The sequence below is a fragment of the Medicago truncatula genome, chromosome 8 (genome assembly GCF_003473485.1).
Source record: "Medicago truncatula cultivar Jemalong A17 chromosome 8, MtrunA17r5.0-ANR, whole genome shotgun sequence".
In the NCBI taxonomy this organism is placed as follows: domain Eukaryota; kingdom Viridiplantae; phylum Streptophyta; class Magnoliopsida; order Fabales; family Fabaceae; genus Medicago; species Medicago truncatula.
Window position 1 is genome coordinate 12,719,155 of NC_053049.1, and position 72,089 is coordinate 12,791,243.

Sequence of the window (72,089 nt, forward strand, 5' to 3'; positions counted from 1 at the left end):
AAGATGGAGAATATGTCTCTCAACGCTCAAAGATGTTTATTCTAAGTTACTATAAATTTTAAAAAGTTATTGTGTAAAGTTATTGTAAGTTACTCTAATGAAGTATGGAGATGATTTTTCCACTCATCCGACAGTTGATTTTAACTTGTGGGCAGACACATTTGGTCACCATAAGACGAGACAGACTTTTGTGGGTTGCAGCTTAGACCTTGGTGGGTTCGTGTCAGCTTCATCTGCAAAGTTTACTGGACCTTCCAACATCTTAACTACATCAGAAGAAGCTATCAAGAAAGTTGTAGATAAAGCAATGAGTTCTTTTGTACAATCGCAGTTGATGCCATTATTGGAGCCAATCATGTCAATGATTCAATCCATGCACAAAGCACCAATGCAAGGTGAACTCGCAGAAGATCACATGGATGCTATGTAATATACTATTTTCCAATCTATTTTTCCAAGTGATCTTATTGTTCCATTGATGACAGTTTAAGCATCATGTGATATCAAATTGATAATTAGAGGAATGGGATATTCTTTTCCCGGTTTTTTGTATTAAATTTGTGTGATGAAGATATCACGAACATAGTTATTTTTTTGTTTAATTCCCTATGGCTTATGTAATGGTAGGAGGAGATTCAGATTGATACCAAGGTTCTATGAGTAGGAAAGGCTGTAGCTATTGATTAACCATCTATGTTATTGTATTCTGCAGTTTTATATTTGTTTTATAGGGTCCCATTGCACAAAATATATGTTTATATAGTCATGCCACATTGTGTTTTATAATGTGTTCTCACTTTAATTATGCTCCAATTTCAGGTCTCAAGGTTGAAGTCTATCCCAAGAAGAAGAAGATATGTATTTGACAGATTATACTAGACCTATGGATCAATACTTAAAAGTTGTAAAAATGTGTCCCTAGTTCATTTGAATATGAGTTTGTTGTTTATGTTGTTTTGGTTTTGTAATAATATATGCTATAAAACTGCTTGATGGCTTTTTAATGAATGCTAAAGATATATAGTTTTGAGATTATATTTGATGTGATTAGTTTTTTTAATCATCCACAATAAAGAAACCTCTAAAATATACTTGATGTGATTACTTTTGTTTAATCTAGCCTAATAAGTTTTGATTACAAATATAAAAAAAAAAACAAAAAACAAAGTTTTATTGGAAGGCATGTTGTAATTTATTAAAAAAAAAATACTAGAATGCTTGAAGTTTACTACGAAATTGCAAGGATCATGTTGCTACGAATTTAATGGGAAACCATTTAAGCAATATCCTACCGAAATATTTACGAATCATAAACTTCTGAACACTGTATTGCCACAAATTAGTTTGAAAGTCACTAGGATTATATTTTTATTAGTTACCAATCAGCTAGGAAATATTTTTCTAGATAATTTGCCGCCCAATCCATGCCACGGCCAGTATGACAGCTAAATCACAACTAAATAGTAGCTAAATGAGTTTTGCTAGAATTTATCTTCGTATTTGCTGCCAATTGTTTTGTAGCAAATCTGTGAATTTCTTGCAGTGAAAATCAATTGAATTCCAGATTTACTAATCATGGAATTTCACGTTTAGAGAGTATCTCAGCTCCAAATCAATTGAATATGAATGCAAAATCTGGTTTAACTTAATTTCTTCAAACAAAAATACAAATTATACGATTGGATGCATTGTTTTCGTAATCCTTTTCCTTACTATATATTATGATTCTAATTAATTATAATTTGATGCCTTGTCATTTACTATTTATTATGTTAGTAACTTGTTTATTATCGCTGTTAATTAGTATTATGTAAAAGTTTATCTGGCGTGTTTTTTTAATTAAGATTCTAATATATTAAAATGATATTGCATTAGGCATTTTAGTTAAATAAAGCTTTATCTATGAACCAATGCTTAATTAGCTGAAAAAATGAATTACCAGTTTAGTTTTGATAATTTTGAGAAGTCATAATTGATTGGATTTGATTTACAATCGATGGAAACATATAAGTGTCAGAACAAGAATTACCAGTTTCATCTAGCTACAAAATCATAAAAACACCAAAATTTGATAGTCTCACATTTTCTCATGCTTTATAAAATATGTTTGTAAATCTGAATTTTTACTTATCAAAGTTTGGGCACAATTGCCACACTCATGAATAGATTCAGATTGTTTTCCTGTCTTTTTTGTTTTCAAATCAAAGTTTCAACTGTTTTAGCCTTTTTAGGAACATATTTGGTGTGAATTGGGATAAAAACTCACACCAATAAACTTTGATGGGTAGAGCAAGGGTAAGCGGTAATCCATAACCAAAACAATAGCAAGCGATAACAACATATCTAACAACAATGTAAAGCAAAATCACAATTGAATTGAAGAACAACAATGTAACACACAATATTGTTTACCCAATTCGGTCCAATACCGTCCTACCTTGTGGAGAGAGCAACTCTTCGTTCTACTAATCATGAAACTAACTTTACACAAACATTCCAAAAGGGCTTACAAGAATAGTCTTCAAACTTAATTCTACTATTTTCTCAAATCTCTTCATATCCTCAAAAGGAACCAATCCTTAGCCTTTGTTTTTTTAAGGATTTACTCTTTCAGTAAACTCTAGTTTGACTCAATCTTACCTCTCATGTGTTTCCACCCCATGAATCCAGGCCGCGCATTTGTACGTAGGCGCAAAACAACAACCCAAAACATGTCTCCAGCATATCTCATATGCCTGAGCGTAAAACTGTACACAAGGGCACAAAATGGCAGAATCACCGGAAAATAGATTTTAAGTCACTTTTCAACAATACTAATATAAATTATTTTCTTACATGTCAAGGTTAAGTGAATGATTACAGGATAGCATAATATGCAATAACTATTGATAAATCATTCCCTTTCCTTATCTTGTGGAGTGTGGTGTGCATGAATAAAGCTTACTTGTATTTTAGGATTCGTTTGAGAATTTGGAGGGGAGAGGACGAGAAGACTTTGCGGGGTGAAAAATATGAGGAAAAATGTTTATTTTTTACTTAGAATATATGACATTTATTTTTTACTTAGAATATTTCATATTTATTTTACGTATTTTTTTTACAGTATTTGTTAGAATACGTGGCATTTATTTTTTACTTAGAATATTTCATGTTAATTTTATGTTTTTTTTTTTTTGACGGTGTTTGTTAGTTAGAATACGTGACATTTTTTTTTTCTTAGAATATTTCATGTTTGTTTTATGTTTTTTTTTAACAGTGTTTGTTGAAATACATGACATTTATTTTACGTATTTTTTTTAACGGTATTTATTAGAAAACGTGACATTTATTTTTTACTTACGGTGTTGGTGTGAATGAAACCGTTTTTATTTTCCATACACGAATAGACTTTTATTTGACTGTGTAGCATTAATTTTCAATTATTGGAAACTATAGAGAGCTGTCATGCAAGCAAAATCCTAGCTTAAGAAAGTGTTTTAAGCAAAGGGTGAGATTGTTACATGGAGGTGTCACATAGGTAAGTTCATTTTATATACAAATACATATATAGATATAGATAGATAGATCAATTCCAAATTAACTGAAAAAATTAATTACCAGTTTAGTTTTGATAATTTTGAGAAGTCATAATTGATTGGATTTGTTATTCAATCGATAGAAACATATAACTGTGATAAAAAGAATTACCAGCTTAGGCTAGATACGGAACGAATAATGGGGATATAAGTATTTATCTAAAACTCATACCCAAACCTTTCTCGAATGTAGAAAATTAACTTATTATTCTTTTTATATAAATAGAAACTCAAACCATAAATCATTTCACTCATACTCTAAATCATTTCACTCACACAATCAAATTTTCAGTCTGACAAACAACACTCATTTCTCTAAGTTCTCTCTCTTCTCATTCCAAATCTCACACTCTTTATCTCTCTTCTCAATCACCAACAATAGTCACCGACCTCCAACATCTTTTTGCTGCATAATACATTACAACATTGCCAAGGAGTTTTATATTTATTAGGGACGAAGGTAGTATACCCTTTTTAAAGTTATTATGAGCCACTTTGAAAAAAAATTGTATAAAATTATAAGCCGATTTACAATATCCATGAAACATTAATGTTACTTATTCTATTATACTTATAATTATTTATCACTCTATCATCTTTTCTATTATACCATTAATGATTTCAATATGCTTGACTCTTGAATGTAGAATTGGATTCTTTGACAAACAAATAATAGCAGTATTATCACAATAAATGGAAACACTGTTAGCATTAATCTGATAGTCTTCCAACTGATATATCATCCAAAGTAGTTGTGTACAACAACTTGCAGCTGAGATGTATTCTGCTTCTGCTGTAGACATAACAATAGTTGCTTGTCTTTTGCGAGCCCATGATATCAGATTATCACCCAGGAACTGGCAGTTTCCACTGGTTGGTTTTCTTTCAATCCTGTCACCAGCATCACAAAATCCAACCAACTGATAATCTAATGATTTCCTATAGAGAAGTCCAAGATTAGTTGTTCCTTTCAAATACCTGAAGATTCTCTTAACAGCAGTTAAATGAGATTCTCTAGGATCTTATTGGAATCTTGCACACAAGCATACACTGAATAAAATATCTGACCTAGATGTAGTGAGGTATAACAAAGAACCAATCATACCTCTATACAGCTTCTGGTCTACCTTTGTTCCAGTATCTGCACAACAATAATATTTTTCTTAAGAGTCCTTCTAAAGAGTGTTGTGTCAACTTGACCTCTTTTAAAATTATTTTTAATTAAGAAATTACTCAGTCTATAATTCCAAGCTCTGGGAGCTTGTTTCAAGTCATATAGTGATTTCTTTAATTTATAAACATGGTCAGGATGCTTAAGATCCTCAAAACCAGGAGGTTGCTTGACAAATGTAACGCCCTCTTTGAATTATTTGTTTTGTTTAATTGTTTAATTGAGTCTAGAATTTATTAAGAAGAGTTTAGAATATATTATATGATTATATGATTTATTAGGTAGCTTATTGTATTATTTAATAGAATAAGATTTGAAAATAAAATAATATTGAGTTTAAGGGTTGTTATGAGATTTAAGAGAGTTTTGGGGAGAAAGAGAAATAAGATAAAATAGAATAAAGGGTTATAAATAGGAGAAACCTAGTTTAGAAAAAAGAAAACATAACGTACGATCAATTTTGGAAAAAAGGGAGAAAAAACCAAGAGAAGGGAGAAAGATCTAGAAAGCGGCGATTTTGAGTTATAAGGTAAGGGTGAGACTAACATTCAATAATCTTAAGTCATTAATTCTGAAAATTGGATTTAACATGTTGTAGGTTTTAGTTTTTGAGAATTTGAGAATTAGGGTTAAAAGTGATTATTTGATGATTTTCTAAAATAATATTTTGGGTCAAGTTTTATATGATTTTGAGTCTCTTTTGATGTATACAAATGTTTAGACAAACTTTGGGATCAAATTTGGGCATATGGAAGTTAAAATTGGAATTTTGGGGTGAAAAATGGGTTTTTCCCGAGTTGTTATCTGACAGCATGTCCTGTTTCATGTTCTTGCATCTTTTTCATACGTTTCTGTTTTGAATTAGCCTTTGGTGTAAACATGAAAGTTGCAGATAATTGTGTTAGCTTTCCAGTGGCGTCGGTGTGACTTGAAAATGATTTTTGGTTTAGGAGTTATGATGCAAATACTCAAAGGAGGTCTTAATGAATTTTTATGAATTTCAGCACAACTTTGTCCGAATTTGAAATGAAAACTGGTATTCATTGGTACAGAATTGGTCTTAGGTGTAAACACGAAAGTTGTAGGTATGAATGTTAGCTTTCTAATGCCGTTGGTTTGACTTCAAAAGGATTTATAGAACTTGAGTTATAGTCAAATTACTGCACGTAGGTCACAGTGAATAATTGAATATGATTGATGAATTAGTATATGAATGTATATGTTGTGAATACGATATTGTCCATGATTGATGAAGTGTTATATGTATATATGATGTTTTAAGATGTTGATTATTATTTGATGTTGTTATATTGTGATTTAATTGCATATGCATTACTTGAATTATATGTGAATAATTGAGACGTTATTGACTTGCATTTGATATTATTATGTCATGCTATTTTTGTATACTGTTGTGTTGCTGTTGTTATTTAACTAAGCTGCATGAGTTGGTCTAAGTTGATTAAGATGATGAAGTTCCAAATTATTGGATTATTTAACTAAGCTGCATGGGTCGGTCTAAGTTGATTACGACGTGTCATGTTTTAATTTGTTGTTTGTAAGGATGATAGGTTAGGTTCGTTCCTAAACAAGAATTTCTCTCTAGAAAAAACCTTCTAGTATAATAAAATGATATAGAATTTTTCTATTCACACCCCGGATATTTTTAGTTACACCCAAATTTTCTTAAAAGCTTTTTATAATACCAAAATTGTCCTTTTATATAAATTCTCTCAGAACCTTGATTCCATTCATTGTCACTCTAAAATTTCACTATATCTTTCACCAACAAACAATCAAACAATCCTGATGTTCAATCAATCTTTATGGAAGATTAGTTTCAATTTTCTTCTTCTTGTTCAATTGCATTGTACGACGGTTTCAATTTACATGTTAAGGTTAACTTAAATTCAGTTTAAAGAAAACTCCACTAAATTTCACTATCTTTTTAGTTACGCTTAAAGATGATTTATTAAAGAAAAGATATCGCGATGAAACATGTGAATGATAAATATTTATTTGAGATTACAAGTTGAGTATTTGAAGGATTACAATCTTTTAAATCATGAAACTTATATAGCGAAGTGCTAAAATGGTTATATATGAGAAAATCTAATTTGTTGTACACTTGAATGGTTGTAACGTCATTAGCTGTAGACAATGATTGTCTGAGAACTTGAGTAAATAATGAAGAATAAATTGGTCCTAAAGTACCATATTTTAGTTCAATTGAGGGGCAATAATGCACCTTTATAATTATTCGTATTATCATATATATTATTTATTTTAGATATGCATGTTATTTGTTTGTGCTTCAACATTGTTTTTGATTGAGTTATATTTTTCAACACAAAAAAGAAACTTGTGGTTTGTCTTCAAGAAGAATGAATGCAACAATCTTTTATGAATATAATATCATCTACATTGCTCAGTTGAAAGGATGGTACATTAAGGGAGATGGAAGAAAAGAATGTTTTGCAAAGTTCTTTTTCACAGACGATCTTCGTAAGAGTGGTGATCTAAACATACAACAAATTTGTTCGTGTGATAATCATGAATACTTTTTACAAAGTAACTCCCAAGAATTTTTTTTGAGCAACTGGCACAAAAGATTAGTATTGTTCGTCTCATAGGTGATTGTTTAGTTGAGGGAAATAAATAAATATATTCTGCAATCTTTTTTCCTTTACCATTGATTTTATCCCATTGAGTTTTTTCGGTAAGGTTTTTAACGAGGAAGATATCGGATATTGTACTCTTTTTCCCTCACTAGGATTATTTTTTCCTACAAGATTATTTTTTTTCTTAGTAAAGTATTAATGAGGCATATCATGATCAACATCCAAGGGGGAGTGTTATGAAAAATAAACTTAAGGATGAACATCCACTAAGTTTATTATTCATGAGAAAATTATATAATTATAATACTAATACTATAGAGAAAACGAGGTTGAATGAGTGTGAGGGAAGTAATAAGGATGTACAAATATATATAATCGCACGTAATGTACTATTGTGTAAAGTGTTAGATATATGTGTAGAAATGGGATTCATTTTAAATCATAAAGAAAACTCAGCCATATTCAAATTGTTGAGTGTACCATAGAATTTGTCTAAAAAAATAAAGATGAAAATAACATATTCATTCATTATTAAAACAACGTACATAGAGCACAAGAAACCTGTGCGATACACAAAACACACACATGCAATAATCAAAGCTTTTTTGGGTCTTATTTAGAAGATGTATCAAACTACAGCAAGGAACGACATAGCTATCCCTTAGTTTGATAAATGACCCGAATAATTAAACATATAGATAGTGGATATGATAAGTTTAATTATTAGTGAGGATATCCAGTGCAATTTTCTCATAGTCATTAGCATTCCAAATGAAAATGCCACTGAGTGATTTATGCTTAATCAGATTGGTGCAAGTCTGAACGAAGACATCTAGTGGAACATTACCTCCGTCACGAGGATCGGTGCTTGCTCCTACTAGGAGTTTTTCAAGAGCGTATTCCCTTGCGAGACTAAGAAAGAGGCTTAAAAACTCATTCTCTGTGGGGATAGGCTGCATGTAGAATTGGTAGTCAACCCAATTAATATCGTCAGCGTGTGCCGAGTAGAGTAGCTTGTAGTAATTGTCATTTGCATGGGATGGAGCAATGGATACCACATCGATACCTACCTCATTCTTGAGTCTATTTATAACGTCCCCAACGTAGTTGGAGAAATCATTTTCATCATTGGTATTGATGTGCTCATAGTTAATATCAATGCCAGCAAAGATGTCATTGTATTGTTTGATGATCGTTTTGAGCGAATCGACGGCATTATCACACCAGTAATTTTTTTCAATAGGAGAGAATGGATATTTAGTACCACGACCACCAATGCTAAATACCAGCTTGACATTGGGACACTTCTGCTTGATATCCTTCACACTTTGTATACCGCATATATCAAGATCCCAATCGGCAGAGAAACTTCCGGTGCCTTTTCCATCTTCGTTGTAAGTCTCATGGGCAAAGGCCAAAATGATATGGAATTCAGCGATTTTGTAGTTGTCAATATCAGGGAATTTAAAAGGTTTTGGGTATGGTTTCACGCCAATGTATTCTCGAAAAATGACTCGATCAACAGCATTGTTATCGATGATGGGATGAGACATTGTGAAAGTTGAAATTTGGAGGAGTGACTACACTTAATTTCTTGGTTTAGATTTGGTTGTGGTTGGGCTTGTTGGAATGAATGTCCAACTCTTGATGCCCTTTTATAAGGTTTAGGTATCGTGTCATGTGCATCTGTCTAATAATTGGAGAAATATGCATATACAGTATAGCCTATATTAATGATTAAAAAAAATATATACAATATATATTAATGATGTCATCTGCATTTGTCATACCATTACATCTTATGTTTATCTAATCATTTTTAATTTCCATCGATCAATCGTGGAGAATTATGCATCCAAATTTCCTCTCTATATATTAATTAATTTAATTTCCTCTATATATATTAATTGATGATTTGTTGAATTGTGACTTATTGATTGTATGGATTTAAGTATTTGATAATAATAATGTTGGTGAAAAACATAGTTGGTGAGTTATGCATTGTCGAGTCTTTACTTGAAGTCCATGCATTCATAGTCATTTTGAGGTGAATTGAAGAATGTAATTGGTGATGTTTATTACATAACTTATGCATAATATAATTGGTGATGTTTATTATGTTTGTGGATTCATTAGCGATAAAATTATCTTCGGAATCCTATTGCTACCATATGCATCTAGAAGAGTTTAGAACATTGCATGCACTTATAATTGGTGAGTCGTATCATACTTGGATATGTGAATTGGTGTTTATGTGCATGAGTGAAACTTGGTGAACGTTGTGGATACTCGAAATATGTTAATTGTATGCATTGCTTGATTATGATTCAATACTTAATGATTTATAATGATTTGGAGTTTATTAATCATTTGAAATTAAATATGTCATTTTACTTTCATTTGATTATATTTTATTTGTGGAATGTTATATAACCCTCAGTGGTCATTTGGTTGACTATCTGCCTATTTGTATGAATGGGTAGACGGTGTGCTGATGGACGGTTTCAGTTCTTGCAAGTGTATCATATCGTTTACAAAGTAATAAAGTGATACGTAGAGTATCGTATCAACAGGGATTGTCATTTCGTCCAAACAATTCTCGTTAGATATTTATATAAGTTGACGATATAAAAGATAAAGGGTTAGAAAGTCTTGCAATTTTTATCTGCTTGCAATAGAGCAAGTAACCTGTTTTTGGTTTTAGAAATATAAGCAGCCGTTAGGATTCTTCGAATCCCCATGTCTATATTGTTGGATATATTAAAAAAACTCTAATATCGCGTTTATTTATCTTACGTAGACTATACAAGTGATGAGGCTATCTGGACTTTACTAACCGACTTTGGTTTATCCCTCCGATGGCTAAATGCACCTGCTCATCGCATGGTGATCCTTACGTGCAAGGTCTTTCTAATTCAAACGTAATTGAAACATAAACTTAAATTAGCTTTCAAGTGTTTCCCAAGGAAATGAAGGCCAAGGTTCCCTTAGGGATGCCCATCAATGAATCTTAGGACACTCATAGCACACTCTCTCTACGCTTACTTAGTAGTTTTACAAACAGGCAGCCCTAATCTACGTCTACCTTACTAAGGGTTTCAAGAGAATGGTTATATTAGTCTACATCTTATTTCCTTCAGCAAGGCACTTCTTTCCCTAATTACTAACCAGTTAATTCCTAAGTTTGATAGGACCCCACCTAGTCTTAATAGTTTCACACTTACTAAGAACCTACGTCTAGGGTCAACAATCTTTTCAGTATCTTTGGTTAGTTAATATTCACTTACTTCCAAGATAGATAGTTATCAGTAAAAGGATATAAATATCAAGACATAAACATCTAGTTAGTGATAGCAATATTAGGCTCTGTCATAACCTAAGTACCTAATCTAGGGTTGCACTTATCACATAAATAAAATACTTCCTAATAAAACTTAATAGCAAACAAAAAAAAAATGTAAACAACATTAAATAAATATCCAATAAAAATAAACAGAGGTTTATCTTAGAACTCCAACCTCAAAAGAATTAGTTACACATGGTAACTAAAAACAAATTACTAAAGATAAAAACATACCCTAGAAAATCAAGGAGAAGATATATTCTCTCCCGAAGCTCCAAAGCAGCCTTCCTCTTGAACTTCCTCAGTTGCGAACGAGAAATATTGAATGAGGAAGACTAGTATTTATAGTGGAGATTTCTAACTGGGTTTGGATTAAAAACGTGGGCTAAACCCATAAAAACGAATAAAATTACGACTGCGCCCCTCGCATTAAACATGCTTGGGGCGCATATGCCATGCCCTAGGCACATATAATGCAAATTTTCATGTGCCTTAGGCGCATGCAATATGCCCTAGGTGCATATTGCACCTTTTCCATGCCATAGGCGATCGAATGGTAATGCATTTTCATGCCCTAGGCGCATGCTTGTGTGCTTCTAGGCCCAATTTTTTCGATCGTTGTCCTTTTTAGGTCTTTGTCTTCAAATAATTTACCTTCGAACTTGGGAACATAATGCCTCCCTATTTAAAGTCTCCTGAGGCCTTTTGAATCTTCATTCTTGGTCTTCCCAAAGTTTTGACAATTCTTCAGATGTTCTTGATTTGCCGATTTGCATGATTTCTTCGTGAATTACTTCAAAAACCCCTTAAAATTGCTATGTTTTGGGAAAACTAGAATTACAGACTCAAATATAGAAAACTTTACAAAAGTCCTAAAATCATAGGCAATCGTCCTAATACTCCTCCTTTTTGCTGCTAAAACCTACTAAAATTGATTGAAAAACATAAGTGAGATTGACACCACATATTCACCCTAAACCTTAAGGCATTATGTATACGGGTCATATCACTTAAACATTGCTCGATATCTACTTTTGCATCCAATCTGAAACTTTAAACCACACTTACAGATCAACATCTCCGCTTCAAGTATGAGACTCTCCGCATTCGTGACTACATCCCGAAAAAATTTCGAACCAAAACAGGTTTCCGCCATCGGCCAGAGTGCAATCCTCCGAGGGGGAATGATATCACGTTTTCACCAAACATTTAAGATATTGAAATATGAGTCTTCTCACTTATATGTTGCTCAATCTTCACTATTCTATATTGTGTTGGACTGTAACTAACACTTGATACAACACAATATTTTCTCTCTTAAGTATGTCTAAATTATAGCTCGTGCTTGGCACGAATGTCCATACTAATAGGATGTAAATTAAGTAGCCATTTTCAAATGTGACAATCGGTGTAAACCTTTGATAAAAAAAGTATGAATAATATTTCCTTTAAAACTATTATAATTGATATAACAATGATAACAACAATAAATATATATATAGCAAGTCATGAACCAAAAGAGTCGAACAACATATATCTCAAGTTTAACTCATTTATTTAACGAACTTAATTTTGAATTCAAGTTCGACTCATTTGGTTCATGAATTAAGTTCAATGAATTATTTATCGAACCGAATCTCGAACTATTTTCGAGCTAGTTCGGTTCATTGTCAGTCCTAACTGGAACGCCAATTTAAGTCTATGTTTCAATTACCTTTGAATTAACAAGACCCCGCACATAAAGATTATCGTGCGTCGAAGCAAAAAAAATAATAATTTAGATACATGTTTGAGTTTTTGACACATGTTGTATGGCCATCATACAAATATCAGACACTGATTTAAGGAGTGTAAAAGAAAAAATTAATAATAAATTTTTGGGACATCGAACTGAGTTGATCTGACATATGTCATATGAGTGTCAGACACTGAACTTAATATAAATATATTAAGTTAATATAAATATATTAAGTTAGTTTAGTGACTAAAGTGAAGGAGTTTATCAGCGATAATAAAGTTGATGACGGGATAACAGTAGCATCATTCTCCAACGGTGCAAGCCATATGTTCGCTTGATGCTGATCTCAGGTCTCCGCGTTCACACTATGGGAAAATGTAGATGTGAAAATGCATTTTCATACAAGGACATGGAGGTGTTGGTTGGCAAGGTACCGAGTAGTTGAGTGAAAATTTATTGTGGATGATGGCATACAGTTAGCATGAATGAATATTGGACAATCATGAAAGATGAACATATCATTTGGGATAATTTTTTTGGACAACATTTGTCTAATAACTTTTAGAATAGCATTTGTCTAATAATATTTTCCATCGTGGAGAAATATGCACATATATAGTATAGTATATATTATTAAAACACCAAAGAATAAGAAAGCGATATAAATATATATAGTACCGTTCATAAAGTTTTACGGGTCTTAAACATAATATGAGAAAATGAGCTCCTTATATAATACATTATAATTTTTTTTGGCTCATTGTGGTGCTTTAATTAGCTATTCATTTCGTTTTTTTATTTCGCTTTTCATTACCAAATTTTTTCTTAGGCAACATCTGAAAATAAATCAAACACTTCATAGACATCAAACCAAAATAAAATACCGTAGAAGTAGAAAACAATAACACTTGCGAAGTTGACTGAAATTTCAGCACCTCAAAACATCGTATGTCAAATGTAGCTATTGACAACAAGAATAACAAAATAAAACAAAAATGCTGAGTGGGCCACATGATCCCAAATGCGTCCCACATCGGTTTCATAATTATGAATGCGTCTCGCATGATCTTGTATTATCAAATTCAAATTTGCAATCATTTCAATCAATTCAAGAAATTTGACATTACTATATTGATATAATTTATTTTTTTGGAATCTTTGAAAGACTATATATATTAAGATTAATTTCTCAGGTAGGCTCATTTTCAACTAAAATAGAATTTGTTTTGTTATGAAAATAATCTCAATTTCTAGGATAATAAGGATTTGTTTGGTAAAAATAGAGGATGACTGATAAGCTAGCGATAGCTTATAGGTGATGACTTATAGGTGATTGCTTATTTCTTGGAAAATACATTGTATTAAGTAGGATAAAAGTGTTTAGACCAAAGAAAAACGGGGGGTGGGTGGGTTAAGAATTAGGAATTTGAGATTCTTTAACCTAGTCCTTCTTGGTAAATGGTGGTGGAGAGTGAAGATACATACCGATTAATATTGAAATTGGTTCTAAAGCAAAAATATGGTCATAGATTGGAGATGATAAATAAGAATACTTCTCTGTGGTGGAGAGATTTGAAGTCTTGTGTTAGTTTATTGGGTAGGAGTGGGGTAGGTTGGTTTGATAAGAATTTAAGAAAAGAAGTTGGAGACGGGAAAAACGCTAGATTTTGGTCGGGCACATGAGAGGAATGATACATTTTACTGGCATGTAAAAAACTCTAAGGCCTACGGTCTGCCATATGCTTTAATCTCGAATCTGGCCTTCTGCTAGCCTGATATGGTCTGCTTTTCCAAGATTAATTGTGGGTAGTGTGCATTCTTGAATGTTGTTACGTATACGTGGTGCCTGTTTTGGACTTGATCTCCCATTCCATGGGATTCTTCATTGTTTTGTATAAATCCACATTTATTTAGATGTACCATTTTTCCTAACAAATCCACAAGTTTAAATTCAACAACAAAGTTAATGTATTAAAAACAAAATATATTTATTATTGTTGGTCCGACGACAGTTTAATGTCAATAATTTAGAGTGTTAGAAACAACACTGGAAAACCATTGTTTTGGAACATGCTTGGAACACGAGAAAGTCTTATCCAAACAATACATTTTTTTGAGAGTAAGGGAAGCTAAGGGCATTATCCTTTTTAGAATAAGGGCAACAAACAGATAAGTGATTTTATACTTACTTGAATTTTTTTTTTTTTTTTTTTAAGAAACTACTAATGAAAAGTTAAAACTTTAAATTAAAGCATTGAATATATGAATATTCTCACTTATATAATGTTGTAGAACCTTTTTTTCATGGAATGTAGAACTCTTAAGAAGTAAGTTTTAAACCCTATCTGCACTCACACAACAACAGATTACTACAACCTTCTCTCTAATTTTTCCCAAAACTGGTGTGTAAAGAGTACTGTCACTATCACACGAAGCTACTAGCTTATGACGTGGTAACTACTAGCTTAAATGCAATATGTGTGGGGAAGACGAAGACCAAAAGAAGTCTACTCTTTTGTACTCCTCCATCATCTTAACAAAGGCATGCGATTATATCTGTTTATTTGGCCGTACACAATAGTAATAAAGATATTATTTTATTATTGTTACAATTTAAAACATAGGATAAGATAGGTTGGATCAGATGCAACAATATTTGTACCCTTTAAAAGCTATATTATTCAATGTGTATATACACCACTATAGTCCTTGTATGAAAATGCATTTTCACATCTGCATTTTCCCATATTGTAAATGGGGAGACCTAAGAAATTTTAAGTTTTGAATGTGGATTCCTAATTTCAGTATCCCGAATTCATATCCTGATAGTATTTGATAAATATTTTTTTATAAATAAAAATAGGGCCCATTTGTTACATATTGTAAATAATTAATTTTGATAACCAATAATTTAGAAATTAATTTTTATTGAACTTACTCAGGACAACTTCTTATTTGATCTTGTTTTTAATTTTGTTCTTATAAAGATCTTTTCACTTCACTATCTGTTGGGTATTTGTATTATGCACAACAATTTTAGCAGTGTTTTGGCACTATCAAAACGTTGTTAAATTTTTTTTTATTTTCAAATCTTCACTCCTTTATATAGAGATATGTTCTTAATTGTCGTTATTCAACTAAACTCGTGGGTAGTGTGCATTCTTGAATGTCGTTGCGTATACGTGGTGTTCGTTTTTGTCTTGATCCCCCATCCATGGCATTCTTCATTGTTTTGTATCAATCCACTCGAAGTTACTAGCTTATGACGTCGTAGCTAGTAGCTTAAATGCAATACGTGTGGGGCAGACGAAGACCAATGGAAGTCTACTCTTTTGTACTCCTCCATCATCTTAACAAAAGGAATGTGCTTATATCTGTTTATTTGGGCGTACACAATAGTAATAAAGATATTATTTTATTATTTATTACAATTACAATTTAAAACATAGGAAGATAGGTTGAATCACATGCAATAATTTTTCGAGCAATGATATACCAACAACCATTTGCTTACAACTTTTATGACAACCTCATTTTTCTTTCTTTTTATTGGTCAAAAATAATAAAGAGAGAAAAATGAAGAGAGAGAGAGTGAGAATATAATGTGAGTTTGAGAGATAAAGTTGTTTAAAAGTTATCACAAAATGATTGTACAAATATCATTTCTCTAATTTTTCTACCCTTGAAAGCTATATTATTAAATGTGTATATTCACCACTATAGTCCTTGTATGAAAATGCATTTTCACATATGCCCATACTGTAAATGGGGAGACCTGAGATCATCATCGAGCATTGACTCAGACACGCAGCTTGCACTGCAGAAGAAAGATGTTACTATTATCCTCAATTATTGTTCGTAATTACTAATTGTTTGCTGTTTTAAGAAGGTAAAATGAAATATATTAATCAAAAATCTTAGTCTTTTCAGCACAAGTATAAAAAAAAAAGCTAAGGAATAAAAATATTTGTTACATCAGCAAACTAATAATCGAAGCAATAAAGCCACAATGAAGGCACGCATAAAAAAACAAAAATGAAATTGTTGTTAAATGAGAAGTCCCAAACAAAGAAGAGGATTTATCCACCATGTATGATAATTGAAAACAAAACTCAGATGATTCGCCTTTAAATGCCAGCAGAAGGAAAGAAGCGTAATTATTGATTTATGCTGAGAGTGAGATCCAATCCCTCAACTTCATTATCACTAATAAACTCCTTTACTTTAGTAACCAAACCAACTCTTACACACACACACACACACCACTCTTTTTATTGCGTCAACTTTTGAAAATTATGAAAGGTTTTTTTTTTCTTTATGAATTTTTTATTTTGATTCAAACTAAAAATATAAATGTTTGTTGCTTTCAACTTATAACAAACCATTTTGAAAATTATGAACGGCTTCTTTTATGATTTTTTATTTTGATTAAAACTAAAAATATAAATATTTGTTACTTTCAAATTATAACAAATCAAACTAACCATGATAATCTATTTCAATGACACCAACAATATAACAAAAAAAATATAATCTAAATTGTTTTTTTTTTTTTAAAGACACCAACAACAATACTTTTTATAGACAAAGTTAAGAAAATAATCTCTTTCAGCTCTTTTGAGCTGACATTTTTTCTTTTCGAAAATGCCATCAATTTTCAATACAAATAACACATGCAACAAATAGATAAGAATACATTTGAATATTAAAAAAAATGTAGCAAACACGATATGAATATATAAACGTATATATTTTTTTTTCCTTTATTATTTAAAAAGTGTAACAAACTAGATGAGTATAATTATATACATGTACTGTTAATTTAGACTAACCTAAAAACATCAAGGTCTAGTTAGGAAGTGTAAATCTTTTCATTTTGACAAAAAATCTGTTGAAACAAAATGTGTTTTACAATAAACCTTAATGAGTTTTGATGATAACAAGGTATTAAAAATTGTCAATTGGTTATTGCTAATATTTGTTCAAGTGTACAGGACCATAGGCAAAGTTGATCAATTCAATAGGTCTTGGAAGAACAAAAGAGAGCAAAGGAACCATCAAGAAGATGAACCTAAAGCATCTGAAGAAAACTGCGTATGAAGTTTTGAAATGTTTCTGAAGTTTCAAGTGTCTCTGAAGTAATGACGTCATCAGAAGCAGAAGTCATCAGAAGCAAAGTTCAGAAGCAGAAGTCATCAGAAGCTATATCATCACCAGAAGCTTCAGTTGATCTATAAGAGGATTCAACCTGAAGACTCTAAGAGGTGTCTATTGGATTTAAACTCGTCTAAAAGAGCGAAAGACAAAGAAGGAGGTGCCAACGTTCATTTGAAAAGCACTGGGTGTTTGTCCTTCATTGAAGAGTTGATAAAGTACAAGTGTACAACCACTACCTCCACTACTCTGCTTGTGTTTACGCTACAAGACAAGACAACAGCTCTGCCTGCAGAAATGTTCCTTCAAGATAGGAATGGATTTGAACTTGATCCTTCATAGGACTACATCCAAATCAGGAAAAAGATTACTGGTGAAAGATCAAAGGTTCTCAACGACTCTTTAGACGTGCTTAAGATCTCAACGTCTCTCTGCACACCCTTATTTAAAGGAATGAAGACTTGAAGATCTGTAGAGACATCACAACAAGTTAAAAGCGCCCAAACTCTGCCAAATTTGTTTCACATAAGCACTTTGAATTTCTGTACTTATTTGATATATCTTAGAAATTCTTAAGTCTATAGTCTTTCCTTGTATTGTATTGTGAACACCACCGATTGTATATCAAGTGTTCAAACTCAAACAATTTTCTGTGTAATTCTGTTTGATTAGAAGTCTCTTGCTTTAGTGCTTGAGCATAGGAAGTCTCTTGCCTGTGTGCTTGAGCATTTGAGAAGTTTCATACTAGGTAGTATTGAGCAGTTGTAATCTGTGTGATTATTTCTTAGTGGAAATCTCCTTGGAAGTGCAAGGGGGACTGGACTACTTCAAATTTTTGGAAGGAACCAGGATAACTGCTTGTGTCTCTCTTTCTTTTCGCTCTACTATGTTTTTATTCCGCTGCATATCAGATTCTGAACATCACATCAGAAGCACTCTCAAACAGCTTCTGAAGTGATATCAGAAGAACATATTTTAAGAGAAAAAGAAAATACAATTCAATCCCCCTTCTTGTGTTTTTCTCACCTTCAAAATCCACTTGCACTCATTCAAACCAATTTAAAATAAATGATAGTGTAATAAATTGCAGGCAATTTTTTTTATTAAAACAATCGAAAAATTGTTTCTTAAATTTACGAAAATAACCTTCCATTTAAAATTTGTTTGAAAAGTAACAAGCGGGTATTTTTGTTCAAATGAAAATGTGAACATTTTCTAATAGATTACACTTGTGGGACATAATGTCACATGACATTGGCCAATTCAATTGTGACACGTGACAATATTTTTTTTAAAACATAAAAAGATGTGAAAGAGTGAGAAAATAGTTGAATTATCTTAAGTGTTACAATTGGATTGACCAATGTCATGTGACATTCTTGTCTTAATGACAAATGTGAAATCCCTCTTAGACCTTAATGTTATTCGACCAACTTAAAAACATTAAGGTCTAAGTTAGAAAGTGTGCACACTTTTATTTGAACAAAAAATCAACATATCTCATTCAAACCAATTTAAAATAAAGGATAATTTAGTAAATTGCACTCAACTTTTCTTTTTCAAATTTCAATTAAACGTTCCAAAAGCTTGTTCCCAAATTTACAAAAATAATCTTCTCTTTAAAATTTATTTGGATGGTAATAAGTGGGTCTTTTTGTTCAAATAAAAATATTACAAATTTTGTCGATAATAATATTTTTGGCACATTATTAAGAACAACCAATATTTTTTATAGGGAGGATGTATATAGAAATCTTTGCTATACATAGCAAATTGGGTCAAATGGCCCCAAAACATTAACAGCCTACAACCTAGCTTTTCATTATGTTAATATGTGGGGCCTTTCGGTGAACTTAGCTATATATACCCCGAAAATCATATATTTCTATATACACCCCCAAATTAAAAAAAATGGGCCCGTATCGGCATGGGCCCTAGGCCGTCGCACCCTCAGTCTATGCCTAGGGTCAGCCCTGAATACATCAGAAACAAAATGCAGTTTTTTGCAGTTTTGGTTTGATTTGGTTCAATTTGCGGGGTTTTTTTTTATTGGATTTGTTCGATTTTGAACACCCCTATTCACAAGTAGCAATATCATTGGAGATACACCCCTATTAATAAGAATTAATTTTGTAATATCATTCATAACTTTTGTTTTCAATACAAAATTAACTACATTTATGTGAAACTATCAAAACGACTTATAATAAAATACGTAAGCGATAAATCATAAAGTTTATCTCAACTGAAAATGTCAAAATTGTTAGGTTAAATTTTTTCATTTGAATTTGAACTCAGGACCTTTGTATTGTGTGAGTTTCAAGTGGCCTTTACCACTTTATCTACGGATCAACGAAAAAATTACATAGGTAATATTTTTTTCGATTGTTGGAGAAATAAGCAACAAATCAATCAGACGAAAGGTCAAACGAGATCAGCTTCAAATATTTATATTTAGCAATCGAATTGAGATTTCTCCCTCTGATCTTAAATGTATGCAATTTTCCATTTTTTAGATTCATTTAATAAATAATGTATGTGATTTATTAAACCACATACATCATTTATTAAATGAACCTATAAAATAAAAAGTTGGTTACATTTGAGATCGGAGGGGTAGGATATAATATCTAATATAATAAAAGAGAGTAAATGTTACAAAAGTGTGTTAAAATAAGTTATGTTAGCATGCTAGTCACTAGAGGAATCACTATTGTGTAGTTGGAATAGTTGGTGTGTTGACTTAAAGAGTTTTTCTCTTTGACAAGTGCTTTAAATATTTTCAATGCACACCGGCTATTTAATGTATACTCCCTCCAGCTATTTAAAGTGTGTTAAAATGTAAATTAGGAATTCATTTCGGAGAGAGTATAGTATATATTAATGATTAAAAAATGACAATGCTAACCAGTGTTTTAACGATAATGGTTAAACATCTAAAACAAGTAATTTTTTGTGGAAAAGTTGTGCAATCGTTACTTTACCAAAAGTGACATCTTATATTTTCAAGACAAAATTTCTATTTGTAGATTCCTTAACCATTGCTCTCAAGGTACTAGATAGCAAGACCCTTCAAAAAATATACAATATATATTAATAAAACTGCAAAGAATAAGGAAGGTCAACGAGATCTAAAACTCTTTTGAATAATATTTGCATAAATGATTGCATTCGGGGTTTAAGGGTGTTATACTAATCACATGTTGCATAATCTGGAGACGACTATGAACAAAGCGCGTCTATATAAGGGTGAACTTGCTTCACCCTCAAGGTACACATCACTTTTCACAACACTTTATACACACTCTTTCTCAGTTCCATTACTGACTTAAGCGTCAGAGTGCTATCGTGTTTGTAGGCACCTTTCATTCCACCGCGAAGCCTCATTGCCACCGTACCGAAAGTCATTACCATCACACTCACACCATAGCTCTCTTTGTCGCTGTTGCCACTCAATTGTTCTCACCGGACAAATCAATACCCAAATTCAATTCTCGTTGCAGACTTAAAGATCTTATTGAGTGGATAATATGTAGGTATAGTTGTTAACTCTTGTTGTTCAACTCGCATATAACTAAATGGTACTTACTTAATTCTTACTTTTCAAATGTATACTTTGGTCATTCTTGACATGATTTTGCTCTGATGACAAGAATTACCAAAGTAAAAATGTATCAACTCGCATATATTAGCTTTTGTTTCATTTTTGTCTTTTAAATTGCAAATACTACACTTCAGTATAAAACGTTAAATACTTTGATCATTTTAGTCACTATAAGAGAGTAAAATTTATAACTTTTATAACTTAAGAAACCAAAATAAATAAATATAGCGTTGAAGTTCGTGCACAAACAATAAATTTATATAACCAAATAAAATGGCTTCCTTGTAAAAAACAAAATTCTGACTCCGCCATTGGTACAACCCAAAATAAAAAAGTCATGGATGTCGTCGACCTGAACAATTAAATAAGGATGAATCGCGAGCAGAGGGTTGAATTGTCGAGAATTAATGAACTAATTATAGCATAAGTAAATAAAAGGCAAAAAGATAAATTGCGAGTAAAATAATAGTTTGATAGATTGTGAAAGTCTAAATAAAAATTTACATGTCATATTTATAGATAAAGTAACATAACATAGAGTGTTAGAAACAACACTGGAAACCCATTGTTTTTGAACATGCTTGGAACACTATCCAAACAATACATCTTTTTTTTCAGAGTAAGGGAAGCTAAGAGCATTATCCTTTTTAGAATAAGAGCAACAAACAGATAAGTGATTTTATACTTACTTGAATTATATATTTTTTTTTTTTTGGGTCCTGCTAACCGGTGCCCCCGGAGCACTGGTTAAGCATACCATAAAATGGAATTATTACCATAAAAGGAAACTGTTTTTGACATTATTATAAATTAATTACACAATTTCAATGCATTAACTACTATATAATTTCCTTTTTCATACCCTTAACCCGTGCCCCAGAGGCACCGGTTAGCATTTCCCTTTTTTTTTTAAGAAACTACTAATGAAAAGTTAAAACTTTAAATTAAAGCATTGAATATATGAATATTCTCACTTATATAATAATGTTGTAGAACCTTTTTTTCATGGAATGTAGAACTCATAAGAAGTAAGTTTAAACCCTATCTGCACTCACACAACAACATATTACTACAACCGGCCTTCTCTCTCATTTTTCCCAAAACTGGTGTGTAAAGAGTACTGTCACTATCACACGAAGCTACTAGCTTATGACGTGGTAACTACTAGCTTAAATGCAATATGTGTGGGGAAGACGAAGACCAAAAGAAGTCTACTCTTTTGTACTCCTCCATCATCTTCACAAAGGCATGCGATTATATCTGTTTATTTGGTCGTACACAATAATAATAAAGATATTATTTTATTATTATTACAATTTTAAACTTAGGATAAGATAGGTTGGATCAGATGCAACAATTTTTCTACCCTTTGAAAGCTATATTATTCAATGTGTATATACACCACTATAGTCCTTGTATGAAAATGCATTTTCACATCTGCATTTTCCCATAGTGTGAATAGGGAGACCTGAGATCATCATCAAACATTGACTCAAACACACAACTTGCACTGCAGGAGATAAATGCTACTATTATCCTCAATTATTGTTAGTAATTATTGATTGTTTGATGTTTTAAGAAGCTAAAATGAAATATTTTATTCAAACATTTTAGTCTTTTAAGCAACCAAAAAAAAGGTAAGGAATAAAAATATTTGTTACATTAGCAAACTAAGAATTGAAGCGATAAAGCCACAATGAAGGCACACATAAAAAAACAAAATTAAAATTGTTCTTATATGAGAAGTCCCAAACAAAGAAGAGGATTTATCCACCATGCATGTATGGTAATTGAAAACAAAACTCGGATGATTTTCCTTCAGATGCTAGTAGAAGGAAAGAAGCGTAATTATTGATTTATGCTGAGAGTGAGATCCAATCCATCAACTTCATTATCACTAATAATCCCCTTTACTTTAGTAACCAAACAAACTTACACACACACACACACACCACTTTTTTTATTGCATAAACTTTTGAAAATTATGAACGGTTTTTTTTTTAATGAATTTTTTATTTTGATTGAAACTAAAAATATAAATGTTTGTTATTTAATTTCAACTAAGTCCAAAGTCCAGAGTCTGATAGAGTTCATATTTTTGAACAATGTTCAGAGTCTGATGCAACGAATAATGTAAAGATAGAGAGAGAAGAGAAAGACACGAAGCAATTATACAGGTTCCTTCCACAATCCGAAAGTAGTCCTGTCCCCCTTGTACTTCCAAGGAGAGTTCACTAAAATCAGAATCTGATTACATATGCTCAAGCACACAAGTAAGAGACTTCAAATACTCAAGCATACAAGCAAGAGATTTTCTATGCTCAAGCGCAAAAGCAAAATACTTCTAAACAAACAAAATTACACAGAAAAATGTTTGGTTTGAACACTTGATATACTATCAGTTGTGTTACAATTCAAAATCAGACTCTTAAGACTGTAGAATTTGTAAGATATGAAAGTTTATAAGAAATTCTAAGTTTATGATTCACAACTGTTTTAGCAGAGTTTTGACACTATCAAAACCTTGTTGAGTCTCTTTTTATCTTCAAGTCTTCACTCCTTTATATAGAGGTTTGAAAGAGACGTTGAAGATTGTCATCACATCAAAAGAGTTGTTGTTGAAGCTTGATTAAATCACCAATGATCTGTTGCTGGATTTGGTTAATGTCCTAGGAGGGAATAATTTGAAATACATTCCTAGTATGGAGAATTAACCAGCGTAGACACAGTTGTAGCTTGTACTATTGCAGACATGAGAGTGGAGGAGTGGAGTAGTGGTTGTAAAATTGTACTATGTCCTTTTCCTGCGCTCTTCAGTGGAGCATCCAATGCCTTCTAATTCCTCAGAAATATCCGTTGCTTTAGGCTTTTATTCCTTCTGCAATCTTGTGTCTTCATAATAACTAACTTTAACTAACTGCAACTTCTTGACTTCAGACTCTCATGATCTTCAGATGCTTGATGACGTCAGACTTTGGCAGTCAGCTTCTGATGAATCTTCAGACTCTGATGGTCTTCAGACTCAAACTTGCAACATAAGCTTCATTTGCAAATTCCATTTATCTCTTTTGTTCTTTCAGAACCAATATTTTGATTTAAGACTTATAAAATTTTGTCTATGATCCTGCACACTTGAACAAATATTAGCATATCCAATTGACTTTTTAATACCTTGTTATCATCAAAACATAAGGTGGTAACGTTAAACACATTTTGTTCCAACAAACCTTCCATTTAAAATTTGTTTGAAAAGTAACAAGTGCGTATTTTTGTCCAAATGAAGAGGTGCACATTTGCTAATAGATTGCACTTGTGTGACATAATGCCCTATGACATTGGCCAATTCAATTGTGACATGTGACAATATATATTTTTTAAACATAAAAATATGTGAAAGAGTGAGAAAATAGTTGAATTGTCTTATGTGTCATAATTGGACTGACCAATGTCATATGACATTCTTGTTTTAATGGTGCACATGTGGAATTCCTCTTAGACCTGAATGTTTTTAGACCAACTTAACAACATTGAGGTCTAAGTTAGAAAGTGTGCACATTTTCATTTGGATAAAAAATCAACATACCCCATTCAAACCAATTTAAAATCAAGGATAATTTAATAAATTGCACTCAACTTTTATTTTTCAATTAAACGTTCCAAAATCTTGTTCCCAAATTTTTAAAAATAATCTTCTGTTTAAAATTTGTTTGGATGCTAATAAGTGGGTCTTTTTGGTTTGATTACTAATCTAAATGAGTTTTTCAGTGATAAAGAAGTTGAGGGTTTCTTTATTCATATCAGATTTGCTGCGTTGTAGTTCGAGTTATTTCATTGTTAAGTTTAATTCTTTGACTCATAAGTTTATTATTAGTTCTCTTTAAAAAAAAGTTTATTATTAGTTCGTTGGGGTGTTTGGGTTATGTGGTGGTATATCAAGTTTAAGTAAGAGTCTCACATTAATAAAAAAGTGGTTGTTGAGTATCTTATAGATGAGAGGATCTATAAACTTAATATTTAAAAAATTTAGATTAAAATGTGGTGCTCAACTCACTTATATGATTGATTTGGACATAATTTACATGTTCGTCAGACTCTCCTCATAACCCGTGTAAATTTGCACTCCAATTCTATGATATGTTCATCTTTCATGATTGTCCAATATTCATTCATGCTAACTAACACTTCCATGTCCTTGTATGAAAATGCATTTTCACATCTACATTTTCCCAATAGTGGGAACGAGAAGACATGAGATCATCATCAAGCATTGACTCAAACATACGGCTTGCACTGTTGGAGAAAGATGCTACTATTATCCTCAATTATTGTTAGTAATTATTGATATTACGTAGAGATTGAGATCCTATCCATCAACTTTATTATCAATGATAAACTCCTTTACTTTAGTTTATTTTTTTGATAAAGCTAAAAATTCAATAAATGTTGTCAGGTGCATCCTGAACCTCATACAAAAAGTCTCAGAAACAAAACAAAAAGAAACAAATCCAACAAAAAGAAGCAAACCCTCCTAAAACAGCAAGGAGGAAAGAAAAACAGTTGAAGCATAGAAAATCTCGTAAAGACAATTCCCCTAAAATTCCAAAGGATGCACTTCATGCTTGGTCCTTAAGGCGAACACTAGTCTTCTTATGTCTAGTTGAAACTCTGACATAACTGTTACCATCTAAGGTTTTAGCAGCATTCTTCAAGCCTTTCCTGCCTCATTTAATAAAACCATCTTCATGAGAATGTTGTAGAAGGTACTGGTCAGCTTCCTTCAAATTGGCTAGGGTACCAACCGTGTCTATAGCACGCTCCAATGAGCTTTGACAGTTGCTCTTGTGAGCCTCATGGTCAGTATCATGTTCCAATGTTCCATCAGTAGTATCAGTGTCCTCATCCCCCAATACTTACTCAATTTTACCATCTTTCAAACAGACAACAAACAAATTTATAGGGCCAGCAGTGAAGTTAACCAAACTAACTTAATATATCTACTTTAAGTTCGGTGTCTGACACTCGTATGACATATGTCAGATCAACTCAGTTCGGTGTCCCAAAAATTTATTATTATTTTTTGCTTTTACACTCCTTGAATGAGTGTCTTATATTTGTGTTACTTATTTTAATTAGTTGACGATATAAAATAAAAGAGACAATGGTTAGAGATTGTAATTTTTATCTGTTTGCAACAGACCAAATTACCTGTTTTTGGTTGCAGAAAAGGAAACAACGGTTAGGACTCTTTGAATCGCTCGATGAACATGACAATTTATTGTCGTTGTTTCAATTGCTCCATCAACAGGACATTTTACTTGTTGTACTTTTGTGTTTATTTGGTTGATTATTGTGTGCACCTCTATCACAATTATATATTTTATCACAATTTCTTATTTAGTCTTGAATCATATGTGAAATTATTTTTCAAGTTTAACTTGATTGTATTTGTTTAACCAATTTTTTTCTTCATAATTATGGTTAATTTGATTGATCTATACTTATATTTTTGCATATAATTTTTTTTGAGAAAGTTCTATGACTTGTATGGTTATCATATATTTCTTTGTTTATTCTTTTCAAATTTTGGAAGAATTTAACATTGAAGTATCTCTGAAGGATTGCTCAAACAATGAAGATATTTTATGATATAGTTCTCGAAGAACTATTTTTTCCTTCTAATATTAAAGCATCCATGAAGGATTGCTCAATGAACGAATAATTTAATATCAAGCATTCGTAAAAGATTTCAAAATAAAAATGTTGTGATTTTTCTTCGTTATTCTCGATAAAGGTTTGTGTGAGTTCTTGAAGAACTAGATCTTTATTAACATCTACGAAATTTATATTTTTAATATTTTTTTAATGAATTTTATTCAGTTAACACATTATCATTTTTTATATTCTTGATAAATATTTGAATAATTTCACATCAAGCATCCTTGAAGGATTGCGCAAAAGAATTGTTCTTGATTATTATGAAAATCATGTGTAATATAATTCCTGAAGAACTAAATATATATGAAGATCAAAATAAGTGTCCCTAAAGGATTAAAAAAAAAAAAAAATCAAATTTTTAACATTATTTATGATGTTTTGAGATATATACAGTTCTTGAAGAACTAAATATTTAATATCAAGCATTCTCGAAGGATGACAAAAATCATGATGTTACTTGGTGTTGATAGATTTATGGTTGAAAATAAGATCTATTTTATCTTTTATAATAAAAAGGAAGGTATTGAAGTGTTGCACATTAAGAATGTAATGTAGTTTTTGAAGAATTAACTTGTTATTTTAAGAATCCCTGAAGGATCGCTTAAATAAAGAAGTGATCTTTTGATAATTGTTTATGAAAATTTGAAATATATCTCCCGAAGAACTAAAATTTAATATTAAATCATCCTTAAAGGATTGCAAAATTGTGATTTTATTACTTGCTTATTGTTGATAGAGGTTTGTGGAAGAGTAAGTCATTTAGACTAAAGCATGGTAGCAAATTTTGTTGGTTTGACTGTCATATTCGGTTTCTTCCCCCATTACTAGAAAAAGCAAAATTAGCGAGGGAAATTAATGACGGAAAAAATGAAATTCCTCACAAATTCCTTGGTCGCAAAATTTAGTGACAGAATTAGAGAGGGATTTTAGGTTTTCCTTATTAAATTTCCCTCACTAATATTTGTTTTTTTAGTAGTGCTTTAGAACATCCGTTTTGTCGTGATAGATACTCTTTTAGGAAGTCAAAAATGCGAAAGTCTTTACCACTACACTGACGTTCCGGGATAGAGATCCTAAATAGAGTGAATCACCTAGATGATTTCAGTTTTGGTTTAACTTCACATAATAAGAGGGAAAAATAAATGGAATGAAAAGTCATGACTGTCATGTTTTCATGCAAAGGCTGATTCCTTTGGCATTTCGTGATATGTTGCCAAAACCTAAATGGAGGGCATTTACGGAACTTAGGTTGTTCTTTAAAGAAATTTGTGCAAATGAGTTACGTGTTTCAGATATGGAGAATGCAGAGCTTGCCATTATTGAAATAGTTTGCAAGTTAGAGAAGATATTTCCTCCAGCATTCTTTGATGTCATGGAGCATTTACTTGTTCATCTCCCATACGAAGCTAAGGTTGGAGGACCTGTGCAATATAGGTGGATGTATCCATTTGAGAGGTGTATATTATATTTGAAAAGAAAGGCTCGAAAGAAGGCGAGAGTTGAAGGATCTATTTGTGAAGCATATTGGAAGAGATTTCCAATTATGTTTCCAAGTATCTTGATCCCAAATTGCAAACAAGGCACACCAAAGTTCCTCGAAATGATGATGGTGGGGAGGGTATGGTTGATGAATGCCTGTCTATTTTTAAATACCCTTGTCGTCCTATTGGGAAAGGTAGAAACAGATTCTTGACAAATGAGGAGCTTCAAATCGCCGAGACTTATGTGCTTGTAAATTGCGAAGAAGTCGAACCATTTCTCCACTAACTTTAATATCTCTACCTTTCTAATTATTTTTTAGTTATATTGATTAATTATTAATTCCTGTCATAATGATTAGACAATTTGAGGACTCGCCAAGGCAAACACAAATTGGTATCACCGATGATCAAATATTGGAACTTAGACACAAAAACTTCAGTGGGTGGATAAAACAACAAGTCTTCTCACTTCTATTGAATGATAAGTGTCCATTGTGATTCATAAGTAAGTGCCGGCCAAATTGAGGATCAATTGATTCGGCAAATGAGTTATGGTCCATCTAAATCTGTGACTTGTTATAATGGCATAATAGTTAACGGGTATCGATTTCACACTAAGGAAAAACGCTACTTTGGGTTCTTTCCCAGTACGGTCTACAGATCCACCAACTAACGACTCAACTTCAGTACCTTCAACTGAAGGATCTCATGATAGGAGAAAAGTTATATCTGTCGAGGCAATCTCTAATTACCCGTAAGATGCTCATGAGTTCTACAATTTATTGTGAATTTATACTTTACGTTTATCATTATATTGGGAATTTATACTTTGGTACAATATTTCAAGTTAATGTACCACATGACATTAACACAGTTTTAATTTTAAGTGCTTTATGGCAAGTGAAAGCTAAAACTGATATTAACACTTGATATTTTACAAACTTGTTTCCCACTTGCAGGAGGAGGTTTGTTCCCCAAACTGTGACCCGTGGTATTGTATCTAGGGTGATCACGAGAATGCCTACTCCAGCTGATAAGTGAAAGATTATCCAAGCGAAATGAAAGATGAGTTATTTAAGGAAAAGTATTTATGTTTTTTAGCCTTGTATAATTTATTTATAGGAAAGTTTATTTATAGTTTTATTATAATGGTGCAGGGTAAATATAAGTTTACATCAGATTATGATTGCAACATGGCAAGATCTATGTGGGAAAGAACATGCATGGACCGCTACCCTGATCATTTAAAAAATGCAAGAAAAATGGCCTTACGAGAAGTGAACTCAGTGAATTTGGTCGACACCAAGGGTCATGCACCCAAAGGAATGAAGGCAGAAGTATGGGATGGCTTGGTGGACATTTGGTTGAAACCAGAGTGGAAGAAGAAGTCTGATGCAAATCGTTGTAATAGAGCTGCCTTATAACCTGATGTAGTGTTGCATACGGGAGGCTCTATAAACTTTGGTGAACACAAAATAAGGATGGTAAGTTAGTAATGTTTTTATATACACATACACCGATATTTATTATATTCTAATAAATGTGTTATAGGAGAAGGAGTTAAATCATTAAGTGTAGTATAGAGATGTGTATGACCGTATTGTTCATAAGAAAAAAGATGGAGAATATGTCTCTCAACGCTCAAAGATGTTTATTCTAAGTTACTATAAATTTTAAAAAGTTATTGTGTAAAGTTATTGTAAGTTACTCTAATGAAGTATGGAGATGATTTTTCCACTCATCCGACAGTTGATTTTAACTTGTGGGCAGACACATTTGGTCACCATAAGACGAGACAGACTTTTGTGGGTTGCAGCTTAGACCTTGGTGGGTTCGTGTCAGCTTCATCTGCAAAGTTTACTGGACCTTCCAACATCTTAACTACATCAGAAGAAGCTATCAAGAAAGTTGTAGATAAAGCAATGAGTTCTTTTGTACAATCGCAGTTGATGCCATTATTGGAGCCAATCATGTCAATGATTCAATCCATGCACAAAGCACCAATGCAAGGTGAACTCGCAGAAGATCACATGGATGCTATGTAATATACTATTTTCCAATCTATTTTTCCAAGTGATCTTATTGTTCCATTGATGACAGTTTAAGCATCATGTGATATCAAATTGATAATTAGAGGAATGGGATATTCTTTTCCCGGTTTTTTGTATTAAATTTGTGTGATGAAGATATCACGAACATAGTTATTTTTTTGTTTAATTCCCTATGGCTTATGTAATGGTAGGAGGAGATTCAGATTGATACCAAGGTTCTATGAGTAGGAAAGGCTGTAGCTATTGATTAACCATCTATGTTATTGTATTCTGCAGTTTTATATTGGCTTAAATATGTAATTGATCCCTGCAAATAGGGGTCGTTTAAAAATTGGTCCTTGCAATCACTAATCCTTGCAAACAAACCCTGCAATGGTTAATCACTTAAAAATTGGTCCCTGTACCCAGTTAAACTCATCCAGGTCATCTGTTTACTGACGTGGCAACGTCTAACAGGCTTTCACTTGACAGGTCAGCCATATGGGCATGGGAATGGACGAAAATGCCCCTCTTCAGATGAGGGCAACGTAAAATTACGTAACTACCCTTCGTTCATCTTCTTCAAAAACCATCCTTTTCTCTTCTCTTTCACTGCGACCCTCTTCTTCCTGGATCTCCAGATCGTTTTCTTCTTCTTCTTCTTCTTCATTTCATTTCAGTCATTGTTTCCTTAACATTGCAAATGTCAACCGATACCTCAACAAAAGACAGCTACGAAACCTACTGCAATGGTGGAAAGTTTCCTCCTCCCTCATTGCCCACATCTCGAGGGATGCTTCCACTGTGCCGTTGTTTACCTATGAAGCCGATGATTCTTTACATAGCAACGACTTTGGAGAATCAAGGCAGGAGGTTTTGGAGATGTCGCGATTGGCAAGTAAGTTTTATTTTGTGAAATTTCCGTTTTTCATACAATACAGTGACAGTGAATAAAATTGGAAAATGCTTGCTTTGGTATGTAGAAAAAATACAAAACCTGCAATGAGTGGATTTGGGATGATGAACTTGGGCCAGCTACCAGACCAATGACTCAGTGCTATTCAGCTGTTTCAAACTCAAAGGAAGCAGACTCTGCACCTTTGGTTCGTGAAGAAGGTAATGCACATCTGATTCGTGAAGATGAGTCTGCACCTGTGAATGGACCTGTGATTCGTGAAGCTGAGTCTGCAAAGTCTGGAAGGTATACAAACCAACATTGCAACTGTGGTGAATTATGGGAGAAGAAGAAAGACAAGTGGAAAATGAAGGTGTTGGCTGAGAAGAAGAAGGTTGAATTGCTTAAGTGGATTATCATAGCTAGCTGGTTGATCTTTGCTGTATTCTTTGTTAAGAAGTAATGTTATGTACTTTGTAAGTTTGATGTTAGCTGTGGTGTGTTATGGTGTAATGTATTGTTGTGTAATTGTGTATTGTGTTTGTGTAATTTTGTTGGTACAACTATTATGTAATGTGAAGTTTCTGAATGAAATCATGGGTTGTTAGTTTGTGTCAATGTTTGGAAGATGATTGCAATTAAAGTTTGAAACACAAGTTATAATTGTTGAATACTTAAAAATAATTCATTCTTTGCCAAAAGTTGAATACTTATAATAACAGATGTTCATACTTTGTTTTACAAAATTTGGACTTAGCCAAGCAAATCACAAAGTTATGACAATTCAAGTACTGCTATTACATAAGTGGGACATAACCAAACACCAAGATACAAGTCTTAAACAAGTTACATAAGTTGGACTTTGCCAAACACAAAATACAAGTCAGTGGAAATGTCATTACATAATTAACACTAAATATACTTCACATTTTCAACACTTCTTAACAAGGCCAAGCAGCTTCCACCTGCATCTGTTAATTTCCTTGGTGTAGCTTCAGCAACATGTTTCTCTGATCCACCTGCCTCTTCAACCTCTTCATCAACCACCTCAATTGGGTTTTCCAAATCTTTACCTGGACCATTTTTTATTGCAGGACCTTTCCAGACTATTCTCCTACTCTTCCTAATAGGGGCTTTAACTTTCACTATTGGCTCCACAATGGCCCTAACAACATCTAAGGTGCGAACAGTAGGTTTTCTTGGTGGTTTTCTGTGCATACCAGGTTTAACAGAAGGTTTCTTGATGACAGTAGGTTTTGGGTTAATAACAGTGGTTACATTTGCTGTGGGTTTAACAACTGTGTGTGAACTTTTTGATGTGTGCACCACAGTGTTGACAGTTGCAGTTGGCCTCACAGATGTGCTTGAAGTGTGAACCGTAGTGGTGACATTTGCAGTTGGCTCTATTAATGTGTGTGATTTTTTGGTGGTGTGAACTGTTGTTTGTACATTAGCACTTGGCTTTACAGATGAAGACATAAAGGCCATGGGATTTTTTTTAGATTTCTTACTCTGTTTTGGAGGAATGAATGTTGTATTGCTCCCAACCTTCCTTTTCTTACTTGCACCCTGCACAGACTCATTTGCACTTGATGTAGACTCCCCACCATGAATTGTACTTGCTCCACAAACAGCTTCACTTGCACTTGCACTTGCACTTGCTCCATCATTAGCATCAGTTGCACTTGCTCCAGCATTAGCTTCACTTGTACTAGTCCTAGCTTCACTTGGTTGTCTTGGTGGCTTTCTCTGTTTTCACCAATAATAGAATACACATGTTAGCTTATTACAAAATTTGAAGAATAAATCTAAAAAATGATAACATGTAATACCTTTCTTTTTTGAGCATTGGGGTTGACAGTTAGACTTTTGCATCCTTTAGCATTATGCCCAAACTTATCACATTTTGTGCACCTGTAAGTAGTCCCATATCTTTTATACTTACCTTGTGAGGATGGTGCTTCATCAGCTTCTCTCCTTCTAACCTTTTTTGGTCTTCCTGGACCCTTTTTATAAGCAGGAGGTAACAACTCCTCACATTCAACCTCTGGCCACATGTCTTGACCATTGATAGCACTTACATTGTGTGTATAACACTTTTCATACATTTCCCTGCTATACCAGTCAGAGACATAATCTTCTGGGTCCTTTGAAGTTTTAGACATAGCTGCAATGGCATGTCTGCAAGGAATCCCCACCAACTCCCAAAAATTACATGAACAAGTTTTTTTTGCCAAATTAACAGTAAAAGCCTGACTTCCTCCTACCTGATGAACTTCAAACTCTTCAGCAACACCCCATATGGCAACCCAACCACCAGACTTCACAATTTCTGTGTTTAATCTTTTCCTAGGCATAGGCATTATCTTATGGTTCCAATTCTGTAGCTTAAGCCTATTGGTTGACATTCTATTCATTAAATATGTTCTAATCCATTCAGCCATGGTAAGTATTGGTTTGTCTCTAGCAACTAATATTGTTGAATTAAATGCTTCAGAAATGTTGTTCATTAAGACATCACATTTAGGATAATAAGAAATAGCATGCTTACACCACATTTTAGGGTCATGTGCCACTATAACCACTCCCAAGCTTTCAAGTCAATCTTCTTCAGCTCATCCATCTTTGACTTCCACAATTGATAATAAGTTGATTTGGCTGCACCCATCATCAAGTCCCTGATCAAAGCACCACCTCCAAATCTCTTTTTAAAGTTTGCATACAGATGCCTCAAACATAGTCTGTGTTCAACTATGTCAGACCACTCCTCCAAAACTGATATCAACCCCTGAAATTGATAAATAGTTAAAAGGTTAAAGAACCAGATATACAATTTACATAAAAGAACCAACCAAATCTGAAATAAAACACCTAACCTTTTGTTGATCAGAAATAAATACCCATCTCCTATTAGTTCCAATATCTTCAAGCAGTAAGGTAAGGAACCACCTCCATGAATCTGTTGTTTCAGTCTCTACAACTCCAAAAGCCAAAGGAAAGTATTGGTCATTTGCATCTCTACCAACTGCAACCAATAAAATACCTCCATATTGGGTTCTCAGATGACACCCATCAACCCCTATGAATGGCCTACAGCTTGATATAAAGGCCTGCTTACAACCATCAAAGCAAAAATAAAACCTGCTAAATCTGGGTTGAACACTCAAAGACAGTCTATCAACATTTATCTTACACCTGTTTCCTTTAGATACCCTCTGAAGCTCAGCTGCATACCTCCACAGTAAGGTATACTGTTTCTTTGCATCCCCTTCTATGAGTTCCTTGGCCTTCTTTTTTGCCATCCAAGCTATGTAAAATGACACTCCAACTGACTTGTGTGTTCTCAGATCTGACATTATATCACTAACCTTCATCTCAGAGGTCCTCATATTCTCAAGGGCATATTTGGTAACAAAGTTTACATCAGCACTACGATTTTCTAAAACCCTACCACATGTGTGGTCCCCATTCCATGTCTTTAATTTAAAAGAATGGCTATAGGCCACCTTGCTGCAAAGGGCTGTAAAGTGACAATTGGTATCTTTGCACACTATCCTACACCTACTTTTTATCATTTTTAACTATTTTCATCTGGGTCCCATTTAATACACACCATTCCCTTATACCATCCTTGAACTCTTTAAGACTCTTAAAGTCCATGCCAACTGTGAACACATAATCCTTGGTTACTTGGTTGGGCCTAAACACAACACAAGCAGGTGCTCTCTCATCACCACTCAAATCAGGATCATCAGAATCTAACTCTTCACTCTCATACTCCTTCCCCCAATCAGTATCATCAACAGCTATATTATCCACTTCCACATTTCTTCCTATATCAGCCATCTTTGCCCCTGTGTCTTCATTCAAATTGCCTTCATCCACTTCTTCAAACCCATCATCAAATCCTAGTGCTCTCTCTTCCTCACTATCAATACACCTATCTTCATCTTCATCTTCACTACTACTACTTATACCACCATCTCCACCATCTCCTTGTTCATTATCATTGTACACTAATACCCCTTTTCCCTTGTCACTTTTTACTGCCTCTGAACTCTCACCCTTCTCATTGTTAACTACCTTATTAATCTCACCCAATTCCTCACCAACAACATCATAATTAGGGATATCAACAACAACAATACTTTCATCCACATTATGTTCAACAAAAACATTAACAACATTATTTTTGTTAAGTGCATAATCTTTTACAACTTCAGCAGTGGCATCATCTTTAATCAATCTAAAACTAAGATCTTCATCTAACATCCACCACAACCTAAAAGGTTTTTTAACTAGCAAATCAGTTTCCAAAATTCCAGTTAGTTCAAAAAAACACCATTTATCAGGATCTACACCTTCAATCAACGTTTCTTCTCCCCCATTGTAACAAATAACACAATCCCTAACAAACCTCCCCCCATAATGGAACTTCACGGAAATACCCAAATCTGGAAAATAATTAAACCCTAATTTAGAAATGATGGAAAAAATAAAACCCTAAATTAAAAACGATGACATCCAACTAAACAAAACCGAAAAAACAACAACTAAAAACAAAATTCATCGTTTCAAATGAACATACCTGTATTATGTCCTGACGATTCTCCATCCTTTGCGTTCTTCGAATTCGAAAAAGACACCTCCTTTGGATTCGCCATTGAAAACGAGTCACGAAACTTCATTTCTTTCGATCTGTATGGGTTCTACACTTCAACCGCGCTTTGAAACCGTAATCCCCTTTTCAAACCCTAATTTCTCCACCCAGAGATCGCAATTCGTACCAACCATGAGAATGAAGGAACGAAGGGTAGTTACGTAATTTTACGTTGCCCTCATCTGAAGAGGGGCATTTTCGTCCATTCCCATGCCCATATGGCTGACCTGTCAAGTGAAAGCCTGTTAGACGTTGCCACGTCAGTAAACAGATGACCTGGATGAGTTTAACTGGTACAGGGACCAATTTTTAAGTGATTAACCATTGCAGGGTTTGTTTGCAAGGATTAGTGATTGCAAGGACCAATTTTTAAACGACCCCTATTTGCAGGGATCAATTACATATTTAAGCCTTTTATATTTGTTTTCTAGGGTCCCATTGCACAAAATATATGTTTATATAGTCATGCCACATTGTGTTTTATAATGTGTTCTCACTTTAATTATGCTCCAATTTCAGGTCTCAAGGTTGAAGTCTATCCCAAGAAGAAGAAGATATGTATTTGACAGATTATACTAGACCTATGGATCAATACTTAAAAGTTGTAAAAATGTGTCCCTAGTTCATTTGAATATGAGTTTGTTGTTTATGTTGTTTTGGTTTTGTAATAATATATGCTATAAAACTGCTTGATGGCTTTTTAATGAATGCTAAAGATATATAGTTTTGAGATTATATTTGATGTGATTAGTTTTTTTAATCATCCACAATAAAGAAACCTCTAAAATATACTTGATGTGATTACTTTTGTTTAATCTAGCCTAATAAGTTTTGATTACAAATATAAAAAAAAAAAACAAAAAACAAAGTTTTATTGGAAGGCATGTTGTAATTTATTAAAAAAAAAAATACTAGAATGCTTGAAGTTTACTACGAAATTGCAAGGATCATGTTGCTACGAATTTAATGGGAAACCATTTAAGCAATATCCTACCGAAATATTTACGAATCATAAACTTCTGAACACTGTATTGCCACAAATTAGTTTGAAAGTCACTAGGATTATATTTTTATTAGTTACCAATCAGCTAGGAAATATTTTTCTAGATAATTTGCCGCCCAATCCATGCCACGGCCAGTATGACAGCTAAATCACAATAAATAGTAGCTAAATGAGTTTTGCTAGAATTTATCTTCGCATTTGCTACCAATTGTTTTGTAGCAAATCTGTGATTTTCTTGTAGTGAAAATCAATTGAATTCCAGATTTACTAATCATGGAATTTCACGTATAGAGAGTATCTCAGCTCCAAATCAATTGAATATTAATGCAAAATCTGGTTTAACTTAATTTCTTCAAACAAAAATACAAATTATACGATTGGATGCATTGTTTTCGTAATCCTTTTCCTTACTATATATTATGATTCTAATTATAATCTGATGCCTTGTCATTTACTATTTATTATGTTAGTAACTTGTTTATTATCGCTGTTAATTACAATTATGTAAAAGTTTATCTGGCGTGTTTTTTTAATTAAGATTCTAATATGTTAAAATGATATTGCATTAGGCATTTTAGTTAAATAAAGCTTTATCTATGAACCAATGCATAATTAGCTGAAAAAAAATGAATTACCAGTTTAGTTTTGATAATTTTGAGAAGTCATAATTGATTGGATTTGATTTACAATCGATGGAAACATATAACTGTCAGAACAAGAATTACCAGTTTCATCTAGCTACACAAGCATACACTAAATAAAATATCTGACCTAGATGCAGTGAGGTATAACAAAGAACCAATCATACCTCTATACAGCTTCTGGTCTACCTTTGTTCCAGTATCTTCTTTGCTTAAGGTGAAGGTTGGATGCATTGGAGTGTTCATCACTTTACAATCTTCCAGCTTGAACTTCTTCAGAAGCTCCTTTGTATACTTTGTTTGATGAACATATACAACATCTTTGCTTTGATTGATTTGAATTCCAAGGAAGAACTTCAACTCTCCCATCATGCTCATTTCAAATTCATCCTGCATTAATTTAGAAAATTTCTTGCAAAGAGATGCATTAGTAGAACCAAATATTATATCATCAACATATATCTGCACAACAAGAATGTTTTTCTTAATAGTCCTTCTAAAGAGTGTTGTGTCAACTTGACCTCTTTTAAAATCATTTTTAATTAAGAAATTACTCAGTCTATCATACCAAACTCTGGGAGCTTGTTTCAAGCCATATAGTGATTTCTTTAATTTATAAACATGGTCAGGATGCTTAAGATCCTCAAAACCAGGAGATTACTTGACAAACACTTCTTCTTCAATGACTCCATTTAGAAAAGCACTTTTGACATCCATTTGATATAATATTATGTTATGATTAACTGCATAGGATAGAAGTAAAACCTGATTGCTTCCAATCTTGCAACTGGAGCAAATGTTTTAGTGTAGTCAATGCCTTCTTGTTGACTATAACCTTGTGCAACAAGTCTAGCTTTGTTTCTGATTACTTCACCTTGTTCATTCTACTGATTAAAATGACTTTTTTCAGCTCTTTTGAGCTGAGTTTTTCTCTTTTCGAAAATGCCATCAATTTTCAATACAAATAACACATGTAACAAATAGATAAGAATAAATTTAAATATTAAAAGAAATGTAACAAACACGATATGAATATATAAACCTATATTTTTTTTCCTTTATCATTTAGTAAGTGTAATAAACTAGATGAGTATATTTACTCACAACATCCATGTTAATAACATAATACATAGTACATATGCTTAGAAATATTAATATATTCAAGTCTCCAGAATACTCATGTCATTGATTGGATCTGCACAGTTCAAAGCTTATCTTTCAATCAGAATAAAAAAACACCATACTATGACGGCAAATAAAAAACACACTGCACAAAAATAGGAAATCAAATCAAACATAGTAGGGGAAAGACGAAAAAATCACAAAATCAAACGAAGTAAGATTTAAAGTACGTGGAAATGAATTATTTAGCTAAAAAAGAAGGGAAAACAATTATAAGAGGTGATTTTGAGTTGAAATTGACCCTAAAGTACCCCTACTCGGTAGACATGAAGAAGGACGGTGGTAACAACCATGATACTGTTTTATATATATATAATTAAAAAATTTCATGTGAGAATGGTGACCAGGTTAATTCAAGATTTAGAAAAAAAACATTAGGCTCATAGGGAACATACAAAGCAAGATATATGTTTTCTAATCCTTTCGATTTCATCTTTTAAATGTGATATCAATTCACGATTTATAAGTAACCCTCTCACTCGAAATAAACTTATCTGAGATAAAGAGTATATTAAATATGGGCACATCTTCCAACAAGGTTAATTAGATCCTTTTAATTTCTCGAAAGAAGTAGAAGTCTCCATTAGGAGAGAGCAAAATACAAACTTATGAAGAAAAAAATAATAACAATTCAATGTTATTTGAATTCTGTATTTAATTTTGGAAATTATCTCTCTTCAAATGATGACTTTAATTGCTAATTAAGCCATACCATCAGGGTTTTCATCTAAACTCCATTTAAGTTCTTGGAAGCTAGACGCATGTAAAAATAAATTATTCAGAGCTAACATTAAAAATTATTAAATAAAGTATTTATGTGTCCTCCTCTTTTTCATCCATCTCTTTCTTCGTCATGTTCGATGATCACACAAGAGTTAAATGGATATGCACCTGAAAGAAAAATCAAAAGTGGACATAATATTTGAGGTATTTCATAAGATAATAAAAACTCAATTCTGAAAAAAGCACGGCTCTTTTTTTACTTATGATTTGACTTTAAACTTTGCATGACCATTGTCATTACTTTGCGTTTTTCAGTGTAGTATTTTTGGTTTATGCATGCATACAATATTGTTATTTAAGAAAAATTTTATATGTTTATGATTCTTACATCGAAAATATTTTACATTATAGTCATGTAGAAATGGGATTCATTTTAAACCATAAACAAACCTCGCCCGACAAATTGTTTCTTATTATCAACTCACAAAAGGACACCCAATATGAAGTAAATAAAAATAAAAAACATCAAAATTCATTCATTAAAATATAACACTGATGCAAGGAACACAAGGAATTTGTGCGGCACACGAAACACACATACAAAATAAAAGTACTCTCGGGTGTTAATTATTTAGAAGATGTAACAGACTATTGCTCGGACAAACGACCTAACCAATTAGTCTGATGGATGACCCGAATAATTAAAAATAGATATATAGTGAATTTGACTTTTAATTACCAGCTATATATAGCTAGTAATTAATTATGATGATTTAATTATTGAGGATCTCTTGTGCTTTTTTCTCGAGGGAGAATGGTTTTCCATTGGGGTTTGACGCGGAGTCATTGGCATTCCAAATGAAAATGCCACGAAGTGACTGAGTGCTGTGGAGATCGACACAACCCTCAAGGAAGTCCTCTCGTGAAAGTTTACCTTTACCGGCGTCAGCTGGATCGGTGCTGGCTCCCGCTAGAAGTTTTTTAGAACCGTATTCATCTGATAGATTAAGAAAGAGGTTCACAAACTCGTCCTTTGACTTGAGAGTATCGATATAGAATTGGTAGTTAACCCAATTAATATCGTTGGTGCGAGCCAAGTAGAGTGTCTTGTAGTGTTTTTGGGTTTCATGCGATGGAGCAATGGATACCACATCGATGCCTACATCTTTCTTGAGTCTTTTTATAACGTCCCCGATGCAGTAGGAGAAATCTTCTTCACTAACATCTGGATGGATGTACTCATAGTTGATATCAATGCCATCAATTAAATTGTAGCAGGAGTTGGTTCTGTTGTATAATTGGAAGATTTTTTTAAGGGATTCGACAGCATTGTCACACCATTCGAGTTTGTGTGCAGGATGGAATGGATATTTAGTATCACGGCCTCCAATGCTTATTACCACCTTCACATTGCCATGGTTGGTCTTGATATCATCAACATTGTCTGGACCGAAGAAAGGAATCTTCCAACTGGCGTTGAAAATTCCGGTGCCTTTTCCATCGACGTAAGTCTCATGGGCAAAGCCCAAAATGAAATGGAATTCAGGGATGTGGCGGCCGATAATATCAGCTGGGAAATTATTTAAAGAATCTGGGTAGGACTTCACGCCAATGTATTCTCTAAAAATGACTGGATTCACATCATTGTCACCGATGATAGGAGCTGTTGACATTTTGGAGGATCGATATATGAGAAATTAATATATACTTTGTTTTTTGTGTTTTCTTTATGTTGGGGTTTAGATAGATTGGAATGAGTAACTCTAATTTATGCATTCCCTTTTATAAGGCTACTTCTCCTTCTTAATGATGTCATCTGCATTTGTCATACCATTACATCTTATGTTTATCTAATCATTTTTAATTTCCATCAACCAATGGTGGAGAAATATGCATCCAAATTTCCTCTATGTATATTAATTAATTTAATAACACCAAATAATTAACAAGGAAGGTCTACGAGATGAGCTTCACATGTTTATACTCATAAGATTCTTAATCAAATTATTATGATCTACATCCATTTCATGTTCAGACTATGGTTGTTAGGAGATTTGAAAAAATTATTCGTCATATTTCTCAACTCAACTGAGGGGCTCATTTCCTACAAATCTTATTCAAAATATAACATGATTTATGAACCTATTCGTATTGTTTGATAGTATTTGTTTGAGATTTTAGAGTGTACTCCTGTAGACAAGTTCATATAGAGCTTGCTTTGCTCCGACTTTAAAAGAGGCTACCACAAATGGATGGTACGATTGAACATCTTAGATTACTTTTATGGATTAAATATGTTTTTGGTCTCTATAAATATACCAAATTTTCGTGTTAGCCCCTCTAAAATTTTCCTGCAACTGTTAGTCCCTATAAGAATTTCAATCACTACTTTTGATCCCTATTTTTAAGTTAATTTTAGTATTTTGCTTAATGAAATTGTGCAGAAATGTGTAGATTATTGTAAAAATATTTCCCAAAAAAATTAGGATTTTTTAACAAAACATAAATTTAATATGAATTTTTAACCAAATAGTTAATAAGGAAGGACTACAAGATGAGCTTGAAGCTTCACATGTTTATGAGTACTCATCATAAGATTTAATCAAATTTTTATTATGATACATCAACCTCATGTTCACACTATGGTTGTTAGGTGAATTGTAAAAATTAACTGTCATATTTCTCAACTCAATTGAGTTGAGGGGTTCATTTCCAACAAATCATATTCAAATAAAATATAGTTTATAAACTTATTTTGTATTGTTTGATAGCGTTCGCTTGAGATTTTAGAATGTACTCTTGTCAGCTAGTTTATACAGAGCTTGCTTTGCTCCAACTTTAAAAGCGGCTACCACAAATGGACAGAGGGATTGAACATCTTATAATAATGTTTTTAAAAGGAAAATTTAGATTAGTTAGTACTTCGGCCGTATATCGAGTTTGCAAAAGAAATATAATACAATTAATTTCTATTTTTCCATTAGTTTTATCACCTTATTTGCTAAGTCTTTTATTAAAAAAAATCTTATTAGATATGATATTATTAACTTCTTATTGCTAGAGAAAACAAGCCAAAATAATTTTTCTCTAAACACAATAATGCAAAACTGTATAATATTGGGGACAGAGATTAGTCCAATTGATAAGAAGTTAAGCGTGTGGATTTAAATTCCTCAATCAGTGTGAAGAGCTCATGAAATTAGAGTTGTCAAATAGACTAACCCTAACCACTGTGGTATGAATATTGGGATGGTCCGCTTGTTATTGTGTACACATTGTTAAACATTTATCGGGACCGACATATTATTTTTGGTTAATTTACTCATTTAGTTTTCTTTTCAAAGTTGATATTTTTTTTTTTCTGTTCATTCACACTATGGTTTTGAAATTTTGAATAGTCAATAATCATATTTTTTTTTTATAACAAAATTAAGTGTATTATTTTTTATGAATCAAGTCAGTTGGTCATGCATTTCCTTCGTTTTTTTTTATTTTTGTTGAATATTAAACAATATCAATTCATTGAAGTTGATAGAGTACATTAAAACAATACAAATTCAAAATTACTAAAAACAAAACGGATGAATATGTGAAGAAACTCACAACATCCATGTTAATAACATAATACATAGTACATATGCTTAGAAATATTAATATATTCAAGTCTTCAGAATACTCATGTCATTGATTGGATCGGCACAGTTCAAAGCTTATCTTTCAATCAGAATAAAAAAACACCGTACTATGACGGAAAATAAAAAACACACTGCACAAAAACAGGAAATCAAAACAAACATAGTAGGGCAAAGACGAAAAAATCTCAAAATCAAACGAAGTAAGATTTAAAATATGTGGAAATGAATTATTTAGCTATAAAAGAAGGAAAAACAATTATAAGAGGTGATTTTGAGTTGAAATTGACCCTAAAGTACCCCTACTCAGTAGACATGAAGAAGGAAGGTGGTAACAACCACGATACTGTTATATATATATATATATATATATATATATATAATTAAAAAATTTCATGTGAGATTGGTGACCTAGTTAATTCAAGATTTAGAAGAAAAAAAATTAGGCTCATAGGGAACATACAAAGCAAGATATATGTTTTCTAATACTTTCGACTTCATCCTTAAAATGTGATACCAATTCACGATTTATAAATAACCATCTCACTGGAAATAAACTTATCCGAGATAAAGAGTATATTAAATATGGGCACATCTTCCAACAAGGTTAATTAGATCCTTTTAATTTCTCGAAAGAAGTAGAAGTCTCCATTAGGAGAGAGCTAAATACAAACTTATGAGGAAAAAAATAATAACAATTCAATGTTATTTGAATTATGTATTTAATTTTGGAAATTATCTCTCTTCAAATGATGACTGTAATTGCTAATTAAGCCATACCATCAGGGTTTTCATCTAAAGTCCATTTAAGTTCTTGGAAGCTAGACGCGTGTAAAAATAAATTATTCAGAGCTAACATTAAAAATTATTAAATAAAGTATTTATGTGTCCTCCTCTTTTTCATCCATCTCTTTCTTCGTCATGTTCGATGATCACACAAGAGTTAAATGGATATGCACCTGAAAGAAAAATCAAAAGTGGACATAATATTTGAGGTATTTCATAAGATAATAAAAACTCAATTCTGAAAAAAGCACGGCTCTTTTTTTACTTATGATTTGACTTTAAACTTTGCATGACCATTTTCAATACTTTGCGTTTTTCAGTGTAGTATTTTTGGTTTATGCACGCATACAATATTGTTATTTAAGAAAAAATTTATATGTTTATGATTCTTACATCGAAAATATTTTACATTATAGTCATGTAGAAATGGGATTCATTTTAAACCATAAACAAACCTCGCCCGACAAATTGTTTCTTATTATCAACTCACAAAAGGACACCCAATATGAAGTAAATAAAAATAAAAAACATCAAAATTCATTCATTAAAATATAACACTGATGCAAGGAACACAAGGAATTTGTGCGGCACACGAAACACACATACAAAATAAAAGTACTCTCGGGTGTTAATTATTTAGAAGATGTAACAGACTATTGCTCGGACAAACGACCTAACCAATTAGTCTGATGGATGACCCGAATAATTAAAAATAGATATATAGTGAATTTGACTTTTAATTACCAGCTATATATAGCTAGTAATTAATTATGATGATTTAATTATTGAGGATCTCTTGTGCTTTTTTCTCGAGGGAGAATGGTTTTCCATTGGGGTTTGACGCGGAGTCATTGGCATTCCAAATGAAAATGCCACGAAGTGACTGAGTGCTGTGGAGATCGACACAACCCTCAAGGAAGTCCTCTCGTGAAAGTTTACCTTTACCGGCGTCAGCTGGATCGGTGCTGGCTCCCGCTAGAAGTTTTTTAGAACCGTATTCATCTGATAGATTAAGAAAGAGGTTCACAAACTCGTCCTTTGACTTGAGAGTATCGATATAGAATTGGTAGTTAACCCAATTAATATCGTTGGTGCGAGCCAAGTAGAGTGTCTTGTAGTGTTTTTGGGTTTCATGCGATGGAGCAATGGATACCACATCGATGCCTACATCTTTCTTGAGTCTTTTTATAACGTCCCCGATGCAGTAGGAGAAATCTTCTTCACTAACATCTGGATGGATGTACTCATAGTTGATATCAATGCCATCAATTAAATTGTAGCAGGAGTTGGTTCTGTTGTATAATTGGAAGATTTTTTTAAGGGATTCGACAGCATTGTCACACCATTCGAGTTTGTGTGCAGGATGGAATGGATATTTAGTATCACGGCCTCCAATGCTTATTACCACCTTCACATTGCCATGGTTGGTCTTGATATCATCAACATTGTCTGGACCGAAGAAAGGAATCTTCCAACTGGCGTTGAAAATTCCGGTGCCTTTTCCATCGACGTAAGTCTCATGGGCAAAGCCCAAAATGAAATGGAATTCAGGGATGTGGCGGCCGATAATATCAGCTGGGAAATTATTTAAAGAATCTGGGTAGGACTTCACGCCAATGTATTCTCTAAAAATGACTGGATTCACATCATTGTCACCGATGATAGGAGCTGTTGACATTTTGGAGGATCGATATATGAGAAATTAATATATACTTTGTTTTTTGTGTTTTCTTTATGTTGGGGTTTAGATAGATTGGAATGAGTAACTCTAATTTATGCATTCCCTTTTATAAGGCTACTTCTCCTTCTTAATGATGTCATCTGCATTTGTCATACCATTACATCTTATGTTTATCTAATCATTTTTAATTTCCATCAACCAATGGTGGAGAAATATGCATCCAAATTTCCTCTATGTATATTAATTAATTTAATAACACCAAATAATTAACAAGGAAGGTCTACGAGATGAGCTTCACATGTTTATACTCATAAGATTCTTAATCAAATTATTATGATCTACATCCATTTCATGTTCAGACTATGGTTGTTAGGAGATTTGAAAAAATTATTCGTCATATTTCTCAACTCAACTGAGGGGCTCATTTCCTACAAATCTTATTCAAAATATAACATGATTTATGAACCTATTCGTATTGTTTGATAGTATTTGTTTGAGATTTTAGAGTGTACTCCTGTAGACAAGTTCATATAGAGCTTGCTTTGCTCCGACTTTAAAAGAGGCTACCACAAATGGATGGTACGATTGACCATCTTAGATTACTTTTATGGATTAAATATGTTTTTGGTCTCTATAAATATACCAAATTTTCGTGTTAGCCCCTCTAAAATTTTCCTGCAACTGGTAGTCCCTGTAAGAATTTCAATCACTACTTTTGATCCCTATTTTTAAGTTAATTTTAGTATTTTGCTTAATGAAATTGTGCAGAAATGTGTAGATTATTGTAAAAATATTTCCCAAAAAAATTAGGATTTTTTAACAAAACATAAATTTAATATGAATTTTTAACCAAATAGTTAATAAGGAAGGACTACAAGATGAGCTTGAAGCTTCACATGTTTATGAGTACTCATCATAAGATTTAATCAAATTTTTATTATGATACATCAACCTCATGTTCACACTATGGTTGTTAGGTGAATTGTAAAAATTAACTGTCATATTTCTCAACTCAATTGAGTTGAGGGGTTCATTTCCAACAAATCATATTCAAATAAAATATAGTTTATAAACCTATTTTGTATTGTTTGATAGCGTTCGCTTGAGATTTTAGAATGTACTCTTGTCAGCTAGTTTATACAGAGCTTGCTTTGCTCCAACTTTAAAGACGGCTACCACAAATGGACAGAGGGATTGAACATCTTATAATAATGTTTTTAAAAGGAAAATTTAGATTAGTTAGTACTTCGGCCGTATATCGAGTTTGCAAAAGAGATATAATACAATTAATTTCTATTTTTCCATTAGTTTTATCACCTTATTTGCTAAGTCTTTTATTAAAAAAAATCTTATTAGATATGATATTATTAACTTCTTATTGCTAGAGAAAACAAGCCAAAATAATTTTTCTCTAAACACAATAATGCAAAACTGTATAATATTGGGGATAGAGATTAGTCCAATTGATAAGAAGTTAAGCGTGTGGATTTAAATTCCTCAATCAGTGTGAAGAGCTCATGAAATTAGAGTTGTCAAATAGACTAACCCTAACCACTGTGGTATGAATATTGGGATGGTCCGCTTGTTATTGTGTACACATTGTTAAACATTTATCGGGACCGACATATTATTTTTGGTTAATTTACTCATTTAGTTTTCTTTTTAAAGTTGATATTTTTTTTTTCTGTTCATTCACACTATGGTTTTGAAATTTTGAATAGTCAATAATCATATTTTTTTTTTATAACAAAATTAAGTGTATTATTTTTTATGAATCAAGTCAGTTGGTCATGCATTTCCTTCGTTTTTTTTTATTTTTGTTGAATATTAAACAGTATCAATTCATTGAAGTTGATCGAGTACATTAAAACAATACAAATTCAAAATTACTAAAAACAAAACGGATGAATATGTGAAGAAACTCACAACATCCATGTTAATAACTTAATACATAGTACATATGCTTAGAAATATTAATATATTCAAGTCTTCAGAATACTCATGTCATTGATTGGATCGGCACAGTTCAAAGCTTATCTTTCAATCAGAATAAAAAAACACCGTACTATGACGGAAAATAAAAAACACACTGCACAAAAACAGGAAATCAAAACAAACATAGTAGGGCAAAGACGAAAAAATCTCAAAATCAAACGAAATAAGATTTAAAATATGTGGAAATGAATTATTTAGCTATAAAAGAAGGAAAAACAAATATAAGAGGTGATTTTGAGTTGAAATTGACCCTAAAGTACCCCTACTCAGTAGACCTGAAGAAGGACGGTGGTAACAACCACGATACTGTTTTATATATATATATATATATATATATATATATATATATATATATATATATATATAATTAAAAAAATTCATGTGAGATTGGTGACCTAGTTAATTCAAGATTTAGAAGAAAAAAAATTAGGCTCATAGGGAACATACAAAGCAAGATATATGTTTTCTAATACTTTCGACTTCATCTTTAAAATGTGATACCAATTCACGATTTATAAATAACCATCTCACTGGAAATAAACTTATCCGAGATAAAGAGTATATTAAATATGGGCACATCTTCCAACAAGGTTAATTAGATCCTTTTAATTTCTCGAAAGAAGTAGAAGTCTCCATTAGGAGAGAGCTAAATACAAACTTATGAGGAAAAAAATAATAACAATTGAATGTTATTTGCATTATGTATTTAATTTTGGAAATTATCTCTCTTCAAATGATGACTGTAATTGCTAATTAAGCCATACCATCAGGGTTTTCATCTAAAGTCCATTTAAGTTCTTGGAAGCTAGACGCGTGTAAAAATAAATTATTCAGAGCTAACATTAAAAATTATTAAATAAAGTATTTATGTGTCCTCCTCTTTTTCATCCATCTCTTTCTTCGTCATGTTCGATGATCACACAAGAGTTAAATGGATATGCACCTGAAAGAAAAATCAAAAGTGGACATAATATTTGAGGTATTTCATAAGATAATAAAAACTCAATTCTGAAAAAAGCACGGCTCTTTTTTTACTTATGATTTGACATTAAACTTTGCATGACCATTGTCATTACTTTGCGTTTTTCAGTGTAGTATTTTTGGTTTATGCATGCATACAATATTGTTATTTAAGAAAAATTTTATATGTTTATGATTCTTACATCGAAAATATTTTACATTATAGTCATGTAGAAATGGGATTCATTTTAAACCATAAACAAACCTCGCCCGACAAATTGTTTCTTATTATCAACTCACAAAAGGACACCCAATATGAAGTAAATAAAAATAAAAAACATCAAAATTCATTCATTAAAATATAACACTGATGCAAGGAACACAAGGAATTTGTGCGGCACACGAAACACACATACAAAATAAAAGTACTCTCGGATGTTAATTATTTAGAAGATGTAACAGACTATTGCTCGGACAAACGACCTAACCAATTAGTCTGATGGATGACCCGAATAATTAAAAATAGATATATAGTGAATTTGACTTTTAATTACCAGCTATATATAGCTAGTAATTAATTATGATGATTTAATTATTGAGGATCTCTTGTGCTTTTTTCTCGAGGGAGAATGGTTTTCCATTGGGGTTTGACGCGGAGTCATTGGCATTCCAAATGAAAATGCCACGAAGTGACTGAGTGCTGTGGAGATCGACACAACCCTCAAGGAAGTCCTCTCGTGAAAGTTTACCTTTACCGGCGTCAGCTGGATCGGTGCTGGCTCCCGCTAGAAGTTTTTTAGAACCGTATTCATCTGATAGATTAAGAAAGAGGTTCACAAACTCGTCCTTTGACTTGAGAGTATCGATATAGAATTGGTAGTTAACCCAATTAATATCGTTGGTGCGAGCCAAGTAGAGTGTCTTGTAGTGTTTTTGGGTTTCATGCGATGGAGCAATGGATACCACATCGATGCCTACATCTTTCTTGAGTCTTTTTATAACGTCCCCGATGCAGTAGGAGAAATCTTCTTCACTAACATCTGGATGGATGTACTCATAGTTGATATCAATGCCATCAATTAAATTGTAGCAGGAGTTGGTTCTGTTGTATAATTGGAAGATTTTTTTAAGGGATTCGACAGCATTGTCACACCATTCGAGTTTGTGTGCAGGATGGAATGGATATTTAGTATCACGGCCTCCAATGCTTATTACCACCTTCACATTGCCATGGTTGGTCTTGATATCATCAACATTGTCTGGACCGAAGAAAGGAATCTTCCAACTGGCGTTGAAAATTCCGGTGCCTTTTCCATCGACGTAAGTCTCATGGGCAAAGCCCAAAATGAAATGGAATTCAGGGATGTGGCGGCCGATAATATCAGCTGGGAAATTATTTAAAGAATCTGGGTAGGACTTCACGCCAATGTATTCTCTAAAAATGACTGGATTCACATCATTGTCACCGATGATAGGAGCTGTTGACATTTTGGAGGATCGATATATGAGAAATTAATATATACTTTGTTTTTTGTGTTTTCTTTATGTTGGGGTTTAGATAGATTGGAATGAGTAACTCTAATTTATGCATTCCCTTTTATAAGGCTACTTCTCCTTCTTAATGATGTCATCTGCATTTGTCATACCATTACATCTTATGTTTATCTAATCATTTTTAATTTCCATCAACCAATGGTGGAGAAATATGCATCCAAATTTCCTCTATGTATATTAATTAATTTAATAACACCAAATAATTAACAAGGAAGGTCTACGAGATGAGCTTCACATGTTTATACTCATAAGATTCTTAATCAAATTATTATGATCTACATCCATTTCATGTTCAGACTATGGTTGTTAGGAGATTTGAAAAAATTATTCGTCATATTTCTCAACTCAACTGAGGGGCTCATTTCCTACAAATCTTATTCAAAATATAACATGATTTATGAACCTATTCGTATTGTTTGATAGTATTTGTTTGAGATTTTAGAGTGTACTCCTGTAGACAAGTTCATATAGAGCTTGCTTTGCTCCGACTTTAAAAGAGGCTACCACAAATGGATGGTACGATTGAACATCTTAGATTACTTTTATGGATTAAATATGTTTTTGGTCTCTATAAATATACCAAATTTTCGTGTTAGCCCCTCTAAAATTTTCCTGCAACTGTTAGTCCCTGTAAGAATTTCAATCACTACTTTTGATCCCTATTTTTAAGTTAATTTTAGTATTTTGCTTAATGAAATTGTGCAGAAATGTGTAGATTATTGTGAAAATATTTCCCAAAAAAATTAGAATTTTTTAACAAAACATAAATTTAATATGAATTTTTAACCAAATAGTTAATAAGGAAGGACTACAAGATGAGCTTGAAGCTTCACATGTTTATGAGTACTCATCATAAGATTTAATCAAATTTTTATTATGATACATCAACCTCATGTTCACACTATGGTTGTTCGGTGAATTGTAAAAATTAACTGTCATATTTCTCAACTCAATTGAGTTGAGGGGTTCATTTCCAACAAATCATATTCAAATAAAATATAGTTTATAAACCTATTTTGTATTGTTTGATAGCGTTCGCTTGAGATTTTAGAATGTACTCTTGTCAGCTAGTTTATACAGAGCTTGCTTTGCTCCAACTTTAAAAGCGGCTACCACAAATGGACAGAGGGATTGAACATCTTATAATAATGTTTTTAAAAGGAAAATTTAGATTAGTTAGTACTTCGGCCGTATATCGAGTTTGCAAAAGAAATATAATACAATTAATTTCTATTTTTCCATTAGTTTTATCACCTTATTTGCTAAGTCTTTTATTAAAAAAAATCTTATTAGATATGATATTATTAACTTCTTATTGCTAGAGAAAACAAGCCAAAATAATTTTTCTCTAAACACAATAACGCAAAACTGTATAATATTGGGGATAGAGATTAGTCCAATTGATAAGAAGTTAAGCGTGTGAATTTAAATTCCTCAATCAGTGTGAAGAGCTCATGAAATTAGAGTTGTCAAATAGACTAACCCTAACCACTGTGGTATGAATATTGGGATGGTCCGCTTGTTATTGTGTACACATTGTTAAACATTTATCGGGACCGACATATTATTTTTGGTTAATTTACTCATTTAGTTTTCTTTTCAAAGTTGATATTTTTTTTCTTTCTATTCATTCACACTATGGTTTTGAAATTTTGAATAGTCAATAATCATATTTTTTTTATAACAAAATTAAGTGTATTATTTTTTATGAATCAAGTCAGTTGGTCATGCATTTCCTTCGTTTTTTTTATTTTTGTTGAATATTAAACAATATCAATTCATTGAAGTTGATCGAGTACATTAAAACAATACAAATTCAAAATTACTAAAAACAAAACGGATGAATATGTGAAGAAACTCACAACATCCATGTTAATAACATAATACATAGTACATATGCTTAGAAATATTAATATATTCAAGTCTTCAGAATACTCATGTCATTGATTGGATCGGCACAGTTCAAAGCTTATCTTTCAATCAGAATAAAAAAACACCGTACTATGACGGAAAATAAAAAACACACTGCACAAAAACAGGAAATCAAAACAAACATAGTAGGGCAAAGACGAAAAAATCTCAAAATCAAACGAAGTAAGATTTAAAATATGTGGAAATGAATTATTTAGCTATAAAAGAAGGAAAAACAATTATAAGAGGTGATTTTGAGTTGAAATTGACCCTAAAGTACCCCTACTCAGTAGACATGAAGAAGGAAGGTGGTAACAACCACGATACTGTTTTATATATATATATATATATATATATATATATATATATATATATAATTAAAAAATTTCATGTGAGATTGGTGACCTAGTTAATTCAAGATTTAGAAGAAAAAAAATTAGGCTCATAGGGAACATACAAAGCAACATATATGTTTTCTACTCCCTCCGTTTCAAAATATATGTCCAATTTTTGCAATGTGCACTATTCACTTGACTTACTTTGACCATACTTTTTAACTAATATATAAATACAAATATTAGCATGTAAGATGTTGTTTGATTTGTCTCGACAAATATTTTCAAAATATTAAATTTTTATAATTTTTTACTTTAGAAAATTAAAGATATTAACAGTCAAAATTATGCATTGGCATATATGAAGTGGTTGACTTGGACATGTATTTTGAAACGGAGGGAGTAATACTTTCGACTTCATCTTTAAAATGTGATACCAATTCACGATTTATAAATAACCATCTCACTGGAAATAAACTTATCCGAGATAAAGAGTATATTAAATATGGGCACATCTTCCAACAAGGTTAATTAGATCCTTTTAATTTCTCGAAAGAAGTAGAAGTCTCCATTAGGAGAGAGCTAAATACAAACTTATGAGGAAAAAAATAATAACAATTCAATGTTATTTGAATTATGTATTTAATTTTGGAAATTATCTCTCTTCAAATGATGACTGTAATTGCTAATTAAGCCATACCATCAGGGTTTTCATCTAAAGTCCATTTAAGTTCTTGGAAGCTAGACGCGTGTAAAAATAAATTATTCAGAGCTAACATTAAAAATTATTAAATAAAGTATTTATGTGTCCTCCTCTTTTTCATCCATCTCTTTCTTCGTCATGTTCGATGATCACACAAGAGTTAAATGGATATGCACCTGAAAGAAAAATCAAAAGTGGACATAATATTTGAGGTATTTCATAAGATAATAAAAACTCAATTCTGAAAAAAAGCACGGCTCTTTTTTTACTTATGATTTGACTTTAAACTTTGCATGACCATTGTCATTACTTTGCGTTTTTCAGTGTAGTATTTTTGGTTTATGCACGCATACAATATTGTTATTTAAGAAAAATTTTATATGTTTATGATTCTTACATCGAAAATATTTTACATTATAGTCATGTAGAAATGGGATTCATTTTAAACCATAAACAAACCTCGCCCGACAAATTGTTTCTTATTATCAACTCACAAAAGGACACCCAATATGAAGTAAATAAAAATAAAAAACATCAAAATTCATTCATTAAAATATAACACTGATGCAAGGAACACAAGGAATTTGTGCGGCACACGAAACACACATACAAAATAAAAGTACTCTCGGGTGTTAATTATTTAGAAGATGTAACAGACTATTGCTCGGACAAACGACCTAACCAATTAGTCTGATGGATGACCCGAATAATTAAAAATAGATATATAGTGAATTTGACTTTTAATTACCAGCTATATATAGCTAGTAATTAATTATGATGATTTAATTATTGAGGATCTCTTGTGCTTTTTTCTCGAGGGAGAATGGTTTTCCATTGGGGTTTGACGCGGAGTCATTGGCATTCCAAATGAAAATGCCACGAAGTGACTGAGTGCTGTGGAGATCGACACAACCCTCAAGGAAGTCCTCTCGTGAAAGTTTACCTTTACCGGCGTCAGCTGGATCGGTGCTGGCTCCCGCTAGAAGTTTTTTAGAACCGTATTCATCTGATAGATTAAGAAAGAGGTTCACAAACTCGTCCTTTGACTTGAGAGTATCGATATAGAATTGGTAGTTAACCCAATTAATATCGTTGGTGCGAGCCAAGTAGAGTGTCTTGTAGTGTTTTTGGGTTTCATGCGATGGAGCAATGGATACCACATCGATGCCTACATCTTTCTTGAGTCTTTTTATAACGTTCCCGATGCAGTAGGAGAAATCTTCTTCACTAACATCTGGATGGATGTACTCATAGTTGATATCAATGCCATCAATTAAATTGTAGCAGGAGTTGGTTCTGTTGTATAATTGGAAGATTTTTTTAAGGGATTCGACAGCATTGTCACACCATTCGAGTTTGTGTGCAGGATGGAATGGATATTTAGTATCACGGCCTCCAATGCTTATTACCACCTTCACATTGCCATGGTTGGTCTTGATATCATCAACATTGTCTGGACCGAAGAAAGGAATCTTCCAACTGGCGTTGAAAATTCCGGTGCCTTTTCCATCGACGTAAGTCTCATGGGCAAAGCCCAAAATGAAATGGAATTCAGGGATGTGGCGGCCGATAATATCAGCTGGGAAATTATTTAAAGAATCTGGGTAGGACTTCACGCCAATGTATTCTCTAAAAATGACTGGATTCACATCATTGTCACCGATGATAGGAGCTGTTGACATTTTGGAGGATCGATATATGAGAAATTAATATATACTTTGTTTTTTGTGTTTTCTTTATGTTGGGGTTTAGATAGATTGGAATGAGTAACTCTAATTTATGCATTCCCTTTTATAAGGCTACTTCTCCTTCTTAATGATGTCATCTGCATTTGTCATACCATTACATCTTATGTTTATCTAATCATTTTTAATTTCCATCAACCAATGGTGGAGAAATATGCATCCAAATTTCCTCTATGTATATTAATTAATTTAATAACACCAAATAATTAACAAGGAAGGTCTACGAGATGAGCTTCACATGTTTATACTCATAAGATTCTTAATCAAATTATTATGATCTACATCCATTTCATGTTCAGACTATGGTTGTTAGGAGATTTGAAAAAATTATTCGTCATATTTCTCAACTCAACTGAGGGGCTCATTTCCTACAAATCTTATTCAAAATATAACATGATTTATGAACCTATTCGTATTGTTTGATAGTATTTGTTTGAGATTTTAGAGTGTACTCCTGTAGACAAGTTCATATAGAGCTTGCTTTGCTCCGACTTTAAAAGAGGCTACCACAAATGGATGGTACGATTGAACATCTTAGATTACTTTTATGGATTAAATATGTTTTTGGTCTCTATAAATATACCAAATTTTCGTGTTAGCCCCTCTAAAATTTTCCTGCAACTGTTAGTCCCTGTAAGAATTTCAATCACTACTTTTGATCCCTATTTTTAAGTTAATTTTAGTATTTTGCTTAATGAAATTGTGCAGAAATGTGTAGATTATTGTGAAAATATTTCCCAAAAAAATTAGAATTTTTTAACAAAACATAAATTTAATATGAATTTTTAACCAAATAGTTAATAAGGAAGGACTACAAGATGAGCTTGAAGCTTCACATGTTTATGAGTACTCATCATAAGATTTAATCAAATTTTTATTATGATACATCAACCTCATGTTCACACTATGGTTGTTCGGTGAATTGTAAAAATTAACTGTCATATTTCTCAACTCAATTGAGTTGAGGGGTTCATTTCCAACAAATCATATTCAAATAAAATATAGTTTATAAACCTATTTTGTATTGTTTGATAGCGTTCGCTTGAGATTTTAGAATGTACTCTTGTCAGCTAGTTTATACAGAGCTTGCTTTGCTCCAACTTTAAAAGCGGCTACCACAAATGGACAGAGGGATTGAACATCTTATAATAATGTTTTTAAAAGGAAAATTTAGATTAGTTAGTACTTCGGCCGTATATCGAGTTTGCAAAAGAAATATAATACAATTAATTTCTATTTTTCCATTAGTTTTATCACCTTATTTGCTAAGTCTTTTATTAAAAAAAATCTTATTAGATATGATATTATTAACTTCTTATTGCTAGAGAAAACAAGCCAAAATAATTTTTCTCTAAACACAATAACGCAAAACTGTATAATATTGGGGATAGAGATTAGTCCAATTGATAAGAAGTTAAGCGTGTGAATTTAAATTCCTCAATCAGTGTGAAGAGCTCATGAAATTAGAGTTGTCAAATAGACTAACCCTAACCACTGTGGTATGAATATTGGGATGGTCCGCTTGTTATTGTGTACACATTGTTAAACATTTATCGGGACCGACATATTATTTTTGGTTAATTTACTCATTTAGTTTTCTTTTCAAAGTTGATATTTTTTTTCTTTCTATTCATTCACACTATGGTTTTGAAATTTTGAATAGTCAATAATCATATTTTTTTTTATAACAAAATTAAGTGTATTATTTTTTATGAATCAAGTCAGTTGGTCATGCATTTCCTTCGTTTTTTTTTATTTTTGTTGAATATTAAACAATATCAATTCATTGAAGTTGATCGAGTACATTAAAACAATACAAATTCAAAATTACTAAAAACAAAACGGATGAATATGTGAAGAAACTCACAACATCCATGTTAATAACATAATACATAGTACATATGCTTAGAAATATTAATATATTCAAGTCTTCAGAATACTCATGTCATTGATTGGATCGGCACAGTTCAAAGCTTATCTTTCAATCAGAATAAAAAAACACCGTACTATGACGGAAAATAAAAAACACACTGCACAAAAACAGGAAATCAAAACAAACATAGTAGGGCAAAGACGAAAAAATCTCAAAATCAAACGAAGTAAGATTTAAAATATGTGGAAATGAATTATTTAGCTATAAAAGAAGGAAAAACAATTATAAGAGGTGATTTTGAGTTGAAATTGACCCTAAAGTACCCCTACTCAGTAGACATGAAGAAGGAAGGTGGTAACAACCACGATACTGTTTTATATATATATATATATATATATATATATATATATATATATATATATATATATATATATAATTAAAAAATTTCATGTGAGATTGGTGACCTAGTTAATTCAAGATTTAGAAGAAAAAAAATTAGGCTCATAGGGAACATACAAAGCAACATATATGTTTTCTACTCCCTCCGTTTCAAAATATATGTCCAATTTTTGCAATGTGCACTATTCACTTGACTTACTTTGACCATACTTTTTAACTAATATATAAATACAAATATTAGCATGTAAGATGTTGTTTGATTTGTCTCGACAAATATTTTCAAAATATTAAATTTTTATAATTTTTTACTTTAGAAAATTAAAGATATTAACAGTCAAAATTATGCATTGGCATATATGAAGTGGTTGACTTGGACATGTATTTTGAAACGGAGGGAGTAATACTTTCGACTTCATCTTTAAAATGTGATACCAATTCACGATTTATAAATAACCATCTCACTGGAAATAAACTTATCCGAGATAAAGAGTATATTAAATATGGGCACATCTTCCAACAAGGTTAATTAGATCCTTTTAATTTCTCGAAAGAAGTAGAAGTCTCCATTAGGAGAGAGCTAAATACAAACTTATGAGGAAAAAAATAATAACAATTCAATGTTATTTGAATTATGTATTTAATTTTGGAAATTATCTCTCTTCAAATGATGACTGTAATTGCTAATTAAGCCATACCATCAGGGTTTTCATCTAAAGTCCATTTAAGTTCTTGGAAGCTAGACGCGTGTAAAAATAAATTATTCAGAGCTAACATTAAAAATTATTAAATAAAGTATTTATGTGTCCTCCTCTTTTTCATCCATCTCTTTCTTCGTCATGTTCGATGATCACACAAGAGTTAAATGGATATGCACCTGAAAGAAAAATCAAAAGTGGACATAATATTTGAGGTATTTCATAAGATAATAAAAACTCAATTCTGAAAAAAAGCACGGCTCTTTTTTTACTTATGATTTGACTTTAAACTTTGCATGACCATTGTCATTACTTTGCGTTTTTCAGTGTAGTATTTTTGGTTTATGCACGCATACAATATTGTTATTTAAGAAAAATTTTATATGTTTATGATTCTTACATCGAAAATATTTTACATTATAGTCATGTAGAAATGGGATTCATTTTAAACCATAAACAAACCTCGCCCGACAAATTGTTTCTTATTATCAACTCACAAAAGGACACCCAATATGAAGTAAATAAAAATAAAAAACATCAAAATTCATTCATTAAAATATAACACTGATGCAAGGAACACAAGGAATTTGTGCGGCACACGAAACACACATACAAAATAAAAGTACTCTCGGGTGTTAATTATTTAGAAGATGTAACAGACTATTGCTCGGACAAACGACCTAACCAATTAGTCTGATGGATGACCCGAATAATTAAAAATAGATATATAGTGAATTTGACTTTTAATTACCAGCTATATATAGCTAGTAATTAATTATGATGATTTAATTATTGAGGATCTCTTGTGCTTTTTTCTCGAGGGAGAATGGTTTTCCATTGGGGTTTGACGCGGAGTCATTGGCATTCCAAATGAAAATGCCACGAAGTGACTGAGTGCTGTGGAGATCGACACAACCCTCAAGGAAGTCCTCTCGTGAAAGTTTACCTTTACCGGCGTCAGCTGGATCGGTGCTGGCTCCCGCTAGAAGTTTTTTAGAACCGTATTCATCTGATAGATTAAGAAAGAGGTTCACAAACTCGTCCTTTGACTTGAGAGTATCGATATAGAATTGGTAGTTAACCCAATTAATATCGTTGGTGCGAGCCAAGTAGAGTGTCTTGTAGTGTTTTTGGGTTTCATGCGATGGAGCAATGGATACCACATCGATGCCTACATCTTTCTTGAGTCTTTTTATAACGTCCCCGATGCAGTAGGAGAAATCTTCTTCACTAACATCTGGATGGATGTACTCATAGTTGATATCAATGCCATCAATTAAATTGTAGCAGGAGTTGGTTCTGTTGTATAATTGGAAGATTTTTTTAAGGGATTCGACAGCATTGTCACACCATTCGAGTTTGTGTGCAGGATGGAATGGATATTTAGTATCACGGCCTCCAATGCTTATTACCACCTTCACATTGCCATGGTTGGTCTTGATATCATCAACATTGTCTGGACCGAAGAAAGGAATCTTCCAACTGGCGTTGAAAATTCCGGTGCCTTTTCCATCGACGTAAGTCTCATGGGCAAAGCCCAAAATGAAATGGAATTCAGGGATGTGGCGGCCGATAATATCAGCTGGGAAATTATTTAAAGAATCTGGGTAGGACTTCACGCCAATGTATTCTCTAAAAATGACTGGATTCACATCATTGTCACCGATGATAGGAGCTGTTGACATTTTGGAGGATCGATATATGAGAAATTAATATATACTTTGTTTTTTGTGTTTTCTTTATGTTGGGGTTTAGATAGATTGGAATGAGTAACTCTAATTTATGCATTCCCTTTTATAAGGCTACTTCTCCTTCTTAATGATGTCATCTGCATTTGTCATACCATTACATCTTATGTTTATCTAATCATTTTTAATTTCCATCAACCAATGGTGGAGAAATATGCATCCAAATTTCCTCTATGTATATTAATTAATTTAATAACACCAAATAATTAACAAGGAAGGTCTACGAGATGAGCTTCACATGTTTATACTCATAAGATTCTTAATCAAATTATTATGATCTACATCCATTTCATGTTCAGACTATGGTTGTTAGGAGATTTGAAAAAATTATTCGTCATATTTCTCAACTCAACTGAGGGGCTCATTTCCTACAAATCTTATTCAAAATATAACATGATTTATGAACCTATTCGTATTGTTTGATAGTATTTGTTTGAGATTTTAGAGTGTACTCCTGTAGACAAGTTCATATAGAGCTTGCTTTGCTCCGACTTTAAAAGAGGCTACCACAAATGGATGGTACGATTGAACATCTTAGATTACTTTTATGGATTAAATATGTTTTTGGTCTCTATAAATATACCAAATTTTCGTATTAGCCCCTCTAAAATTTTCCTGCAACTGTTAGTCGCTATAAGAATTTCAATCACTACTTTTGATCCCTATTTTTAAGTTAATTTTAGTATTTCTTTTAATGAAATTGTGATGAAATGTGTAGATTATTGTAAAAATATTTCCCAAAAAAATTAGAATTTTTTAACAAAACATAAATTTAATATGAATTTTTAACCAAATAATAAGGAAGGACTACGAGATGAGCTTGAAGCTTCACACGTTTATGAATACTCATCATAAAATTTAATCAAATTATTATTATGATACATCAACCTCATGTTCACACTATGGTTGCTAGGAGATTTGAAAAATTGAACCCTCATATTTCTCAACTCAATTGAGGGTCTCATTTCCTACAAATCATATTCAATGAGGTTGCATGTGTTTAAAACTTCTGGCAGCAATCTGATTTGTTCCTTTTTTTATTATTTCCTTATTTAATTTGCTTATTTTTCTAGTTTGGGTTGTACTGCATTTGTCATACCATTACATCTTATGCTTATCTAATCATTTTTAATTTCCATCGAACAATCGTGGAGATGAGCTTGAAGCTTCACCTTCACATGTTTATGAGTACTCATCATAAGATTTAATCAAATTTTTATTAAGATACATCAACCACATGTTGACACTATGGCTGTTAGGAGAATTGACAAAATTAACCGTCATATATTTCTCAACTCAATTGAGTTGAGGGGTTCATTTCCTACAAATCATATTCAAATAAAATATGATTTATAAACCTATTTCGTATTGTTTGATAGCATTCGCTTGAGATCTTAGAATGTACTCTTGTCAGCTAGTTTATACAGAGTTTGCTTTGCTTCGACTTTAAAAGAGGCTATCACAAATGAATAGAGGGATTGAACATCTTATATTACTTTTTTTTCAAGGAAAATTTAGTTTAGTTAGTACTTCGGCCGTATCGAGTTTGCAAAAGAAATATAATACAATTAATTTCTATTTTTCCATTAGTTTTATCACCTTATTTGCTAATTCTTTTCTAAAAGAAATCTTATTAGTTATGATATTATTAACTTCTTATTGCTAGAGAAAACAAGCCAAAATAATTTTTCTCTAAACACAATAATGCAAAACTGTATAATGTTGGTGATAGAGATTAATCCAATTGATAAGAAGTTAAGAGTGAGGATTTAACTTCCATTATCGGTGTGATGAGCTCATGAAATTAGAGTTGTCAAATAGGCATATCTAACCACTGTGGTATGAATATTGGGATGGTCCGCTTGTTATTGTGTACACATTGTTAAACATTTATTCGGACCGACATATTATTTTTTGTTCATTCACTCATTTAGTTTTCTTTTCAAAGTTGATATATTTTTTTTTTGTTCATTCACTCATTCACACTATGGTTTTGGAGTTTTGAATATTCAATAATCATTTTTTTTTTTTAACAAAATTGAGTGTATTATTTTTTAAGAATCAAGTCAATTGGTCATGCATTTCCTTCATTTTTTATTTTTGATGAATATTAAACAATATCTCTTCATTTAAGTTGATCGAGTATATTTAATGTTGGTGATAGAGATTACTCCAATTGATAAGAAATTAAGCGTATGGATTTAACTTCCTCTATCAGTGTGATGAGCTCATGAAATTAGAGTTGTCAAATAGGCTAACCCTAACCACCATGATATGAAGATTGGGACGGTCCGCTTGTTATTGTGTACACATCGTTAAACACTTATCCGAACCGACATATTATTTTTGGTTCATTTACACATTTAGTTTTCTTTTCAAAGTTTGAAATATTATTAATTTTTTTGTTCATTCACTCATTCACACTATGGTTTTGAAGTTTTGAATATTCAATAATCATATTTTTTTTTTAACAATACAAAGTGTATTATTATTTATGAATCAAGTCAATTGGTCATGCATTTCCTTCTTTTTTTTTTATTTTCGTTGAATATTAAACAATATCAATTCATTTAAGTTGATCGAGTACATTGAAACAATACAAATTCAAAATTGCTAAAAACAAAACGAATGACTATGTGAACAAACTCACAACATCCATGTTAATAATATAATACAGAGTACATATGCTTAGAAATATTAATATATTCAAGTCTCCAGAATACTCATGTCATTGATTGGATCTGCACAGTTCAAAGCTTATCTTTCAATCAGAATAAAAAAACACGTAATATGACGGCAAATAAAAAACACACTGCACAAAAACAGGAAATCAAATCAAACATAGTAGGGGAAAGACGAAAAAATCACAAAATCAAACGAAGTAAGATTTAAAATATGTGGAAATGAATTATTTAGCTAAAAAAGAAGGAAAAACAATTATAAGAGGTTATTTTGAGTCGAAGTTGTAACGCCCTCTCTAATTATTTGATTATTTTTAATGAGTTTAGAATACACTTATATGATTTGTATGATTTATATGATTTATTTTGATGAGTGATATTTTGTTATGATAAATGTTAGTATTTATTAGTATAATATATATGTTATTTGATTTAGAAATATATATATGTTATTTGATTTAGAAATATATATATATATATATATATATATATATATATATGTTATTTGATTTAGAAATATATATATATGTTATTTGGTTTAGAAATATAAATGTTATTTGATTTAGAAATATATATATGTTATTTGGTTTAAAAATATAAATGTTATTTGTTATAGAAATACATATGATTTGTTGCAGAAATAAATGTGATTTGTTATAGAAATAAATGTTATTTGTTGTAGAAATACACATGATTTGTTATAGAAATAAATGTTATTTGGTGTAGAAATACACATGATTTGTTGTAGAAATATATGTTAATTTGTGTAGAGATATATGTTATTTTGTGTAGAAATATATGTTATCTGGTGTAGAAATATATTTCTTATTTGGTGTAAAAATATATATATGTTATAGAAATATATTTGTTATAGAGATATAATTGTTATTTGTTGTATAAATATTATATATATATATATATATATATATATATATATATATATTAGAATAGAATATTGAGATTTTGGTAGGCAATCTAATATATTTTTGTACTGAATAATATATTTTTGTACTTAATATAATATATTTTTGTACTCAATTGATATATTTAATTACTAGATCTAATAGGTGCATTACTTCTTTCCAAAGTTTCTCACTTATTAGTTGTAAATTATCTCTATAAATAGAGAACTCACACAGTGCATTCTACACACCGAAATTCACAGTTGATACTTCCTGTGCTTTTCTTCTCTTCTCCCTCTTTTGACTTGTGTTGACGAGTCTTTCTTCTTTTTCTACTCCTTTCTGTCCCTTCGGAATTAAAAGTGTTCTTAAGACTATAATCTCTCTTCGGTTTAATATCCTTTTAGATAAGAGAAAGCAGTAGAGTCCTTCGTCGATCAATCCAAAGGTAAGGGTGAGACTAACTTTGCAATTCTATTAAGTATGTGAATCAATGGTTAGGTTTAACATGATGTAGGATGAGTTTTTGAGGAATTGAAAAGTAGGTTAAAATTGTAGAATTAATGAATAAACGGTGGAAACTTGTTAAAAAGATGTAGAAACTGTCCTTAGACCTTAGATAATGATTAAGATGATTTGATGATATTTATAATGTTATATAATTAGATATATATTGCATGAATTATGTTTAATGATTGAGATGTTGATGACGTGCATTTGTAATTGTTATATATGATGATTATCATTATTGATTGATGCTATTTTGTTGTTGTGATGAATATGATTTACTTTGATGATATGATTAATGAGAGAATATTATATACTGTGAATTAATGATTAAATGCATTACTTGAAATATTATTGAATGATCAAGATGTTGAAATGAATTGTTATTAAGCTTGATATGAATTGATTATGCTGCAATTGTTGTTAAACTAAGTTGCATGAGTTGTTGTTGATTATCATTTGATATTGTTATATCTTGAGATGTTTACGTGTCGCCTATGTTGTTGTTGTTGGTTATGTGAAATATTTATATGACTTATGTGGAAGATGTATGATATTTAAGTTGTTGATACTTTATATTAATATTGTTATGTTGTGAATTGCTTGTGCTGTTTCTGCTGCTGTTATGAACTGCTAAGTTGTTTATAATGTGATTTAATGATTAAATGCATTACTCGAAATATTATTGAATTATATTAGGAGCTTTGTCCTCCGCACGATTATTAGTATGAATAAGTTGATGATGAACTCCAAATTATTGGATATATAAGTGATAAGTTGATTAAGGTGTCTTGTCGATAGAGTCCATGCATTAGCATTCATTGAGCTTTGTCCTCACCACGATTAGGAGCTTTGTCCTCCGCACGATTAGGAGCTTTGTCCTCCGCACGATTAAAGTATATTAATACTTATGATGACGATTGGTACCACATGCATATAAGTGTCTAAGTTGCATTGTCGCATTTGTCGAGTCAAAGTCGTTGTTGATGAATTATCATCCATGAGTTGTTAAGTTGTCGATGAATTATCATTTATGAGTTGTCGAGTTGTCTTCTACCCATGTGTTGTTAAAGAAGTACCTACGAAGATTATACGATGTGAATTATATGATGTTGACTAAAATATTGCTATGTTGTTTAACATGTTGATTATGATATTGTTATATTGTTATGTTGTTATGATGTTGTATATGATACTGATTATAATGTTATGATGTTGTTTACGATGTTGATTATATGATGTTATTATGATGCTATATGTTGTGATGTATATAAGTGTTATTATTAAGTGATGAATATGTTGTTCTATATATGATTAATATTATTAAGTGAATAATATGTTATGTTATTGATGATGATCGAATGTTGTGATTACTTGGTAATTGTTTATCAAAGATGATATGATGTTTAAGATGATATTGTTTAAGATGATTATGTTTAAGATGTTTATGTTGAAGATTTATGATGTTGATTTTGGTGTTAGTATGTGTTGATTATATTTTTATAAGATGATGAATATGTTGTTATTATAAGAAGATGAATATGTTGTTGTTATATTATTATATTATGAAGAGATGATGTATATATAATTATTATTATTATTAAGTGAATATCATGCTATGTTGTTGTTATATTATTATATTATGACGAGATGATGTATATATAATAATTATTATTATTAAATGAATATCATGCTATGTTGTTGTTATATTATTATATTATGACGAGATGATGTATATATAATAATTATTATTATTAAGTGAATATCATGTTACGTTGTGGTTATATTATTATAAGAAGATGTTTATGTTATGATGTAGATAATTATTACTATTAATAAGAGATGATTACATTGTGTTGTTTTAAAGTTATTAGTGATGATGATATCTATGAGTTGTTAAGTGTACTTGATGATGTTTATGTTAAATTGATAAGTTGTCTTTTATTCATGAATTGATAATGAGATGTTTGATGAATAAGTATTATTACGAATTAAAGATGTTGTTATGTTGTATATGAACTATGATGTGATGATCTATGTTGGTTATGATTTGGTTATTATGTGTTATATGATGATGTTTATAATGTGATGAATATGAAGTAAATGATAATTAGAAGTTGGTTGAACTATTAAGAATTATTACATGAAGAATTATTATTACTAATAGATGAAGTTATTTATGTTGTTAAATATAATTATTGAATTATATGTTTGATATTATTGTTTTGTGAAATATCACCCCTTCTGCTTGAAAATGTTGCTCTTCGTATGAGTAACTTGCAGGTATTAATGATTAGTAGGAGTGGTGGCTCAAGTGTCTCTAGGTGCTCTGATACGTAACGGGATGGGAACTTTGTTATTGCTTTCTATTCCTTACGTATTGTTTTTGAAGAATTATGACTATGTTTTTAGAATGGATTTTTATGACATAATTGTAAAGAGGTCTTAGTGCCAAAGACTGGTTTTAGTTATTGAATAAATTCCGCTGCGAAGTATTAAAGATTTTGTTATTGAATTTTAAAGGATAAATAGTTATTTATTCAGTTTATGATTTTATAAAAAGAAGTGTAGCATTCCGTTTACGTGAATAACTTTGATTATTAAATGAAATTTTTATGTTGGGAAAATGGGGTGTTAAAGAAATTGACCTTAAAGTACCCCTACTCGGTAGACATGAAGAAGGAAGGTGGTAACAACCATGATACTGTTTTATATATATATATATATATATATATATATATATATATATATATATATATATATAATTAAAAAATTTCATGTGAGAATGGTGACCTGGTTAATTCAAGATTTAGAAAAAAAACATTTGGCTCATAGGGAACATACAAAGCAAGATATATGTTTTCTAATACTTTCGATTTCATCTTTTAAATGTGATACCAATTCACAATTTATAAGTAACCCTCTCACTCGAAATAAACTTATCTGAGATAAAGAGTATATTAAATATGGGCACATCTTCCAACAAGGTTAATTAGATCCTTTTAATTTCTCGAAAGAAGTAGAAGTCTCCATTAGGAGAGAGCTAAATACAAACTTATGAAGAAAAAAATAATAACAATTCAATGTTATTTGAATTCTGTATTTAATTTTGGAAATTATCTCTCTTCAAATGATAAATTTAATTGCTAATTAAGCCATACCATCAGGGTTTTCATCTAAACTCCATTTAAGTTCTTGGAAGCTAGACGCATGTAAAAATAAATTATTCAGAGCTAACATTAAAAATTATTAAATAAAGTATTTATGTGTCCTCCTCTTTTTCATCCACCTCTTTCTAGCTTCGTCACGTTCGATTCGATGATCACACAAGAGTTAAATGGATATGCACATGAAGAAAAATCAAAAGTGGACATAATATTTGAGGTATTTCATAAGATAATAAAAACTCAATTCTGAAAAAAGCACGGCTCTTTTTTTACTTATGATTTGCCTTTAAACTTTGCATTACCATTGTCATTACTTTGCGTTTTTCAGTGTAGTATTTTTGGTTTATGCACGCATACAATATTGTTATTTAAGAAAAATTCTATATGTTTGTGATTCTTACATCGAAAATATTTTACATTATAGTCATGTAGAAATGGGATTCATTTTAAACCATAAACAAACCTCACCCGTCAAATTGTTTCTTATTATCAACTCACAAAAGGACACCCAATATGAAGTAAATAAAAATAAAAAACATCAAAATTCATTCATTAAAATATAACATTGATGCAAGGAACACAAGGAATTTGTGCGGCACACGAAACACACATACAAAATAAAAGTACTCTCGGGTGTTAATTATTTAGAAGATGTAACAGACTATTGCTCGGACAAACGACCTAACCAATTAGTCTGATGGATGACCCGAATAATTAAAAATAGATATATAGTGAATTTGACTTTTAATTACCAGCTATATATAGCTAGTAATTAATTATGATGATTTAATTATTGAGGATCTCTTGTGCTTTTTTCTCGAGGGAGAATGGTTTTCCATTGGGGTTTGACGCGGAGTCATTGGCATTCCAAATGAAAATGCCACGAAGTGACTGAGTGCTGTGGAGATCGACACAACCCTCAAGGAAGTCCTCTCGTGAAAGTTTACCTTTACCGGCGTCAGCTGGATCGGTGCTGGCTCCCGCTAGAAGTTTTTTAGAACCGTATTCATCTGATAGATTAAGAAAGAGGTTCACAAACTCGTCCTTTGACTTGAGAGTATCGATATAGAATTGGTAGTTAACCCAATTAATATCGTTGGTGCGAGCCAAGTAGAGTGTCTTGTAGTGTTTTTGGGTTTCATGCGATGGAGCAATGGATACCACATCGATGCCTACATCTTTCTTGAGTCTTTTTATAACGTCCCCGATGCAGTAGGAGAAATCTTCTTCACTAACATCTGGATGGATGTACTCATAGTTGATATCAATGCCATCAATTAAATTGTAGCAGGAGTTGGTTCTGTTGTATAATTGGAAGATTTTTTTAAGGGATTCGACAGCATTGTCACACCATTCGAGTTTGTGTGCAGGATGGAATGGATATTTAGTATCACGGCCTCCAATGCTTATTACCACCTTCACATTGCCATGGTTGGTCTTGATATCATCAACATTGTCTGGACCAAAGAAAGGAATCTTCCAACTGGCGTTGAAAATTCCGGTGCCTTTTCCATCGACGTAAGTCTCATGGGCAAAGCCCAAAATGAAATGGAATTCAGGGATGTGGCGGCCGATAATATCAGCTGGGAAATTATTTAAAGAATCTGGGTAGGACTTCACGCCAATGTATTCTCTAAAAATGACTGGATTCACATCATTGTCACCGATGATAGGAGCTGTTGACATTTTGGAGGATCGATATATGAGAAATTAATATATACTTTGTTTTTTGTGTTTTCCTTATGTTGGGGTTTAGATAGATTGGAATGAGTAACTCTAATTTATGCATTCCCTTTTATAAGGCTACTTCTCCTTCTTAATGATGTCATCTGCATTTGTCATACCATTACATCTTATGTTTATCTAATCATTTTTAATTTCCATCAACCAATGGTGGAGAAATATGCATCCAAATTTCCTCTATGTATATTAATTAATTTAATAACACCAAATAATTAACAAGGAAGGTCTACGAGATGAGCTTCACATGTTTATACTCATAAGATTCTTAATCAAATTATTATGATCTACATCCATTTCATGTTCAGACTATGGTTGTTAGGAGATTTGAAAAAATTATTCGTCATATTTCTCAACTCAACTGAGGGGCTCATTTCCTACAAATCTTATTCAAAATATAACATGATTTATGAACCTATTCGTATTGTTTGATAGTATTTGTTTGAGATTTTAGAGTGTACTCCTGTAGACAAGTTCATATAGAGCTTGCTTTGCTCCGACTTTAAAAGAGGCTACCACAAATGGATGGTACGATTGAACATCTTAGATTACTTTTATGGATTAAATATGTTTTTAGTCTCTATAAATATACCAAATTTTCGTGTTAGCCCCTCTAAAATTTTCCTGCAACGGTTAGTCGCTATAAGAATTTTAATCACTACTTTTGATCCCTATTTTTAAGTTAATTTTAGTATTTCTTTTAATGAAATGTGTAGATTATTGTAAAAATATTTCCCAAAAAAATTAGAATTTTTTAACAAAACATAAATTTAATATGAATTTTTAACCAAATAATAAGGAAGGACTACGAGATGAGCTTGAAGCTTCACACGTTTATGAACCCTCATATTTCTCAACTCAATTGAGGGTCTCATTTCCTACAAATCATATTCAATGAGGTTGCATGTGTTTAAACCTTCTGGCAGCAATCTGATTTGTTCCTTTTTTTATTATTTCCTTATTTAATTTGCTTATTTTTCTAGTTTGGGTTGTACTGCATTTGTCATACCATTACATCTTATGCTTATCTAATCATTTTTAATTTCCATCGAACAATCGTGGAGATGAGCTTGAAGCTTCACCTTCACATGTTTATGAGTACTCATCATAAGATTTAATCAAATTTTTATTAAGATACATCAACCACATGTTCACACTATGGCTGTTAGGAGAATTGACAAAATTAACCGTCATATATTTCTCAACTCAATTGAGTTGAGGGGTTCATTTCCTACAAATCATATTCAAATAAAATATGATTTATAAACCTATTTCGTATTGTTTGATAGCATTCGCTTGAGATCTTAGAATGTACTCTTGTCAGCTAGTTTATACAGAGTTTGCTTTGCTTCGACTTTAAAAGAGGCTATCACAAATGAATAGAGGGATTGAACATCTTATATTACTTTTTTTTCCAGGAAAATTTAGTTTAGTTAGTACTTCGGCCGTATCGAGTTTGCAAAAGAAATATAATACAATTAATTTCTATTTTTCCATTAGTTTTATCACCTTATTTGCTAATTCTTTTCTAAAAGAAATCTTATTAGTTATGATATTATTAACTTCTTATTGCTAGAGAAAACAAGCCAAAATAATTTTTCTCTAAACACAATAATGCAAAACTGTATAATGTTGGTGATAGAGATTAATCCAATTGATAAGAAGTTAAGAGTGAGGATTTAACTTCCATTATCGGTGTGATGAGCTCATGAAATTAGAGTTGTCAAATAGGCATATCTAAACACTGTGGTATGAATATTGGGATGGTCCGCTTGTTATTGTGTACACATTGTTAAACATTTATTTGGACCGACATATTATTTTTTGTTCATTCACTCATTTAGTTTTCTTTTCAAAGTTGATATAATTTTTTTTTGTTCATTCACTCATTCACACTATGGTTTTGGAGTTTTGAATATTTATTATCATGGTTTTTGGGTGCCAAGCCATTAATTGGTCTTGAACTCTTTGACCGTTGATATCTCTCTTTTTTCTTGGGAAGGGTAAAAGGAGAAAAACCCTTAAAAAGTTCTAGATTCGGGGGTCGTTTTCGCTACGGGAAGGTGTTAGGCACCCGGAGCGATTATGGTATTCCATAAGAACCGCTCTCCTAAGTTTATTTCTACGCTTTAGTTTTATTGCCTATTTGTAAAAAAAAAGAAGGTATGATTAGTGAAGAATGGGGGTGAGAAGAAGTAAAATTTGATTTTATTTCGGCTTGGAGGAGTTTTGACTCATTGCCTACGTACCCTTTTAAGGGATCAAAACCCGATCGTAGTTCATTCTCAAAAAAAAGTTATTGTTTTTGTTGGTTGATTTTAAGTTTGAAAAGAGATTTTGAAGAATAGAGATGAGAGGCCTCAAGGGCATGAGGTTTGGAAAAAAAAGTGAGGTGGAGTTAGCTTTTTCAAAATGAAGTCCAAGTATAGTTAAAGTTTATTAGAAATTTTATTTAAGAAAATAAAAGGGAAATAAGGAGTTTTGACTCCTATCTTATTTTCAAAAAAGTTTTCAAGTGAGGTTATTTGCATGTTTTGGAAAAAGTTGGATTTTCTCTAAGTGTTTAAACCTAAGCGTTCATCTAACCATACAATCCTAGCCATACATCTACACATGCAATCCTAGGCATACATCTAGGGTGAGTGTGTGCGTGCCGGTGCGTCATAGTGTCCATAGTCCATATTACAAAAGTTGCCTAAATACATTCTATGGCCCCTTTGCCAAGCTACAAACCAATGATAACAAATTACATCACCAAATGAATTAAAACTTGCAAAAAATAAATGCTAGGCTAAAGAAAGTGGAGGAGGTAGTGAAATGCTATGAAATGTATGGCACATGAGATGAAAATGTTAGTAAGATAAAGCATAGAATAAAAGGAGTGCACAAAAAAATATTAAGAGGAAAGACATAAAAGAAACTAATAAAGTGACAAAATGTGCATGAGAATGGTCATAAGACTCTAGCATAGATATGACCCATAATCCCTTCATCGTGGCATTTTTAGAAGTCTTGTTTTGTGCCATAATGTGAAAAAATAGAACATATTTGATGCTAAAGTTTATAGCACACGTGGCACTTTATTTACTAGCAAAAATGCATACTAATTGCAAGCCAAGAAGGGAGATGAAATTGAGACATACAAGCAGCAAATCAAACATGTAATCAGCAACAAATTTATCACAAAATTGCATTCCAAAAGTTCAAATCACATGTCAACAAGTCATGAGGGATATGCTACTAAAAAATGCACAAGTTTATGTCTAAACACACTAATTAACCAAGAAATATCACATGCTTTTTTTTATCATTTTAAAACCATTGAGAAATATAAAAAAAAGACATGAAAATACATCAAGATACATGTGATAATTTTTGGAGATTTTTTTAGAGAAAATTTTAAGCGTGCAGGGGTTCAAACAGCAAAGAAAAATGGTGCCAATAGCAGGAAAATAAACAAAAACGTAAAAGAACAAAGCCCAAACCAAAGGCCCAACACACTAGAACCCAGATTGCACAGGAGACATTGGATTGATCCA

The 72,089-nt window shown here is 31.8% G+C and overlaps 2 protein-coding genes and 6 pseudogenes across 10 annotated transcripts; all 8 read right to left on the reverse strand.

The window, feature by feature from the left end:
* Positions 1–7,868: 7,868 nt before the first annotated feature.
* Positions 7,869–9,007, reverse strand: LOC120577373 (chitinase 2). The gene has a single exon (XM_039828636.1). It carries the CDS (start codon positions 8,918–8,920, stop codon positions 8,084–8,086), a length of 837 nt encoding a protein of 278 aa, XP_039684570.1. The 5' UTR covers positions 8,921–9,007; the 3' UTR covers positions 7,869–8,083.
* Positions 9,008–32,037: 23,030 nt separating this feature from the next.
* Positions 32,038–36,362, reverse strand: LOC112416705 (uncharacterized). Of its 3 annotated transcripts, XM_039828477.1 has the most exons (4): positions 34,204–34,892; positions 33,160–34,115; positions 32,730–33,076; positions 32,038–32,678 (listed from the first exon to the last, which is right to left on the reverse strand). In XM_039828477.1, the coding sequence occupies exons 2-4, from the start codon at positions 33,883–33,885 to the stop codon at positions 32,240–32,242; spliced, it is 1,512 nt and encodes a 503-aa protein (XP_039684411.1). In that variant the 5' UTR covers positions 33,886–34,115; positions 34,204–34,892; the 3' UTR covers positions 32,038–32,239. The 3 variants fall into 3 exon arrangements, 2 of the variants coding, with proteins under 2 accessions (XP_039684411.1, XP_024626804.2); XM_024771036.2 differs by having other exon boundaries at positions 32,038–33,076; XR_005643376.1 differs by lacking the exons at positions 32,038–32,678; positions 32,730–33,076 and adding an exon at positions 35,916–36,362 and having other exon boundaries at positions 33,617–34,115; positions 34,204–35,781.
* Positions 36,363–40,037: 3,675 nt separating this feature from the next.
* Positions 40,038–41,297, reverse strand: LOC25479387 (chitinase 2-like; annotated as a pseudogene). The gene has a single exon (XR_003008698.2). The product of XR_003008698.2 is annotated as a chitinase 2-like (transcript).
* Positions 41,298–44,460: 3,163 nt separating this feature from the next.
* LOC120577283 (chitinase 2-like) lies at positions 44,461–45,721 on the reverse strand (annotated as a pseudogene). The gene has a single exon (XR_005643352.1). The product of XR_005643352.1 is annotated as a chitinase 2-like (transcript).
* A 3,185-nt stretch (positions 45,722–48,906) lies between these two features.
* Positions 48,907–50,167, reverse strand: LOC120577287 (chitinase 2-like; annotated as a pseudogene). The gene has a single exon (XR_005643355.1). The product of XR_005643355.1 is annotated as a chitinase 2-like (transcript).
* Positions 50,168–53,603: 3,436 nt separating this feature from the next.
* LOC120577289 (chitinase 2-like) lies at positions 53,604–54,868 on the reverse strand (annotated as a pseudogene). Its single transcript, XR_005643359.1, has one exon. The product of XR_005643359.1 is annotated as a chitinase 2-like (transcript).
* Positions 54,869–58,318: 3,450 nt separating this feature from the next.
* Positions 58,319–59,579, reverse strand: LOC120577281 (chitinase 2-like; annotated as a pseudogene). Its single transcript, XR_005643349.1, has one exon. The product of XR_005643349.1 is annotated as a chitinase 2-like (transcript).
* Positions 59,580–67,324: 7,745 nt separating this feature from the next.
* On the reverse strand, positions 67,325–68,578 carry LOC120577292 (chitinase 2-like; annotated as a pseudogene). Its single transcript, XR_005643360.1, has one exon. The product of XR_005643360.1 is annotated as a chitinase 2-like (transcript).
* Positions 68,579–72,089: the final 3,511 nt, after the last annotated feature.

Bases quoted from the DNA above. Each gene is read 5' to 3' on its own strand.
- LOC120577373 (XM_039828636.1), bottom strand. From the start codon at position 8,920: ATGTCTCATCCCATCATCGATAACAATGCTGTTGATCGAGTCATTTTT.
- LOC112416705 (XM_024771036.2), bottom strand. From the start codon at position 33,885: ATGTGGTGTAAGCATGCTATTTCTTATTATCCTAAATGTGATGTCTTA. The intron at 33,077-33,159 runs GTATTACATGTT...TGGTGAAAACAG, and splicing joins CCAATGCTCAAAAAAGAAAG to AGAAAGCCACCAAGACAACC.